This window comes from Mytilus californianus, unplaced genomic scaffold (genome assembly GCF_021869535.1).
Source record: "Mytilus californianus isolate M0D057914Y unplaced genomic scaffold, xbMytCali1.0.p SCAF_3, whole genome shotgun sequence".
Lineage (NCBI taxonomy): Eukaryota > Metazoa > Mollusca > Bivalvia > Mytilida > Mytilidae > Mytilus > Mytilus californianus.
In genome coordinates, this window is record NW_026262679.1 from 16,560,920 (window position 1) to 16,633,008 (window position 72,089).

The 72,089-nt window shown below is 31.8% G+C and overlaps 1 protein-coding gene across 1 annotated transcript; it reads left to right on the top strand.

The window, feature by feature from the left end:
• The first annotated feature begins 13,679 nt into the window (after nucleotides 1-13,679).
• LOC127734012 (P2Y purinoceptor 12-like) lies at nucleotides 13,680-50,998 on the top strand. Its single transcript, XM_052243552.1, has 2 exons — nucleotides 13,680-13,732; nucleotides 49,670-50,998. The coding sequence occupies exon 2, from the start codon at nucleotides 49,724-49,726 to the stop codon at nucleotides 50,888-50,890; it is 1,167 nt and encodes a 388-aa protein (XP_052099512.1). The 5' UTR covers nucleotides 13,680-13,732; nucleotides 49,670-49,723; the 3' UTR covers nucleotides 50,891-50,998.
• Nucleotides 50,999-72,089: the final 21,091 nt, after the last annotated feature.

Below are 72,089 nucleotides of genomic sequence, written 5' to 3' on the forward strand. Positions count from 1 at the left end.
AGAATATTCACCGACATATTTCTTTTGATTTTAAAGTTTGGTACGACATTTAATTATTGAACCATTAGTTTTCATTTCATTGAGTAACTGCAAGTATTTTTTGACTTATTTGACGCGGTAATATTCAAAATTGTTTTTACTTTTTCTTTTGGTATCCACAAATCCTGTTGTATAGAGCAAAGAGATTTTGTCGGAACTGATTTTATTGTATGTTCTGCTGCATACATTGTGTTTTTCCAATTATTGAAATTAAAAATAAAAATTTTGAGGGTTAATTGCTAAACAAAATGGTTTTATCTTTGCCACATGATCTTTGGCCTGTACAAAATAACGAACATTGTAATTATATCGTAACATATTCTATCTTTATGGAATCTTGAATTAAAGGCATATCATTGATTATCTTTGTTTAAATTATTCACTACTTGGCTAGACTGTGGCTGAATAAGAACTTGACATAGTGTTCTATTAAAGAAGACAATGTTGATCGGTAGATATCAAATCAAGGAATTAGTTTTGAAAATCCTTCTATAAAATCCCTTCGCAAACTTGAATAAGCCAAAAGCAAAGAAACATCGCTTTTATTGACGGTCGTCTTATCCAAGTCACATTTCGACCTTCACCATTGGACAAAATCTCACATTTCACAGAAAAGTTTACATGTAAGATAGTCCTACTTGTATTTATCTTCGGCGTCGTTATTTTTTTCATTTGACCTGAATTTAAATTGAAAGTTTCAGAAGGTTCTAGATAATGAAAAGTAAAACAACAAAAATACCGAACTCCAAGGAAAATTCAAAACGGAAAGGCCCTTAACAATTGGCAGAATGCATTTCAAAACATGCAAAGAAATTAAAGCATATAAGTATTTTGTTTTTCGACTGTTTTTATTATCTGACATTATAATATTATATACAAACGTATGCACAGAAGTTTGGTCTTTAATCTATTCAAATTCCTCCTTAAAATATTACTTAATCATTCCATTATATTCAAATGCACGATATATGTACAAATAAGGTGCCAATGTAACAACTATCAAGAAACAACCACTGGACAATAATGTAAACATCTATATGTCATGATACGCACTTCCAATTATGAGCAAACCCATTCCATATGATAAGCTATAAAGGATAGTCGGATAGAAAAGAACATTTGAAATAATTCAAAAGACAAAACCAACAACCTGATTACAGCTCACAACATTGAACAAAATTAGCAGACAGAAACCGGTAACAACAAATGGACTTCATGATCTTCGTATGGGACGGATAGATAAAGGATATATCTAGGTTGGCGATGTTCGTAAGCGCTGATTCCTGACAGTAATGTATAAGAATACATCATTTGAACTAAATATAAAACCTGTGAAAAAGTGTTTGACTCATACGATTGGTACGAAATGCAAAAAAAAAAAAAATAACGACATTATTCTCAAAGCACATAAAAGCTAGCTCAAAACAAAATTTCAACTAATTAGAAGCCATGTTTCCCTAGATTAAAATGTTAATTTGCTTGCTTAAATAGAATAATGTGTCATCGGGGATGTGATTAAAATATAAAACAAATTGAAAACAGTTATTAGTTGCATGAATGTCATACATATATATATAAACATCGTCCTTTTTAAGATCATTTATAATAAACTTTTCTCATGAGGATATTTTCGTAATCATTTCATATGTCAAGAGTTAAACAGGATAATTATATACTGGTTATTCTTTGATTGACTTATTTTTGTACAATTTTTTCAAAGAGAGGCGGAAGATACAAAAGAGATATTCAAACTCATAATTCGATGACTAACTGACAACGCCATGGCAAAACAAGACCAAAAGACAAATAACAGTATACAAAATATTACATAGAAAACTAAAGACTTGGCAACACGAACCCCACAACAAACCGGGGATGATATAGTGTGCTCTGGAAGTGTAAGCAGGCTCTGTATCACATAACTGTAACAATATTGGCATTTAAAAAGCATGAAAATCAGAATAGTTAAAAAACATTTTGTATTTGAAATAAGGGCGTATTCACAGGCATTTTTTGTTCCCATGAATTTCTTATGAATATCACGTGAAATACAAATAAAAAATTGGTATTTTTCATGATTTAATTAAATTTGAAAATTAAGATGTTATTTGAATAAATTCAAGTGAAAAAAAAATCATTTAAGTTTCATATGAGATTGACGTGAAATCAGTTCACGTGAGTTTCACGCTTAAACGCGTTTGAGGTGAAATTCACATGAATTTCACGTGAGATTTAAATTTCTCTGTGTATTCTAACTAGCGATTTAGCATATTTCCTTTAATCAACCTCAGGTACATGTACAATAAAGTGATCATATTAGTTTCGTCTTAAAAATTCAATGCTAATATAAACCGTGACCCTTTTCAGACCTTTATGTCATATATTTCAAGACAGTCATTTCATTACAATATTATGACGAGAGAACTATTTCCTTACCTTTTGGTAATTTCACTTAGTTTCCTTGTTATTGATGCTCTTATGCTTCTCATGATGGGCACATTTCTGAGTTGATTCAATTGACACATGCTTGTAATGACACCTCAAATAGCAATGAATGTGTCATTACTAAAACACATTAACAGCAGGTATAAATATATCACAAAATGTTTTGAAAAAAATATACAGAGTTTAATGACAAAATATGATTTTTATGCAAAAATTAATAAAACAATGACATTTTAAATCCAGCTTTTAATGTAATATAACACGATAAGGAAATGCCTTTTATGTTATATTATTTTCTAAAGCTACTGCATACTACTTGTAGTTCATAAATATCCATTTATGTCATCGTTAGCATATGGAATCGCTACAAATGGATTTTTAGTCAATGAGCGTAACATTTTTTAAGCGTATCTAGTCAGTGTTTAGGCATTGACAAAATTTGTTTTCTTAACGAAGAAATTGTTAGATTACATTACTCTCAGTCAAAGTTGACTATATACTGTTTTAGTTTATCTATTTAATTCCATTTTGCTTTAATGTACCACATGTATATTTTTTGGCAACCAAAACTTATTGTCTTGAACTTACGTGACTGCCACAGGTCATTAAAAACACACGCCATACGGACTGCATTAACTACACACGTTAATATTGAATTCCATTGTAAAAAAGGCACTCAATATATCATGAAAAAATGTCTATTTACCTTTTCAACAACCAAATAATGGATCATGAGAATCAAAATATGATTGACAATCATATCCTTCAAAAACAATAGAAGTGATTCGGAAATGCGTAAATTTTCCACTTAAAATTAAAAATGACATATAAGTCCAGTTCAAAGGTGACAGACGTAAATCATATATGAAAGGAGTTTCAAGACTTTTCGGAGAAGATTTTACTGAGAACGCTCAATTCAAAATATATATTCATTCCCAAACTTTAGAGAATTTTAGATTCCAAATACGCAATTAGGTATTTGAGATTCGCAATTCAATGTAAATAAAGACAATAAAAAAAACCCGAACCGAACAAGACAAATCAAATAACACATGTACTTTCCCCAAAACAACCCGAATATGAACGCACAAAAATAATTCGAAATTCAATATTTATAGTAGAACATTTTAGTTGCTATACTGAAGGGGCCAATGAAATATCTTTTAGCAAATACGTTCGTAATTGTGAAAATAATTTTAACTGATAACAAATGATATGCAATTTAACTCAATGAATCAATGTAATGAAATAAACTAAGTTACAATCTCTATTGTGCAGATATTTAAGCCGTATTTAATTAAAATGCAATATTTTAGAAAAGGGGTCTTAAATTACATGGTTCTTATACGGGGGAAAAGTTGCAGTCTTATTCCTTCTCATAGATGTTGTAGCAAGATGATTAACATATTCATAACGAAAAACGTCCTTTATTATATTAAGGCTTTATTCAAGTTGGTGTTTATACCATAATTCAAACAAGCATTTGCAAAGAAACAAAACAATGTCAGTAAAGGAAGAAATATAGATAAATAAGTTCATCAAGTTAACTGCTTTCATGTAGAATAGATATTGTAAGAATTCAGGCAAAAAGTTCATTTTAAAGAACTTTCGTTTTATATCATTGATCTAGAGAAGAAAGAAAATAATCTTTTAAACATGATATGTATGCAATGATATATGATTAAGTAGATGGAAGGTGTACGCCAATGGAACAGAAACCAAACACATATATAGAGAGATCAACATACAGTCTGGAACAATAGATGTAACTATCCCTGATTACCGAACATAATAATAAAAAATGAAAAAAACATTTGATTTAAATGAGAATTGAATAAGTTTTGCCTTTTAATAAAACAGTAGTGGTCAACAGACTAAAACAGTCAATTGAAACAGATTGTTGTTCATATTTCCATTGATTTTGGACATTCAAAAACTGTGGTAGAATTCATCTATACTCGAAATTGTTTGGATGCACTCTCCTAAATTATCTCTCAATTGTATATTTTACAACTCTGAAATTTGTTTTAAAGAAGAGTTTTAAACTGTATATACATTATTTTCAATTCACGTGCATTAAACATATATGGGAGTCACATATTATTAACAGATAAATTGTAGATCTATCTATCTTGTCTTAGGTACCTGAAGAAATTTAATATAGAGTATACTTGGCTGAATTGTTGATTAAAAAAATATAATGCATGTTTTGATACAATTAGTCAAAAAATAAACCTTTATATTTGAAAATAAAACAAAAAAAACAAGATGGGAGTATGAACACCAAAATGTTACTAAAGAGAACACCCATCAGTTCTTAGGTCAATTTTTTTCATGAGAAAAAAAAACTATAGCTTGGAATCAAATCAAAAACGAATATTCAACTTTTATTTATGATTTTACAAAATATCAACGCAAACACCGACTTTCAGTGTATACTCTGGAGGTGAAACAGTCAATTAGAACTTGCATGTATAAAAATAGGCGGAATACATCAAACAAAATCATGATGGTAGTTGTAAAACTTTTGAAGGGTTGCATTTACCCTAACTACCAGGAACCATTATTTTCATAGCTTTATATTCATCAGCAACCCTTTATGAAGGAAATTACAAGCCCTGGAAAATCGTATCAATTGTAAGATACATACTCTATATGCGAGCGCTGCAGGAATGTTTTATACTTAGAAATATAAAATTTCACTATAGAAAATCTGAAATATCTAATGTCGTAAAGTTTTAGTTCTCAACAGGCTCTCATTTTCAATTTCTAGAAGTATTTCAAGATTTGAGTTAAACTGAACTGTATCTGTGGTATCATTTATTTCAAATGTGATGGGATATATGCGTACAACGTAGTAACCACACCGAGGTCCCACTGAGGACATCATCTATATAGCGAAATTTGTAGTTTAAGGATAAAGCTAGCTTCTCTAAATTCTTCCAGAGAAGTCTGCCTCATATGCACAAAGGAATAACTCGATAAGAAGAGAACACAGTTTTTGCCAATAAATGTGTCGATTGTCTGTTGGAAAACACGTCCTCTAAATGTAACAAATTCTCTTTTTCGTTTCAATGTAGGGTTTCAGGGTTGTTGTTTATCTTTTCTTCTTATATAATTTGGTTATGATTTTGTCTTTCTACGTCCGTTGTTTTGAATTGCCTCCTGGTATTTCGTTACTTGTTTGTATTGAAATTAAGATATTGAGTTGTGAAACTTAATATCTTAATTTTTTCACTCCAGTCCAGTCTTATCTAATATTCCGTATTATATTGTATTGTTTCGTTATATTTTGTTTTTATCTTTGTATTACATGTATTACTATTGTTTTCGTCTCTATCAAATGTTTTTTTGTGTTTATATTTGTATTAGGAGATGACGTCATTAATGTAATGTAACTTCGGTCCAATCTCTTTTAATCTACGAAATGGTGCCACATTTAAATCATTAAATATATATTTTGTTAATCGAACAAAATATATACATGTATTCATGTTATTGTTATTTAATAGAAAATGTTTATTTTTCATATTTATCTTCCGGAATGCGGAAATTTTTTTTACAAAAGTATAACTTCTGAAAGTTTCTTTAAAACAAGTAACACTTGAAATAGCTAAAAGCCTTAGACAAGATGTGATAAAATTTTACAACATACGACTTTTGTACAATAATTCTCTAAATACAACCATATTGCAGACATGATTATTATTCCCAAAAGCAGGAAATGATAGATAAACATGTCAAACCAAGATGTTGACTTTCTCTGCCTGATCTATTGATGAGCATTGAATCCTTTGTAATCATACCATATCTTCATTTGAAAGGAGAATGGAAATCAAATTAAGCTTGATGACATATTCTGAAGTAAAAAAGTTAATAGAATCCTACAACATCTCATATTGTTTTTAAAAAATAAAGATAGATACATTGAAAGGAGGGTAATAAGCGAATTCACCTTCAGGACATTCCATCGTATTAACATTTCATTTCAAACATACAAAGGTAGAATACTGTGCTTTGGTAGTTGGTATATTCGTGTAGATATTTTCAATAAGTGTTTCTTTCATTTTATATCACATTTGCATTTGGTAATAACTGTGCAGTGTTGTACTACGTAAATTGGCGTCACCTGCATCAGAGGGCAATACAATTTAATCATAGTAAATTCCATTAGTCCTTTTCAAAAACGTTTCTCCATTTATAGGACGGAAAACCAGACTTCGCCACAGTCATTTCTATAGAAATTCAGTGTAAATAAAAAAAATATACTTGATGTTCCCGCAGACTATCCTACATGAATGGTGTCACTAGTAATAGAATATAGAAGGATAAAAACTCAAAACAGGATAAAATAGGAAAATAAATTACACATTGTCGTTTACTGTTTTTGTGGTGATTGAGAATATATATAATGCATGCATTTTAAAAATTTAGGCATTTTCCAAAAATGCCTGAAAACTGTAGGTATTTTCTTAAATGCCTGTAAGATTTTCAGGAATTTTATATATTGACTTTTTTTCATGCATTTCACAGAATGCCTGGAAAAACTGAAAGGCATTAATGAAAATTTTATAAAATGCCAGAAAATATTGTATAGAAAAAAATATTAAAAAACTGAGCAATTGAAAGTATCGAACAACAGAGTTTTCAAGCTGGCATATTAAGAGTATTTTTTAAATAATTGAAAATAACTTCTTCTGGATCATTTAAAATGTACACACGCACCAACTCGACAAATATTTTTTATTTCATATTATGGTCCTGATTTATTTGCAAATACATCGTAAGTCAGGAATCTGATGTTCAGTAGTTGTCGTTTGTTGATGTGGTTCATAGGTGTTTCTCGTTTATTATATAGATTAGACCGTTGGTTTTCCCGTTTGAATGATTTTACACTAGTAATTGTTGGGGCCCTTTATAGCTTGCTGCTCGGTGTGAGCCAAGGCTCCGTGTTGAAGACCGTACTTTGACCTATAATGGTTTACTTTTATAAATTTTGACTTGGATGGAGGGTTGTCTCATTGGCACTCATACCACATCTTCTAATATCTATTTAGCGTAAAATTTGGTCTGTGCACTACAACCAAACCAAATATGAAACCTGGACCATTACACATTCAACTGTGTCAATACTTTTTCTGATAAAACACTTAAAAAACTTGTTTGTCTTTTGGTCTTTTTCTTTTTTTGCCATGGGGTTGTCAGTTTGTTTTCGACTTATCAGTTTGAATGTTCCTTTGGTATCTTTCGCCTCTCTTTTAACGTTTAACCAACATTGGGTTTCGCAAAAAGCACATGCCTGAATTTTTTTTCGTGTGCTCCAAACAGATTCAAAGTCACATTAGCATGATTAGGTTTACTGATTTGCTTATCACAACATTAAACAGCCTGAAGCAGATATACGCATGCCGGGTGATGCATCCATAGCAGAGGACGCCTACCCTGTCGATGCATCCTTAATCGATTTTTCGAAATTTTACCAACGATTAACTACTGTCGCATAAATTCATCAGATTGTAAAAACCCAATTTATTTAATTAGACAGTGAAGATTAAGATACTCATTTTTTTTGCATCGCAACCAAACAAGGCCTTGTATGGCGAAACCAATGCTATATATGGAGGGGAATCCTTTTTGGTTTATTCATGGCTACATTCATGTTCTTTATCCAGGTCAATGCATTGCAGAATTCACCTCTTTGATTGATTATCAATTTTTTCTCGTCTTAAATATCAGTCCATTACAAAACATACTTCTTTTTCTCTACTTTATATTACACACTTTTATTTTGAATTTAGATTTTCTGAAAATTTGTTTGTAAAAATTCTTCTATTGTTATAATAATTTGTCCTTCTGCTATCATGACAAGAAGGTCATAAAGTTACTTTCTGAAATACAGAGTGAGTACATGCTTCACGTAGTTTCATTAAACATAATACAAACTTTACCAGCTGGTGTTTGAAGAATAAACTCAATTTTACCGAACCATTAGTTATTTTCCTTGCAACATATTGTGGTTTAGTTACATGCATCTCAATGATGATTATCATTTTTTTTTAACAAATAACCTGAAACTGAACAAGCAAATTTTTGAATTTTGTTTCAAAATTTCAGTCATTTTACAAATTATTAGTCATTTTATAAAATACCTGTCAAGGTTAGGCATTTTATAAATTGCCCAAAAAATCAGTCATTTTATAAAATGCTTAAATTTAGAAAATGCCTGTAACATATTTATATATTTATATATATATTATATGATTAAGAAAACCAACACACAAAAAAAAAAAAAAAAAAAAACAAATAAACCAATCTTTAGTTTAAGGATTTCTTTGTTCTGTACATCGTCCATTTCTGTAATTAGAATTGTATTACCTACAAGAAATTCCTTCCTTTATATTGCACAGTTATTCTTTATACTTTTTGATCCCATTTTTCTTTATTCTTTAATTTTTGACTCATTTTTATCAACTCATTATTTTTTGGACATTATTCTTTAGTCTATAAACCTAATATAGACCCGGTTATAAGTCGGGCTGTCAAGAAAATTATCCAAAATACCAAAACTTCTTTATAAATGGAACTCCTGTCCAGATCATGAAAAAGTTGTGTTTTTTATTGAGGCTAATCTTTTTGCAGATGAAATATACGTCGGATGTTTTCATCCTGAAAGTACATTTACGTTTCATTAATGTTTAATATATAATAAGGGATAATAAAAATCACCAAAAATACCGCACAGTACAACAGATCAAAGCAACCAACAACACCCGACTTAATAAAAAAAGAAAAACCCGCACACATAAACGCAAAGACAGATGACAAGAAAAGCACACAAAAGAAGCTTTACACAGTAAAGCTAAGAGGATGGCCACTAATTGAAACAATGAAATAAAAACGGCACATAGTTTGGAAAGCGGGATCAAAATATGCTCGCTACTATAAGGAGCTTACTACTACAGCTATTGGTCGGATACAGCCGCTCCAGAAAAAGAAATGAAATCAGAAACAAAACTCGTAACAGGTTTCATGAAGTCTAATCATAAATTGATTAAATTTAGATCAGCAGAACTTGTTAGAGGTCAGTAAATATTTAAATTGTCAGACCATCGAACGAAAGAAAGAACATTTCTACTGAATAAATGAACTTATTTCTTATGCAACAAAAATACTGCAAACTGATTGGTTAATTACCCCGGTGTAAATAACATCCCACCCTTGTTCACCCCGGGATAAATAAAATTATGCCAAAATATAAAAAAAAATAAAAAATTTGCCAAAATAAAGTAAAAAAAAAAAAAAATAAAATGTCAAAAAAAAAAAAAAATATATAAATAAATAAATAAATAAATAAATGGTCAAAATAAAAAAAAAAAAAAACATATAAAAAAAAATAAATTTGAGGACAAAAATTTGTAAAAAAATTAAAAAAAAAAAATGAAAAAATTTTGTTTTCCCGAAAATTCAAAAGGACAAAATGTTTTTTCTTAATTTCCCCAAAATAAAGAAAAAAAGTATTTGACAATACGCAGCAACATCAACGTTGAAAAAATGTAAACTGGAAATTTTTCATTAGCATTTTTCAATTTTACATCCCGGTTTTAAAATTAGTGAAGGAATTGTTCATAAGAAATAAATCCGTTATCTTGGTGTAATCAGGGGTGTACCGAATTTTACACCGTTGTTGAAAATTCATACACCCATTCGGCTGCGCCTCAGGGTGTATGAATTTTCAACAACGGTGTAAAATTCTGTACACCCCTGATTACACCAAGATAACTAATATTATTACGCGTTACAGCATATCCCTTGCTTTGCATAATTGCTGGAATAATTTGAGAAATTTACCGAGTTTAAATATATGATTTTAGTATTTAAGGTTAATTAACAATTTAAGGAAGGAGGAGAAATATCGTCTTATATTATACTTTTTATAAAAAAAAAATATTACAGGAAAGATACCGATATCAACTTTAAATTTATTTTAAAGTATTCAAAAGTCTGTGAAGGTAGCATTCAATAAAGTAAGCTTTATTTGAACATAATTACATGTAACAACCTGTACAAGTTGTTAAATGTATGCGCCATATGATGGGACAAGAGGAACAAAGCCGTAAAATGGAAAGTGTGATATCAAAGTTGAAATCGTCTCTTTTGTCGTATAGTTTAATTTATTTTTTTCTATTTTTTTCCTATATAGTAATGTTTCAAAACGAACAATATGATACAATTATAGTATTTTGATGAACTTCATCGACTAGGTTTACAGTTTTTCGATTGGTTGGTTGATTGATTGATTGGTTGTTGGTGTTTAACGCCACTTTCAGAACTTTTTGCTATATCGTGGCAGCCAGTTTTTATTGGTGGAGGAAGCCTGAGTGCCCGGCGAAGAAAAATTCGCAAATCTAGTCAATTAAGATCGGTGTCAAACACACCTGCCACGTGCGGGGCTCGAACTCACAACCTTGTTGTTAACAGGTGAGTGGAACTGTAGGGGACTACTAAGGCCATCTGCCTACAAAGCATTATGTAATGACCGATATGAAAAGTCTACACCTGTTTTATTAAAACATGATATAATTCAAAACCTGTTATGAACATTTCATTTAACCACTGCTGTGACAACAGCCTATTCATGTACCGTGGTTTCTTTTTCTAGGGGTAACGCTTCTTTATTCCGTCAATGAAATGAAGTCATCGAATCGTTTTCAATTGTTCCTTCGTAATGTTTATTTCATTAATTTTGAATTGGCTTAATCTATTGATTTTTTGTTCTCAACTGGAATAAGTTAAAAAAAAATTTCCTTCGACTTTTGCATATGTTTATGGTTTTTTTCTGGGGTTCGAATTTCCTCCTTGAAGGTTTTCTCCCAGAGGGTATCACCAGCTCAGTAGTCAGCACTTCTGTTTTGACATGAATTATCATTGATATTATCATAGTTATCAAATAACTGTAAATTGTTTGAAATACAATTATAAATAAAGGCAACAGTAGTTTACCGCTGTTCAATAGTCATAAATCGATTAAGCGAAAAAAAATCCGAGTCACAAACCAAAACCGAGGGAAACATATCAAATATAAGCTAGGAGCCATGTCAATGAAAGTATCCTAGGATTTGTCTTACGATATGTATTAGGACATTATATAGGATGGTCTTAGGACGTGTCTGAGACATATCTTAGGATGTAAAACAAAGCTATCTTAGGACAGTCCTAACTACGATTGTCCTAGGACAATCCTAACCCATTTATTTAATCAATTAATATATGGAGAGAATTAAATGAAACATATCTTAATGTATTTAAGTATATATGTAGAGGGCGGGAGGTTGCATCTTTTATGAGAAAAAAAACCAATCAATGCATTGTAAAGTTTTAACGAAATACTAATACTAATAGATACATTATTATTTACTATTGTAAATGGTGAATCATACAACTAAATTAAATTGTCATAAAACTTTGTTAGAGGCTATTATTACGTTTCAATTTAAGCTATATAACTAGTTTTGTCTTTATATCCACTCGATTTCATTACATGTAAATATTATCATTAAATTCTGTTTGCCGATGTAAATAAGCAGAAGGAAATTTTTCAACAAGCTATCAAATGTGGCGACGAATAATATCAAGGAAAAGACATGGGATAGTATCTACACAAAGATAAATTCTTCAAATACTGACTGAAGGCCATATTTGTTGTTTTTATTTCGACTTAGGACGTCGTAACGTTTAGGACTATCCGAAGACACTTATGTATATATTCTAACTTTAGGACCAAATTTAGGACATATCTTATCTTAGGAGACTTTCGTTAACCTGAATTAGGACTGAGACGTGTCCTAAGACCATCCCAAGACACGTCCTAGTCCTAAGACATCTTCGTTGACACGGCCCTATGTATCTTTGGGAATTTGACGGGTCGATGTCACTGAAGGTGGAGGTTTTCACCCCGAGGCTATCACTAGTCTAGTAGTCAGCAGTTATACTCTGTTGACATGAATTATCTTTGATATTGTCATATTTATAAATTGATTGTTTATCGTGGTCTCTTTGATGCGTTTTTGTAGCCACAAGGTTAGAATGAAGAGTTAACGTTGAGAGTAGCACTTGAAGACATAGTTCAAATCTATGTTAACGAACTATGATCGCTTGTCTATTGTATCTCAAACACATAATGACCATTCAACATACTGTTTGTTTCAGTCCATTTCGAGAACGATATGAATGTTTTTCGTTCGTTTTTTGAAAGAAGCGCTCATTTCCCACTACATACTGAAAACTACAGCTGCGATTTGTTAAAGGATTGGATAAGTAACAATAGAATTTGTTCATGAAACATCTACAGCAAATTATACATAAAAGTATCTGCTATTGATAGTTGGTTTGAAAAAGAAAATTATCCCGGATCAAGCGATGGCATGTAATGCGTTTTTCTCGCGTTTTACCTGCAAATATTTAAGTATTATACTTTTATAAATTGTAACTTGGATGGAGAGTTGTCTCATTGGCACTCATACCACATCTTCCTATATCTATGTATATCTTTATTGAAGGTGTATTAGGCTGACATTATAATTTGTTATCAGCTTCAAACGTTACATCTTTAAGGGGATAGTGTAATATGTTTAGCATATTCAGATATGTAGGTGATCGATTTCCTTAAGCGGATCCGACCACGAGTATTAACTTGCGTGCATTCTTTAAAATAATAGTTAGGTTTTAAGTTTCAGTTGTTGCCATATGATTTAGTTAAAACAATTTCAAGCAAAACCCTCAAACTAGAATTTATATTTCTAATAAAGTTATATCTTGACGATGATAAAACATTCAAATACATTATTACTTCTAAAATTGCAGGTCATATTAAGGCAAAATGTTTGCTATGATTTTGATAAAGCAAATACTTCGGTAGGGTTCCATGTTTTTGTTCAATCAGTGTTACGTAAATATTGAATTCATTTCAGTTTGAAATGATTTGTTGAATACAAATAACACCCTCATCAAATGTTACATCTTGTTCTAGAAAATTGAATTTTGTAATATATATTCTGACAGAACTTGAAACCTTTGAATGATTTTATAATGACAAGCGATTGTCCGAAGTCGTGGGTAACGGATATTGGTCTATAAATACATCGTAGTACTGATTGCTATTGGGTTAGGCAGTATAGTAAATCAAATGCTATAGGATCGTTACACCGCATCAGATCGTACAATCCTACAGAACGAATAACAATTTTCTCAGGTAAGAAATCATTGCTTACATGATAAATATGAATAAATATGTTTTAAAAAATTATTGATTGACAAAATGGTTTTGATATTAAGAAATTATTTCGACCATAAAAATAATATTTACATAAGATCAAAGACACTTCATGATTTAATCTAATATATGAATAGATTTTATTGTAACAGCAGATGCGAAAAACAACAAGTTTAATATTTTAAATTCATGTTGTTGTATCTTTCGTTTTGTAATAACTACTTGTAATTTATTAGTATGTACCTTTTGGCTCTGAATGGTCTTGATGAGGGTTAATTGAAGAATAATATATTTGATTCTGACTTGATATGAATATGACATGTAGCACTTACAAATGACTATAAAATGAATTCAGAAACATTTAAAACATTTATGATGAATTAGGAAGCTGTTACATTTATCACAAAAAAAAAGAAAAAAAAAGAAATATATGTGCTGAATAATATAACAGATAATATAATTTTAAATTAATTAGCAAACCAATTCATGTTACGTTTTCCAACCAAAATGCATTCAATCGTACCGTGAGTAACTTAAATGTACATATGCATATAAAAAAGGATATGAGAGCAAACTTCAACGATTTATTGAAAACTACTGTAGTCGGACCACAATTCATCAATTGTTTTGCGTAATAAGTGTTAATAAAACGACCAACACGTGTATGTTCTGCATTGTGTTGCTGAAACGTAAATAGCGTAAACTGTAAACAGTACTGGAAAACATTAAACACATGTAAGTGTCAGTTGTAATTTATTAAGTAGTATATGAAGGGACTAAGATATTGAAATGGACAAAACAAACCTTAAGGTAAAGTAAACATAGTCTAAATTCGATCGCAAACTATAGAATGGGGTGCACTTTTTCTATAGTGCAGATTTTTTTTTCAAATACACATAAAACATATATGCATACATATGTACATTAATATAAACAAAGTTTGTGAATTCGTTTCTAGCTTTATTACATATCTTATCAAAAACTTGAATTGACAATACCTTTTTTGTTCTTTTTATAATCGTTGTGAAAGTACATGTGTACTTGCAAAATAATTATTTCCCTGGCTTTTTTTAGAGATTGATTCATATATGTTGCGATGCCTTCATTTGCAAAATGAAGTGAAAAGAATTTTCTTTTTAAGTATTTTTTTCAGTAAAAGATTTTCTTCTTTTGTATTGAACTTTTTGATAGATAGTAACATTTGCTTTACTACATTTAATGTGCCGTAATCAGGTAATGAACGTTATATATGTATCATATATAAAAGGTGCAGAAAAATTGGTACCGTTAGTTTTATTGCATAGGTGTATTGCAAAAAAAGAAGCCATAAACCAATAACGAATTTTCATTGAAACCGAAAATATATCTGGTGAAACGGAAAGAAAGACTATCTTGCTTCGCATGCGACAACTATCGTAGTATCCATTGGTCAAATTCGGTAATGAAGAATATTCGACAGAAGACAAAATGGTTTCAAAAATGTAAAAATCACCCTGTGAACGATGTCAACACAGTCACGTGATAACGGAAAAACCAACTAGGGATGGAGAACGTGAATGATATAAGTTTATTACCCTGACTAGTATTTCATATTATCGTGCCTTCTATGGAAGCCTTTTTAGGTCACACAAGCTTTTAAGAACAAAACTAACTCTGCAAACACTGTACATAGATGATGCAGTGTTCTTAATTATTTGGGGTATTTTAAAAACAAGATATAGATTTTTTGAATTTTCAAAGAAAGCGCAACGGCGATATAGCAAAAGTTACACGTAAAGGGTACATAAGAGAAACAGTAGTAAAATTGAAAATGGAAATGGGGAATATTTCAAAGAGACAACAACCCGACCAAAGAGCAGACAACAGCCGAAGGCCAACAATGGGTCTTCAATGCAGCGAGAAAATCCCGCTTATCTGACTTATTTTTTTTAATATGTAGCAAATGTTCAGTATGCACACATTGGGATTACAATAGTCTGCTTTTATCAACTGAACTTATCTTCAGTATTTTAAACTATATCTTCTTCATCTTAGCCATATTTGTTTTATTTAGTGTGGTATTGCATGAATACAGCATTTTTTTAATATAGATATTTTTTTGATTTTAAGTATTGGAATGCAACTCGTTTAATTCTATGTTATATTTATGAACCTGTTGCTAACGTTTTGCTTCTTTATTAGCTTTACTAAAGGAATGTTATGTTTAATTTTTATATCTTCGATTGTCTCGTCGGACACACAGACTTGTACAATAAGGATTATGGAACAGATATTATCCATGCATTGCAGATTGCGATGACAATGTCAAATCAAAAATTTCCTACGTACGTTGTCGGTGGTTTCCTATTATTTATCTGTATTTGTTTTGACATTTCACAATGCAAAATACATTAACATAGGAAACAGCATGACTGATGTTCAAAAAGAGTTTTTAAAAAAAATGTCAAATTTGTTACCTCAAAGTGAAAATGGTAAAAAGCTTAAGTGTAAAACGTTAATTTTTATACACGCAAATGATTTTCGTTATAAAATGTTGATATAATTTGAAAAATATTCGCGGTCTTTCAGTAAAAGAGAGGCGAAAGATACTAAAGGGATATTCAAACTCATAATTTGAAAATAAACTGACAACGCCATGGCAAGAAAAGAAAAAAAAAACAACAGACAAACAGACAAGAAACATTACACATTACACAAAACACAAATTTAGACATATATCATAACTAGATATCCCACATCTCATCACTTGGCGTCCGTTGTAATCCGTTAACTTTTACATAAAATCTTCTCCTCTGAAACTACTTAGCCAAATTTAACAAAACTATCCCACAATCATTATTAGGATATCTAGTTTAAAAATGTGATCCATGACCTCGGCTGTCAACCAAGATAGCCGCCATGGCTAAAATAGAACACAGGAGTAAAATGCAAGGTTTGCTTATAATTTCGAAAAAAATACACCGAGAAAAACTGGCGGAAGGAAAATATTGAAAATGTTGAGCTCTACCTATTGTGTATTTACATCAAAACTGTCAAACGACTTCTTATAGGGGTTATTGCCATTAAATGACGAATCGTACGTTTTAAAACTTGTTGCCTTTTATCCTGAAAATAATAATAAATAAGACAGACACTTTAAAAAGCAAAAATGATCAGCAAGACAAAATCCACAGAAAGTCAACATGACCAAAATCGTCTGTCATGCCAAGGCTCCGTGTTGAGTGTCAATGAGACAACTCTCCATCCAAGTCAAAATTTATAAAAGTAAACCGTTATAGGTCAAAGTACGGTCTTCAACACGGAGCCTTGGCTCACACCGAACAGCTAACTATAAAGGGCCTAAAAAAATACTAGTGTAAAACCATTCAAACCGGAAAACCAACGGTCTAATCTATATAAAAAACGAGAAACGAGAAACACTTATGAACCACATCAACAAACGACAACTACTGAACATCAGATTCCTGACTCAGGACAGGTGCAATCAATTGCAGCGGGTTTAAACGTTTTAATGGTACCAAACCTTCAACCCTATCTGAAACAATAGTGTAACATCACAACATAGAAAGACACACTATAAAATATCAATTAAAATGGCTTAACTCAATCAAAAGACATATTAACACCAGTGAACATACACTGAACAAATAAATTTGATCTATGATACAATGTTAAAACAAAATAAATAAACTAAGGGAGGATAATTAAAGTAACATGTTATACCGCTGTGAAATGTTAAACAATTTAAGAAAAACAATATGCTTGAACAAAAATATCAGCCATTTGCAATTACTTAAAACACAGGTAAATGAAAATAATTTTGTTGTTAGGTATACGTGTACAGTTCAAATGGAGAAAGGAAATAATTTACAAAATAAATAATTTTGATGTTCATAGTACGAAGAAGTGAAAATTTATAGTAATACTACACACTTATCAAAGCTGGTATATAGACCAGATATAACACTGAATAAGTAAACATAAAATAACAAAAAAGCATTACAATTAGTATCAACAGGTCAAATAAACAAGAAAGTACGATTTGAGAGTACTCGCAGTTACTGACAGCTGGTTAAAAGCCAAAACCAATTAGTAATAAAAAATTATGCATTTTTTGTCTATTATCTTGAAAACTATAATAGATGAATATAAACTTTAAAAAGAAAAAATTAGCAGCAGGATAAGATCTACAAATATGTCAACATGACTGAAATTGGCAGTTAACTCTTAATAGAGTTATTCTCCTTAAATGAAATATACCGACCGTCCAAGACCCTCATGTGTAGTCAAGGTCGTTAAACCCCCCTCGGCGTCGTCTTTAATGATAATTGTTACTAAAAAATGGCCATTGTTGAAGATGCAGTTGAGCGACACATGCTCTTTAGAGCATCTAGTTAAACTGTTACAGTAGTTTTTGTTATGGTTTTCCCTGGTTCAATTTTGCTCTCAAAAAATTTTATCAGAGAGATTGGCTTTATTTTGCTTTTGGTTACTTTTGTTGTATCAAATATTGTTCTTAAATATGGACTTTGAGTTAATGCTTGTTTTATTTTTTATTGTTAATGAGAAGGAATGCTTCACAGTTTCTCAAATATAGACGTTAACAAAATGTAACTGTGAAATATAAAGTCTAAAACGCTACTTATACATGAACATACATTAGTGGAAATAAATCCAGAAAGAATATAATATGTATGAAAATGATAAATATATCATTGTTCTTCTAAATAAAGGGTATCAAGTTCTGGAATGAACATATTATGTAGACTAGAATAATATCAATTTTACAAGGATTTCAAAGGTTTTTTTTCTACTTTCATATAACGCAAATATTCTACAATGATATTAAATTATTTGTGGATGTATGAATTGGGTGGCGAATCAGAGGTAACAGTAGTTAATCGATAATCGATGTTTAAACTGCACTAATCTCTTTAAGAAGAGATAAAAAAAGGTTAAAAACAAACACTGATGGGAACGTAGGGACGTAGGGACCTCCAAAAAGATGCGATACAAAACTTTAAACTTGATGCTTACCTGCGTAGCCAACATTATTTCTAGTTAACTATCAGTTTCTATATATAAAGATATTTACTCGATTGCAACAAAATAAACAGATAAATAAACCCTATCCCCTGCATCCTCGACCTGTGATCAATCATATTTGTAAACACTTGACTAAGCAACCAAATTACAAGGGAGAGTTGGCGATGACCATAAAAAAAAATATGCGAAATCGTTTAGAAGGTAATGCTTTTCTCAGACTTTTTATGAAGTGTTTACACTAAATCCGTTGGATATGTACTAATTGATACTTTAGTCTGGGATAACATGATTAATTCATCAGTTGTATTTGACTTTCACCAAACTTTCAATGTGACTTCTAAGATCGGTACTTTGTGTTGATACGTCAATGTCCCAGGTTATGGGTAGAGTTGAGCGCTCACAGAAATGTTTAAACCTGCAACATTCTGTTTGCGCCTGTCCGAAGTCACCAGCCTGTAATCCAGTGGTTATCGTAAGTTGGTTTCTGTCATATTAATTAGGTCTTTCCACTTTTCTGTGGAAAGACCTATTGGTGTTCTTCTGATTATTATTATTATTATTTTCTTCTTCCGCCACTTTTTTCTGACGGTGCTTTTTTGTTTTTTGCGTAGGATATCGAACAGTTATTACGATGTTGAAACTGACCCTGTTAAGCCGAACACTTTTTATTGTAAGAGTTTTCTCCCCAAACACGGTTTTTCTTGTGTACAAATCTCCTTCGCAACTGTTAAAGATTACGACAAAATTAGTTCACCAATTTGCTCGTTATATCTTCAGGATCTTAAGAATAATTTTGACCGAAGTGGTCCGGAGACTACATATGGGAGTTATTTCCCCTTTTGTATTTTTAATAAGAAAAATGTAGTTGTAGCTTGTAAACCATAAGTGTTAAAGACCTAGGGTCTTTTGATTTGAGATCCTTGGTCCAAACAAAAAAAAGAAAATAGGGTCAAGGTCAAAGGTCAAGGTCATTTCTAAATTTGGGTGTGGGCTTATTTTCACCACTTTTCAAACACGATATAAGATATCGACAACATATTCTTACTTAATTGTTAGTTTCGACATGTCGTAACACATACATATTGGTTTGAAGGGTGCGCTTACATCAAATTAGAGTTTTCTCCCCTCTTTATTTTAAAAATATGCATATGGTGATATAACTCATGAACCAAATTAAAATTAAGAACTAGGCTCTTTTGATTTGAGGTCCTTGGTTGATGACCTTGAAATTGAGCCCAAGTTCATAGGTTAAATTGACGTTCTAGATTTTGACCTTTGCTTTTACCTCATATGTATACATGATAAACCATGGGATTTTTTGCATTTATTTGCAAGCCATATGACCTTGAAAAAGGAACCGGAAGTTACTCTGTGTAAACCGGAAGCAGCTTTTTTTTTGTATTTTTTTAATGTAAAAGTATATAGAACCATATATTTTTGGAATCAGTGTCAATTAAACAGTTAAATAATACCGGAGTAACCTTTTTCAAACCGGAAGTAACAAATTATCTCCCTTATTTAAAACATATTGTATAGAAACCATATATTTTTGGAATCAGCGTACTATAAGCTATCATTTGACGCTGTTAATGACATTTTAAACCGAAGTTTTACTATTTTCATATGAAAATACTTGTTTTTTTGTGAAAAGACCTTCAATTGTTTTCTGAACAATTCGTTTTTAATTTTGTTTTTCGTTTATTATTTTGTCATAAAGTGGGCCGTTGATGTTCTAATTTCAATTGTTTCTAATGTATTCATTTTTAAGACTTTTATAGCTGACTTTACGCTTAGGGTCTTGATCAATTTTGACCTGTTCTTATTTATATCTACTTATTTTTACTGGTAGATTTTTGTCTCATTATCTATCATACAACATCTACTTATTTTTATGCATACAAGACCGTATTTTGACCTCTATATATCTTTTGACTTTTCCAGCGGACGGTCGCTGTCTCATTCCAACATATCTTTTTGAATCAGTAAAAGATATTAATTATGGATTCAAATATCTTGATTGTAGCTTGCATTGTTAACATTTCCATGCTACTTTCTAAGCAATGGTCTATGTTGTTGCAGATATGTGATTTCTTAATCAATATCGTATAAATTTACCAGTTGAAAGCATATTTTCATACCGATTTAATCGATTTCAATTTATTTACAATCTTTCCAACAGAACTGCACTGTAATTAATGCGTTTAAGTGATTAAACATCCGGGGATAAGTATTTTTCATTTCCTAGATTTAAAAGAAGTATAACACATAAATTCTAAAAAGCTCTCATACAATAGTAGTATATATATTGATAATGGAAATGATCCAGTGTCCGGGGGATTAGCATATTTCCCTTTGTAGATGACGAAAGAACGACATGAGTTACATTCTAGAAGGCTCTTATACAAAAGTGTATATTTTGATAATTAAAACGATATATAGCTATTTCACTTGCTTGAATCCCTAAATAAACGTATTTGTACAACAAATTACGGATGTGTTATTATTAACCAAAAAACTATCGCAAAATCACTTTTTGACATAACAAATTAAAAGTAATATGGATAAAGCACAAAATAATTTTCGTTAAAACATGAGTGTTGTTGTATTCTCTTTTTCATTAAGCTAATGTTTCATCCTGTAAGTTTATTTTGAAACTTTCAAATACTTTTTTTTCATTTTTAAGTGTTCTGTGTTGTTATAAGTCCTTTGTTTTTATAAGTATGTTCATGTTTATTCGAGCATCTACGTGTACTTCAAATCCTGATTAGATAATAATTGCTATCTTGATTTAAAATATAATCATATCGTAGTAACAGCTGGCGTTTAACAATCGAGTTTGAACGGTTTTTAAACTATGTATTTCATTAATAAGGAGATGTGGTATGTGGTATGATTGCCAATAAGACAACTATATATTCACCAGAGACCAAATGAAGTGTACCACATTTCACGAATGAAATAGTAGATTGTTTCTAATTAAGTTTTTCCACATAACAAAAAAAAAATAAAAAAATAAAAAGAAACCATCCCGTCCCCTTTAAAAAAACTAGATTGACAGTTTTGTTTGACTGTTGTGAGAGTAGCAGTTCCAACATTTATTGCCGTTTGCATGTTATTTTCATAAATTTATTGCCGTTTGCATGTTATTTACATAAATTTATTGCCGTTTGCATGTTATTAACATAAAGCTATGTAACCTATTTTTGAAATGTTGGCTGGTTTTTTTAAAGCTATCGCCAGTGTTCACAGAATTTAGTTTTTTATTAATTGTAAGTAACAAGCATCTACATAACACATAGCCCGTTGTTTCGTAAAAAGATTAATTACTTTGAACGTAATCTCGCCTATACGCCTACATATTGTACTTACCATTCGGACTAACATATAAACGATGTAGAGATTGCTATGGGTGAATATTTGAAAATAATGAACTTTTAAAAAGAAATTAAAGGATTCATTACATTTCTAACATAGTGCTACTCATTGAGGAACTCACTCAATCATAGTTTCACAGTTTGACCAACGCAGTAATCATGACGGCCTTGATTTTTTTCCAGAAAATATACCATCTAAAAGTCTGCAGGTACTTTTAACATATATATAATGTAGTACTTCCTGGGTTTTAACGTTTGCAATACATTTTGATTAATAGTAGTAGAAGAATAAATCTTCAAAAAGGGTTCATTAAAGTTCCATCAATACTAATGAATTGGCGATATACTGTATTACCAAAATCAACATCAGGAGCCTGTAATTACAGTCAGGAGACGGTAATTCAGTGGTTGTCGTTGTTTGCTGTATATCATATTTGGTAATTGTTTTGAACATTCATTGGTTTTCTTGCTTGATTTGTTTAATTTGTTTGTATTTTTGAGGCCTTTTAGGCTAACTAGAAGGACAAAGTAAAATAACAAAAATACCGAACTCCAAGGAAAATTCAAAACGGAAATTCCCTTATCAAATGGCAAAATCTAAATCTCAAACACATCAAACGAATGGGAAACAACTGTCATATTCCTGACTTGGTACAGGCATTTCTTTATGTAGAAAATGGTGGATTAAACATTGTTTTATAGCTAGCTTTACCTCTCACCTGTATGATAAACATAAACAATTCCATTATATTGATAAGGAGTTGGTCATTGTTGGACGTCGTATAGTGACCTGTAGTTGCTGACATCTACGTCATTTATTAACTCGTGGGTCGTTATCTGGTTGGAAATCATATCACATTTTCTTAAGTGTATATTAACTCATATGATTGGTACAGAAAAATCATATTACATAATACACAAAGTACCTGAAAGCTAGTTCAAAGCCAAACAATTATTATTACAGCCAAATTTATCGAAATGCCATTTCCAAAATAGTTGAATTTCTCGTTAATAAGATAGTGGGTCAGTGTAGTATACAGAGTAGAAAAGTATTACTGTCAACTGTGACCCTCAAAGGATTGTAGCTGATCTAAAACTTCAAAAAGGTGTTTTTTGTCGATCAAAAATAGTTTATATCACTATAAACTTTGTCACAATATTTCACCACCAGTTCCAAAATCGTTTTAAGGTTTTGAGATCATAAATCATACGCAACCAAATAAAATCAATAAATAGGTGTAGGTTTTGGAATGAATAGATAATGTAAGTTGATAAAATACAAGTGAAAGAGTTAAAAGTCTATGTCAATAAAAGATAAGTAGATTTAGAAAATGTTCGTGTTGTGAAATGGAGCTGAAACTTACATTCATTTGACTTTTGAATAAGATTTTTAATTGTGTGATTATTATTCCATTATTTTTGTATTCCTACATCTATTATATATTCTTGCAAGAGAAAACGTACGTTAAGGTATACCTGGTCTTCTTCTTTCTAGAGGTAATAAAATATCCTGACTGACGGGAACGTTTAAATAAGTGTGCTAGATTATTAATTTTTGTATATGATGTTAAGCATGAGTGATTCACATGACATAATTTTAGATATCATTACAAATTCAGACATACATGTACCAGCTCTTCTTATGGGTCTTAATTCTACCTGTTTTGTATTATACTTTAGTTAGTTGTTAACTAAATACGCTACTTTTTCAGTCCATATTGCAGCCTCTGCTACCGTTACAACTATATTTTAGATCCAACGAATTGTTACTCTTTCCTTGTCTTGGATGTGCATGAAATACTTGCCTCTGAACGGTAAGAACTGCATAAACAGATGTTAAAAATACATCTCGTTTGTAATGCCCCGGACTATATTTGGACCTTAAGATAAAATGAAAGTGACAGAAACTCATTCTCTTTCATTCACGTAATAATTAACATAAATTTAATCCATTTTCTCCTTATGTTTCTCCTTTGCTAAGCCTCGATCTGGCGAGTTTATCAGTGTTTTTTTCAACACTATCAAGAAAATTCGTCTTAAAGCATTGATTTTAAAGGATAATTACAAATGCAAATGATTTGAAATGTATTTGAAAACACAAGGGAATCGAGAGATAACATATTTGTTGATTTTTTCCGTCAGAGAAGCGAAGCGTGACATCCGCAAGGAATTACTGAAAGATGTAGCCGAATTTGTTTCATCAAAGCTGGGCTATATTTACAAAACAATTATCACATGGAATCTTTTAAATGCATGAAAATCAGCATTACTACGAACGTTAATTTTGCATAATATTTTTAGTTTTTCATACATGAAATGTTTCAACCACTGTTACTTTCATCACCGTTTGTCAAAAGAGGGTTTCATGTTTGTTTCGTAATGACTTTATGATTATACCTAATTTGTAAGACGCATTAACCATCTGTTATGAAAACACGTCTAATCATCGATATCAAAATAAAAACTACTACACGAATTACCTAACCCGTTCTGTTGATATAAGATTGCGTTTAATTGTTCACGTCACAAAATGAATAATGTGCCATTTTCAACATTCAACATTCGATTTCAACATTCAACATTCAAAATTTTTTTTTTGTTAAACTTTTTTTTTCAATTTTTTTTCATTTTTTTTTTTTTCAACTTTCGTTTTTCAACATTCAACATTCGTTTTCAACATTCAACATTCGTTTTCAACATTCAACATTCGTTTTCAACATTCGATTTTCAACTTTCAACATTCGTTTTCAACATTCACATTCGTTTTCAACATTCAACATTCGTTTTGAACATTCGATTTTCAAAATTCAACATTCGTTTTCAACATTCAACATTCGTTTTCAACATTCAACATTCGTTTTAAACATTCGATTTTCAACTTTCAACATTCGTTTTCAACATTCAACATTCTTTTTCAACATTCGATTTTCAACATTCAACATCCGTTTTCAACATTCAACATTCGTTTTCAACATTCGATTTTCAACTTTCAACATTCGTTTTCATCATTCAACATTCGTTTTCAATATTCAACATTCGTTTTCAACATTCAACATTCGTTTTTAACATTCAACATTCGTTTTCAACATTCAACATTCATTTTCAACATTCGATTTTCAACTTTCAACATTCGTTTTCAACATTCAACATTCGTTTTCAATATTCAACATTCGTTTTCAACATTCGATTTTCAATATTTAACATTCGTTTTCAACATTCAACGTTCGTTTTCAACATTCAACATTCGTTTTCAAAATTCAACATTCGTTTTCAACATTCGATTTTCAACTTTCAACATTCGTTTTCAACATTCAACATTCGTTTTCAACATTCAACATTCGTTTTCAACATTCGATTTTGAATATTCAACATTCCCTTTCAACATTCAACATTCGTTTTTAACATTCAAAATTAGTTTTCAACATTCAACATTCGTTTTCAACATTCAACATTCGTTTTCAACATTCGATTTTCAATTTTCAACATTCGTTTTCAACATTCAACATTCGTTTTCAACATTCAACATTCGTTTTCAACATTCGATTTTCAATTTTTAACATTCGTTTTCAACATTCGATTTTCAATTTTCAGCATTCGTTTTCAACATTCAACATTCGTTTTCAACATTCATCTTTCGTTTTCAACATTCGTTTTCAACTTTCAACATTCGTTTTCAACATTCAACATTCGTTTTCAACATTCAACTTTCGTTTTCAACACATTCAACATTCGTTTTCAACATTCGATTTTCAACATTCAACATTCGTTTTTAACATTCAACATTCGTTTTCAACATTCAACATTCGTTTTCAACATTCGATTTTCAACATTCAACATTCGTTTTCAACATTCGATTTTCAACATTCAACATCCGTTTCAACATTCAACATTCGTTTTCAACATTCGATTTTCAATTTTCAACATTCGTTTTCAACATTCAACATTCGTTTTCAACATTCAACATTCGTTTTCAACATTCGATTTTCAATTTTCAACATTCGTTTTCAACATTCGATTTTCAATTTTCAGCATTCGTTTTCAACATTCAACATTCGTTTTCAACATTCGATTTTCAACATTCAAAATTCCTTTTCAACATTCGTTTTCAACTTTCAACATTCGTTTTCAACATTCAACATTCGTTTTCAACATTCGATTTTCAACATTCAAAATTCCTTTTCAACATTCGTTTTCAACATTCAACATTTGTTTTGAACATTCGATTTTCAACTTTCATCATTCGTTTTCAACATTCAACATTCGTTTTCAACATTCGATTTTCAACTTTCAACATTCGTTTTAAAACCATCATGTCATGTTGAACATGTGTATTAAGTTTCAAATTGATTGGACATTAACTTCATCAAAAACTTTAACCGGAAGCGGGAACTATCATTTTCTATGTTCCGTGGACCGTGAAATTGGTTCAAAACTCTAATTTGGCATTAAAATAAGAAAGATCATATATTTTTTTTTTTTTTTTTTTATTTTTGGTGTTTTAACGCCACTTTTAAGCACCGCTTTTGGGCTATTTCGTGGCGGCCAGTTTTTATTGGTGGAGGAAGCCGGAGTGCCCGGAGAAAACCACCGACCTTCGATAGGAAAACTGACAATCCTAGTCAAATAAGATTGGAGTCGAGTGCACCCGCACGAGCGGGGTTCGAACTCACAACCTCAGTGTTGACTGGCTAGTGATTACAGTAGTAACTACTTAGACCACTCGGCCACCGAGGCCCCTTGAGAGAGAACATGTGTAATATGTTTTAATTTGATTGGACTTCATCAAAAACTACCATGACCAAAAACTTAAACATGAAGCGGGACAGATGAACGAACGAACGAATGGACGGAAGGACCGTAAACATAATGCCCCGAGGTGGTTCTATTCAGTGATTGTTGCTCGCAAGCTTATTACCTTTCAAGTTTATTGCAGAGGTTAACCGGATCGTGACATTGATAAGAAATAAACAAAGAAACCCGTGAAAAACGTGACATAGGTCATGACATTTTAGTAAAACTTAGTAATACAAGTATATAAAACATATCAAACTTTCTTCTTCAAATTGGAAGTTTCATATAACGTTTTAAAGAAAGTATAGCAAAAATTACCGAGTCAGAAAAGGGAAAGTCCTCAAAACTAAAAAAAAAAAACGCTACATATATCAATCACGGAACAATTGTAAAACAACTGCCAAGTTTGCTCGCTAAAGCAAAATAAAAGAAAATACAAAAACTAGAGTGAAAAACAAAATAGAAACAATACTGAACCCTTTGTGTCCGAATAGCATATCATAACCAATCTGCACTAGGAATGTCCAAAGTTCAATAGTAAAACACATGATAACGGGATGCAATAAAGCCGAGTCACCTGAAAAGGTATATGATCAATAGATACATAATAACACGATGACAAATAACGAGGAACTAAAGTAAAATAAAACAAAGCACAACTTCAGCACAGAGAATCTATAACTCAAGACCATCTTGTAGTTTTTGTGAAGTAGACACGTACTATTTATCTAATAGGTCGTGGTATTATCAAATGAAATTTTTGAGAAAAAGGACAATACGTTCTTTGACAAAGCTTGGCTCATTAATTTCTTCAAAAGACTCTGATGACGTTTTACAAAGTCTAAGTAGCAGCTGCAAGCCAGTGAACATCGTATTAGTTGAAAAATGTATACTCCACAATTGGGCGTGTTCTGGATATTGCTGATAAAGTTAGGGAAAAAATAACAACAATAAAACGACATTTATTTGTTCTTGGATGAAAATCAATAATGAAACGAATGATACATAATTGTCTAACTGACAAGAACACAATTACGATTTGGAGACCAAACCTTGCCACCATAGGTCATTGTCAATGCTTTCGATGTGCTCTTTTTGTACTGCCTTCTGACGTTCAACCGTTCAACCAGGTCCCAAAAAACATCATACAACGTCTTAGCACCGTTAGTACTTATGTGATGCAGGATTTCATTTTATTTGAAGGAATAAGTTGTATAATTAATAATATTGGCGTGTCACTATTTGCTTGTCATTCTTTCTGATTTTATTCCGCCTTTAGTAGGACAACTCTATGCATTCTATAATAAATTATGATTGTTCACAGCAGTTTCGCACCTAACTACACCGTACTAGATCTAATCGAATTTTAGCTTTGACGAATATTGTGTTCGAGTTCGAGAGTAAACTTCATTATTGAGCGCAACACTTGGCAATACCTGATAAGGTCCAGTATAAACAATCTTGTAGCGCAACACTTGGCAATACTTGATAAGATCCAGTATAAACAATAATTAATATAGAAAACATTAAGAAATAACAGGACATATACAATATGAACATTTCGTGGCTTTTTTTCTCTTAAGTCCTGCAATATTCATGTAAAAATTATAGCCCCTCCAGCAATATCTTTCTGGATATTGGTCTGAAATCTCTTAATGTCAGTCTGAAATACAAAATAAATTGTTTGAAAGTCAAACATACATATTGGTTTCAGTTGTATTCATTGGAACTAAACATCAGTTGTACATAGTTTAAACAAAGAAAAATCGCAATTATATCCGATTCTTATGTTAAAGATTGTTAATCCCTTCTGGTATCACCAGCGATGTTACCAGTTCTTCTTTTCTGGGTTAAAAATGTGAATATGATTTCATTAAAATTTACTCTTATTAAAATAATGAAAAGGTGTCTCCCATATTTAGCTCTGTACTTGTCCGGAGTTGTCTGAACATTTTTAAAGTTTAATCTTTACCATCTCTTCTTTATTTGATGAAAGCTTTTCACTATCAATAAGTTTTTACTCGACCATCAACGGTAAGACCAGTTGTCAACAAAAGCATTAACATTGATACTGTTAATGTTTTTAAGCTATTGTGTTCGCATTTTTTAAAGTGCGTAACACAACTTATCTAAGATATATTTCATTTCGTTCCATTGGTTTTTTAATATTTCTGCTTTAGAAACAAAAATATGCCGAAATTCAAAATTAACAAGTTAGTATTGCCATATTGTTATTTTACCCAAGGAATATTGAAAATTAAAGTTTCTTATTGTCCCGGTTGATGGAAAGTTCCCGAAAAGACTCGCATTCAGACTTTCTCAGTTTGTTCGTCAGACAAATAATTGTTTACTTCCGAACTGTTCAAATACCGCTATATCATATCCCTTAGGTGAGAAAGGATGAGTAATTCGGCACTGGTAGGTGAACATAATGTCACCACATCCGATTTTGTTACAAAACAGGATAATTCATTGACGCTTTCTATTTTTGAATACGAATTTTCAGGTTTTTAAAAATTATTTCCAACACGTTTGTATGCTTAATTAATAATTGTTTATTATTACCTGAGTAAACTGTAGATTTCCTCCACAAGTCATTTGTCTTGCGTATTTACAAATATAGGCACCACAATCGTACGAATTTCTTTGTTTTGGAAGCCTCTGAAACGAAATGTGTGACCTGCTTAACATGGTGAAGTATTATAATGATTTCTAAATTAAAGGTTATGATAAGAGCAGCAATCTAAAGATGAAAATTGTCTTAAACATTTTCCAAGTGAATATCCATAGGAAATATGCATTTATATATAAAATTGCCCTCGAATATTTATTTGTTCTATGACCGACCAATAAAATAAAAGAGTTCAACAATATAAAGAGAAAAAATAAGATATGGTTTTATTGTTAATGAGACAATTATTAACACGCTACCAGTGACACGGATGTTAGCAAGTATTTGTTTTTAAACTGTGTTGGGCCTTAAACTGTAGTATATTTTTCAGAAAACTAAATAGAATAGGGTACGTTTCATGGGTATTTAATTTCTTTTATTGACTTACTCGTCATTTCTATATTAAAGAATAATTCAAAATAACATTATTGTTGTGTGTCCTTCTTAGCGAGGCCGTAACTCACCCTTTACATGGGATACTGACAACATCTGAAATCGATTAAGTATAATGATCTTGTATGGATTCATTTGATTTGTATAAGGCACAAAACAACTATCTAATGAAAGTAGACACACTAACATATGTTTTTAAGTTTACAATCAATCGTTTTAACGACAACAATGAATTTAGCAAAAAATGGCATTCATACATTCAATATAATATCATACCACTTATCATAACTTAATATGTTAAAGTTGGAAATGTATGAACTTTATATAATGAAGATCAAAGGACATCGTTAAGGATATTGAAAACATCAAAAGATAGTAAATGTGAAAAATTGAAAAGCTAGGCGACGAAGATGATTACTCACATACATATTAAGTGTAAACTTATTACGACTTATAACATAGATAGATACATATTTCAGAGTTAAACAAACCAAGACCGTGATATGTAAGTAGCACAGTTCCAAAGCAATAAAGATCACATGGTTCGCAGAATCTTATATACATTGCTAAATTCATTTCTAAATTATTCTAACAGCTAGTATTCTTGAAATACAGGACTGGATACTTTTTCCACAACACCGACTTGGTTAACTTCAAGACGCAAAAAAAGTTGTTATCACACTAGTTGTGAAAAACGCACATGGTAAGAAAAGGGACATGGAACATTATTGCCTAACAGAAAAAAATAACACAGAAAGAAAGTTTAATCTGTTTTTCCATACTTTCTTTTTATTAAGTTTAATTGAAATAGAAATGTAGTTTTATAACTACATTTAATTTTTTTTTTCATATTTTTCTTAAGTACGTTCCCTTGTCAGAACATCTATGGCGTAACTCGGAATTTTATAGAAGTGAAATCTAAATGATCAAAATACTATATTGTCATATACTGTGGATTAATTATTTTCGTGTGTACCACTTTTTGTGGTTAAAGGAAATATTGCTTTTTTGTGTATAAATAAAAATTAACATAACAAAAATACCAAAATCCAAAACGAAAAGTCCCTAAGCAAATGGCAAATTGAAAATCAAAATCTCAAACACATCAAACGAATGGATAACAACTGTCATATTCCTGACTTGGTAAGACTTTTTCTTATGTAGAAAATAGTGGTTTAAACCTGGTTTTATAGAAAATTTCGTTGTTTTTTTAAAGGTCTATATACAAACTCATTGAAAATTTTCACTTCGTTTAAATTTAAAATCGTGGTTAATCTGAATACACAGAATTCACGGACATTGGTTTGAAGTGACGAACTATGTATTCATAGTATAATGAATGGCATAAGTTGCCAGAAGCTAACAAATTGTCATCAGGTATTTACTTGTTTCTTCTGTATAGACATCAATGACATTTTGACATTTCATATATATCATGTATATTAGAAACGTATGACAATACACTGCCAACATCACAGAAACACTGATTATAGACAGATATATGTTGGTAAACATTTAGATGTTTATGCTGCGAATCATAATCCACTATTCAAAAGTATCCCAGTTTACCAATATGCTGATGATCCAACAGAACAAGACAGAATAAAAAAACAAACTATTTCTATTCTATTAATATTATAGACACTATTGTGTTTATCATAACGTTAACTCCCCTGCTACTACGCACTGCATTGCATTATATTTGAACACGGTATACTACTATTGCCTTTATATGTTGCATCTATATTGATGTACATTTCCTACTTTATCGTTCTATATATTTTTATTCCAAAATGTTATAGTAAACGCAAAATAATGGCTTATTTTGCATTCATATACATAGTACGACGGCTTCATGAAAAATTGTGCACATCCTGCTACAAGCATGAAACTTGGCACAAAGCTTCCTCTAATATAACTCTTTGATTTGAGATAGGGAGGCATTTGAAAAAAATGAAAAAAATTGAAAAAAAAGTTTAACAAAAAAAAAAATTTTGAATGTTGAATGTTGAAATCGAATGTTGAATGTTGAAAATAAATGTTGAAAACGAATGTTGAATATTGAAAATCGAATGTTGAATGTTGAAAACGAATGTTGAATATTGAAAATCGAATGTTGAAAACGAATGTTGAATGTTGAAAACGAATGTTGAATGTTGAAAACGAATGTTGAAAGTTGAAAATCGAAAGTTGAAAACGAATGTTGAATGTTGAAATAGAATGTTTAATGTTGAAAACGAAGTGAAAGTTGAAAATCGAATGTTGAATGTTGAAAACGAATGTTGAATGTTGAAAACGAATGTTGAATATTGAAAACAAATGTTGAATATTGAAAACGAATGTTGAATGTTGAAAACGAATGTTGAATGTTGAAAACGAATGTTGAAAGTCGAAAATCGAATGTTGAAAAAGAATGTTGAAAGTTGAAAACGAATGTTGAATATTGAAAATCGAATGTTGAATGTTGAAAACGAATGTTGAATGTTGAAAACGAATTTTGAATGTTGAAAACGAATTTTGAATGTTGAAAACGAATGTTGAATGTTGAAAATCGAATGTTGAAAACGAATGTTGAATGTTGAAAACGAATGTTGAATGTTGAAAACGAACGTTGAATGTTGAAAACGAATGTTGAATATTGAAAATCGAATGTTGAAAACGAATGTTGAATGTTGAAAACGAATGTTGAAAGTTAAAAATCGAATGTTGAAAACGAAGGTTGAATGTTGAAAACGAATGTTGAATATTGAAAATAGAATGTTGAAAACGAATGTTGAATGTTGAAAACGAATGTTGAATGTCGAAAACAAATGTTGAAAGTTGAACATCGAAAGTTGAAAACGAATGTTGAATGTTGAAAACGAATTTTGAATGTTGAAAACGAATGTTGAATGTTGAAAACGAATGTTGAATATTGAAAATCTAATGTAGAAAACGAATGTTGAATGTTGAAAATGAATGTTGAATATTGAAAATCGAATGTTAAAAACGAATGTTGAATGTTGAAAACGAATGTTGAATGTTGAAAACGAATTTTGAAAGTTGAAAATCGAATGTTGAAAATGAATGTTGAATGTTGAAAACGAATGTTGAATGTTGAAAACGAAAGTTGAATATTGAAAATCGAATGTTGAAAACGAATGTTGAATGTTGAAAACGAATGTTGAATGTTGAAAACGAATGCTGAATATTGAAAATCGAATGGTGAAAACGAATGTTGAATGTTGAAAACGAATGTTGAAAGTTGAAAATCGAATGTTGAAAACGAATATTGAATGTTGAAAACGAATATTGAATGTTGAAAACGAATGTTGAAAGTTGAAAATCGAATGTTGAAAACGAATGTTGAATGTTGAAAACGAATGTTGAATGTTGAAAACGAATGTTGAATATTGAAAATCGAATGTCGAAATCGAATGTTGAATGTTGAAAACGAATGTTAAATGTTGAAAACGAATGTTGAAAGTTGAAAATCGAATGTTGAAAACTAATTTTGAATGTTAAAAACGAATGTTGAATGTTGAAAACGAATGTTGAATATTGAAAATCGAATGTTGAAAACGAATGTTGACTGTTGAAAATCGAATGTTGAAAATGAATGTTGAATGTTGAAAACGAATGTTGAATGTTGAAAACGAATGTTGAATGTTGAAAATCGAATGTTGAATATTGAAAATCGAATGTTGAAAACGAATGTTGAATAATGAAAACGATTGCTGAATATTGAAAATCGAATGTTGAAAACGAATGTTGAATGTTGAAAACGAATTTTGAATCTTGAAAACGAATGTTGAAAGTTGAAAATCGAATGTTGAAAACGAATGTTGAATGTTGAAAACGAATGTTGAATGTTGAAAACGAATGTTGAATATTGAAAATCGAATGTTGAAAACGAATGTTGAATAATGAAAACGATTGCTGAATATTGAAAATCGAATGTTGAAAACGAATGTTGAATGTTGAAAACGAATTTTGAATTTTGAAAACGAATGTTGAAAGTTGAAAATCGAATGTTGAAAACGAATGTTGAATGTTGAAAACGAATGTTGAATGTTGAAAACGAATGTTGAATGTTGAATAACGAAAGTTGAAAAAAAAAAAAATGATAAAAAATTGAAAAAAAAAGTTTAACAAAAAAAAAAAAATTTTGAATGTTGAATGTTGAAATCGAATGTTGAATGTTGAAAACGAATGAAACACCCCCCCCCCGCCTTTCCCCCCCCCCCCCCCCCCCCAAAAAAAAAAAAAAAAATTTGAATGTTGAATGTTGAATGTTGAATATTGAACCAACTTGACATCCGTGTTTTAGTCTTAGATGCATGATTTTTTTTATTAGTTGTTATTGGATTTGAACTAGCTGTCAGTAACTGCAAGTACTATTAGATCTGTACTTAGTGACTTTTTGTTGTGGGGATGTATAAGTACCCTGCCACATCCACTCTTTGCTAGATGTATTTTTATTTGTATCCAACTGATGAGTTAAGCCTTTTTTCAACTGATTTTTATAGTTTGTTCTTATGTTGTACTGTAACACCACTGTCCCAGGTTAGGGGAGGGTTGGCGCCTTCAAACTAGTTTAACCCCGCCACATTCTGTATGTGCCTGTCCCAAGTCAGGAGCTTGTAATTCAGTGGTTGTCGTTTGTTGCTGTGTAACATTTTTGTTTTTCGTTCATTATTTTGAACATAAATTAGGTCGTTAGTTTTCTCGATTGAATTTTTAAATTGTTTTACATTTGTCATTTCGGGGTCTTTTATAGCTGACTATGTAGTATGGGCTTTGCTCATTGTTGAAGGCCGTACGGTGACCTATAGTTGTTAATTTCTGTGTCATTTGGTCTCTTGTGGAGAGTTGTATTATTGGCAATCATACGACATCTTCTTATTTTTATATAAACAGTTATAGAATCTCACTACCTAATGTGTGAGTGGATAACGATTAATCCCCCTTCAGATAGTTAACCATCTATAGCGAGGAACACATTGTAAATGATCACAAACAACCAGAACAAGTATAGTGTTGTCCAATGCATTATATTTCAGTCTTTTCTAGTGTAAAAATCGGTAATCTGACAGGGCTTTTTCTTTCAAATAGTCCATACGAAACATGGATGCGTTATAATGTTTCAACATTCTGTACATATTTTAAACTAGACGCCATCTGATTAACCATCGAGATGACCTCAGTAGAATGGCAATAATCATCCGATCCAATATTAAACATAGTAGTACTACATATAAACATTCATAGAACAGACAATCACATGCAATCATTCATGACGATTTTTATTGGACTGGTTCTTACACGAAAATATGGAGATGCAGCTGTGAATTGTAGTAAAGATAACTAGATATTTGAAATGTGGCCCTGTTGTTAATTAAATTCACAGGAATATGGATCTACCTCAATCGTGTCGATGGCAACCTTTGAAAGTCTGTAAAATTTTAATTAACAAATACAAATTTCTAACAATTGAGCTATTTCGAGCTTGATATTTGTGTAGACAAACACTATTTTTGCTGAAGACCAAGTATTTTAATTGTCTTCCTCTGTTTAGTTCTCATTGCTTTTTTTCTCATTAACGTATAACTGATGTCAATCGACATCAATCAGATGTATGTCAGAATTTTTGGTTGTTTAACGTCCAGTGGCAAATATTTCATATGTCTTCAGAACGAGAACAAATTAAGAATACATAAAAAGGTAGGTCCTGTAATATGGGTCGACCGGATTGAAAGATGGAAAACTTGGACTTTCACTAGAAAGTTAGGGTAAATTGGATATGGACAGTAACGTAGCCTTACAACAGGCCACATACAGACCCCTAAAAGAGTTGTTGCAAGGGTTCTTAATGTACAGAGAGCGTGTGACCCTTTCTGACTGGACATTGATGCGAATTTAAACATCCCACACAACCAAACGGTCGCCCCTTTTTGGCAAGGGTGTTACTACTGGATGGGAAGGACTTAAAGTAACCATATTTCTATTTCCCAACCACCCTTGTTGTGATTTATATAAGAACAGTTTTAGTAAAGGCAATTAAATACAATACTAGCTTCGTTTTCCTTAATTGTCTTGTTTTAGTTCTTAATATCTTCCATTATTCTTTGACTATAATGAAAACCAATTTTGCTTCAATGAATACTAATTCCTTTAGCAACAACATTTCAGAAGCCTTGCATATGGTAGTTTAATACATCAGTATGCAAATCGATGCAGCCAATTCTTGCAATATTACAAGAAATGGGTCGTTACTTCGAGTCAAATTATTTTAGAGGTTATAGGGACGATCGCATAAAATCAAGCTTGTATCGTTCTTCTGCAGATTTTTATAAATAACCATTCATCCAAACAACAAAGTAGTACACAACTGAATAAACTCGCAGTTAAAAAACCAAATGCGTAGCGTTTTTGTCTAAAGCAACCTAATGAATGCTATCGCTGAAACGCGTACATGTCATGCGTATGATACCTGTTCCATGCGTCTAAAATAAGTATATATGCCAGAAACAAAGATTCAAGTCAAAGTAATACTAACAATAAACCATGTTATCATTTAATCATTACAACGTCAATTCAACGGTGTTCAAATACGGATACCGATACCGGCTGTTTAGTCAATGCCGTTTTTGAGTCGTTAATTGTATCTGTGCATCATGCTTTAATATATCACATGTGAAATTTAAAAATTAAAATGTTTTGCCACTGTAGCTTGGGCTTTAGACTCTTTCCTACTGAATACAGATAAAACAAAGACAGCTAAAGTTTTCTTTCATCTGCCAAACTATAATAAAAGATTGGAACAAACTACCTGAATACAACAGCATTACAACTACTGGCATTATAACCTTAATTCAAACAAGAAATAATCTGTGCAACATTTGTTCATTAGTGTGATTTTTACTGTGTGAACTTTTCATGTATCCTTACAACTTATAAAATGCTCCTCAAGTATCTATATATCATTGATTTTTTTTTTTATTTGAATGTTCCCGGGGAAGGTAAATCAAGACTAACGCATCGAATGTACATAATTTATAAAAGTGTTGTTTTCATTTTACATAACAACACTACGTGTCACCCCTACTGTAAATTGCCAAGTGTAACATTCACCAAGTAACCAGAACTAACATAATTCAAATGATACAGTTTATGATTTTAATCCTTGAATTATATAACTGAACTGAAAATAAAGTTTTTTCAATTTTAACTCTCATGTCAAACTTACCACGGTCTCTATTCAAAAGTCATTCTTTGTTAAGATAGGTTTTTTTCTACATTTCATTTTTAAATGGATTCACTTTTTCAGATATTCAAAGCGCTTTTCAAAAGAGACTGTATATATTAAAAACACCTACGTAATAGATAAATATGTTAGTTTGAAGGAAATATAATCCTTTGGCATGCGGTTTACATAACGAATTTGAAAAACTGTTTTGTCCTAATTTTTCCACACTTGAGAATTCCACGTCGACACAAACGTTGCAATGTGATTCGAAATTTGGATTAAGATCAGCTAATAATTCCGTGCGGTTATCAGGAATATATATCACAGGTAAAGGTACTGCTTTTGTCTGTTTAATAGAAATTCAGTTGTGGTTAAGAATTAAATCTTTACGACGTTATCGAAACTGTAACGATTTTAATGAGATTAAATACTCGAATAAGAATAAATTAACACTGCAATATTTTATTTCCCAGTCAACAGATCTAGAGTTAATGTCACTTTTCAATTATTTTCAAATAATGATACCCGTTGTGTTACTCCTAACAGCTTTAAAGAACATACTTTTCCAACTGTTCTACTTATATTACATTTACAGCGACATGAATGGTTGTTTAATTGTCTCTAAACACTTTAAAAGGCAATATGCTTTTATTAATTTCTGAATAGTACGTTGCATTTACTATAATTTATCATTTTCAGCTACGCTAACTTTTGTGCAGTCATACTCTTTGTTTAAACAGCTATACATGAGCTATTTTGTTTAAACAATATTTACATTACCCAGGTGAGTTTCATTAAATGTGTGATATTTTTGACAGCATACAAGAAACAATGACGTATCTATATTGCACCTAATTTCCCCTCAAATCGAGAACACCAAGGATCATTTATGTAGAATAAAGTTGTTGACCATTATATATGCAAAAGTAAATTAAAGGAGAAATACACAATGATAGTAAAACTTAAATTGAATTTTATACCCACTGTTCGGGTATGTCACAAGATCACGGCTGTCATTCGGTGTATCGAGAAACATGATCGTGAAAGAAGAAGTAACGATGGTCAAGTAATGCGATTGGATAGTGAAAGATCTTGTATAGGATCGTGAAGGAAATCTTATCGAAAAAACTAATGCAACTTCAGTAAATAATCAAATGTAATGACAAATATTGGAAAAATAAAACTGTCTGTCAAAATGGTTCAACATTATGATCAGTTTCCGAGAAAAATCAAAGCTTAAAAGTACTAGTACACCGTGTTTACGAAACTACAAGAGGCAGATTGCTCTTCGAAATTTCTTCTTAAAAATATCGTTCAATATTACTGTTTTAAATAGTTCTTACAACTATTTTGATTTAGTTTAATTAGAAACTTTGCAAAAATGGTAATATTTGTAATAATTTGATATTTCGGATCGTGAAAGATCGGGTACCGCATTTTGATGATCATGAAAAGGATCGTGAAAGATCTGTTACCACTTATTGGTTATTGCAAATTGGGTAAGCAACCCAAACACAACTAATTGGTTAACGTGGCCATATCTGGGATCCAGCAGTCCAAACTGTGTAAACATACATCACAGACATAAAACACAACTGAATTTAACGTTCAAACACACTTACAATTAAACCAAACAAAGACGCCAACAAATATAATATAATCAGTAGAGTAAAGCATAATTACGGAGCCCCTTAAGTGTATGTATATATATAAAATTTTTGTGTGCCGGAGATTTAATCTGGTGCGCTTTGAAAAATCGTGCGCACGACTGAATACTCGTTCGCACGACTTTCAAACTTGTGGGCTTGACTTTCACACTCGTGCTCAAAACTTTCAAAAATAGTGCGCATGACTTCCAAGAACTGGTGCACATGACTTTCAAACTCGTGCGCACCAGTTTGAAAGTCGTGCACACAAGTTTGAAAGTCGTGCGCACCAGTTTTTGAAAGTTGTGCGCACCAGTTTTTAAATGTCGTGCGTATGATATTGAAAGTCTTGCGCACGATTTTTCAAACTAGTGCGCACCAGATTAAATGTCCGGCAAACGAAAATATTTATATTTTCACGGCACTTAAGTGGCTCCATAAGGGGCTCCTGATAGCTTTCCCGATAAATACAAAATAAGTAAAATATAAATACAAGGGTACAAATGTATACAAAATGAAAACAACACTATAAAAACCTCATGTGTCCGAATCGCATCTCTGAACTCACCTGGATAAGGAACACAGAAAGCCAAAAACCTGAAAGCTGGATGCACATATACCGAACCACGTCAAGAGGCATACGATCAAATGGAACATAATAGTACAAACGCAAATAAAGGTAAAACTGTAAAGAAGATAAAATGCTACACAGAGTCAACTCCTAGAATCTGTAACTCAATATGGCATGGTATTGGTTGCAAAAATTTGATATTTTTCATTTAAATGCAAAATTTCTTATTTAATGGGTATATTTCTTCATTTAAATGCAATATTTTTTTATTTGAATGGTATATTTTTTCATTTAAATGCAATATTTTTTATTCAAATGGTATAATTTTTCATTCAAATGGTATAATTTTTCATTCAAATGGTTTAATTGTCATTCAAATGCAATAGTTTTTATTCAATTGGTATAAAATATCATTTGAATGCAATATTTTTTATTCAATTGGTATAGTAGTTTTTTTTTATTTATATGCAATAATTGCATTATGGGATATTATTGGACGTCATAAGGTCAAATTTGCAACAACGTTTGTGATTGGTCGGAAATTGTTTGGATTTCTCCCCTTTCTTTCTAAACATGGGTGACTAAGAATTAAAAAACGCGTCAGAATATCGCCCCTCTAACTTAATCTAACGTTCGTGCGAGTCCTGCACTGGCTGTTAAAATCTTGTGGTCATAACTAGTATTTCTATTGCAAAATTTCGATGGTCAAAACGTTCGGTCCACTTTTCAAAAACCGTTTCATTGTATATAGATTTATATGCAAGTATATCGGTTTTTTTAATAGATTAGACACCGTTGGTTTTCCCGTTTGAATGGTTTTACACTACTACTTTTTGGGGGCCCTTTATAGCTTGCTGTTCGGTTTGAGCCAAGGCTCCGTGTTGAATACCGGACGTTGACCTTTAATGGTTTACATTTACAAATTATGACTTGGATGGAGAGTTGTCTCATCGGCACTCATACCACATCTTCTTATATCTATATACAACGTAAACGAGACGTTTCTCAAACTGTTTTCTTTTTTTAATAAATCCTTTGCCGCTCGTTGTGTACTGATTGATAACTCAGTCTGGGAGAACAAGATTTATTTCAGTACCAGTTGTAATTAGGTTTGAGCAAACTTGCAGTAATTGCAAATACTCTTATGTCGGTGCTTTGTGTCTATTGTCTTAATCTTAGTTTTTTGTGTGTCTCGTACCGATATTTTGAGTTAATTAGCTGATTTATGCAGGTTGTTATTTTATTGTACTGTTACACCACTGTCCCAGCTTCGGGATGGGTTGCTCACAAACATGTTGTTGTACTGTTACACCGCTGTCCCAGATAAGGGGGAGGATTGGGATCCCGCTAACATGTTTAACCCCGCCACATTCTGTATGTATGTGCTTGTCCCAAGTCAGGAGCCTGTAATTCAGTGGTTGCCGTTTGTTGTTTTGTTATACATATTTGTGTTTCGTTCATTTTTTGTACATTAATTCGGCCGTTAGTTTTCTCGATTGAATTGTTTTACATTTTTGATTTCGGGGCCTTTTATAGCTGACTATGCGGTGTAGGCTTTGTTTATTGTCGAAGGCCGTACGGTGACTTTTAGCTGTTGATTTCTGTGTCATTTGATCTCTTGTGGAGAGTTGTCTCATTTGCAATCATACCACATCTTCGTTTTTATTTCCACCCTGCCATATTCTTTATTTGCCTGTCCCAGGGATGGAGCCTGTAGTTTAGTGGTTGTCGTTGGTTCCTGTCTAGACTCATATTTGATATTTGTAAATTGTTTTGTTATGTATAATTAGGCTGTTAATTTTTCGTTTGATTTGTTCACACTTTTCATGTCGGGCCTTTTATAGACGACTTTACAGTATCAGATTTTTTGTTATTGTTGAAGGCCTTACGATTGTCTACAAAAAGAATTTGTCTACATGACGGCAAAAAGCTCTACAGAGCTTATGTTTGTAGTATTTCATGTAACCCGACTTAAAATAAATTTTTCTTATCTTATCTGATCTTATCTGTAATTGCTTACATCCACTTCATATTTGAACTCCGGTGGATAGTTGCCTTATTAGCAATCATATTCCATCTCTTCATTTTTATATTATATACGTGACTTCTAAACTCGTGTTTTCCTGAACAAGCATGAAATAATTTTCACTGGGCGTTAAAATTAGCAACAAACAATCAATCAATTTAAACTTGTGTTAAATAAGAGGAAAACCATTTGATATTTATTTATTTGTTGGGGTGGTGGACAGAAGGATTTCATATATGAATATGGTTGCCTGGTAAGAGCTGAAAAATAGGCATGATTAGCGACAGATTGAAATGAATAATAATGCCCTCTCTTCCCTTCCCCATCCTTCATCTATAAATTTAAACTGACCACCACGGAATAACCCAATAGTGTTGAAAGTAGCGTTAAACACCAATCAATCAAAATCCCTTCCCTAGAATATCAAATCATCGTCCCTTAACTGTTGTTGTCCGTGTAGTTCTTATATTTATCCAGCTTATCGTCCTACAGGGATGTCCTACAAAGGCTGTCATACCATAAAAACGTTTATAAAACAGCTCACATTCTAATATATCTGCATTCATAAATTCATTAATTTCATTTAGACTAAACGACGCCATGTTTGTTATGTGCCTCTGCCGTCAACCTATCAAAAAAGAAGAGGTGGAAGAGAGCCAGAAGATCTCCCCAATGCAAAAAAAAAAAAACAGAAATGGACTTCTTCTGGCTCACTTCCGAAGAACAAAAAAAAAAAAACGCGCCCCATTGATATATTTTAAAAACGCCTTGCCCCTACCCTTTTTTCCAAAAAAAAAAATGGCATTATTAAATATTCTTTTCTGATTTGTTCCACCTATTGTAAATACAGCAGATTTTGAAGTAGAATTACACCTAATTGCATTCACGATCCGATCGCAATACTTGACCACCGTTAGGTATTCTTTTACGATCATTTTTTTCCGATATACCGAATGACACCGGTGAAAATTGACTGTATGTTAATTATTAACATAATTGATTACTGAGCTTCAGTTTAAAAAGCCTAAGGCCGTAAACTAAATGGATATTCAATCTGTAGTAATCTTTAAATTAGCAACTAAATTACAATGACATTTTCAATAAGTACAAATTAACTCATAATCAAATTTGACAGCAGAAATAACGAACATAAGAATTGACTAATTAAATCAATATTGTCTCTTACAAATGCCTCTGGTGAAATTCTAAGTAAGTCACCAAACAAGTAATGCATCAAGGACATATTCCCTCATTATAACATTTACAATTAATAATTAACGAAGTGAACAATGTTATGACCGACTGCATTTACAATGCATTTTTAGCTGTTGATGAAAATCTTTTATAACGATTCTAAAAATGTTTAACTGTTAGTGTTACAAATATTAGACAAACAAATTCAATAATCACTTCCATTTAATATTATGTTTATACGGCTAAAAGAAATCTATTTGGCCCATAAATATGACAACTGACCGGAGTCTTTTCCAAGTACCATGCCAACAATTTCCCTCCTGTATCAGGTTAATTTAAGTTTTCAAAAAATCCCATTTCACCCGTGTAAAACCCATTCTGTCAGTATCAATGAGTTTTACCACCAATTGAAAACAACTACATAAAGATTAAGCAAATTCTTTCGAAAAATGACAGAAATAAAGAACATTTTTGTAAAGTAACCATTGTCACAAGTGGAACATAAGCATTTTTTCAGAGTAACAAACAGTTTTAAAGAATCAGTTTCACTAAGCACAACTTTATGCAAGGTATATATTTCAGAAACATGTATTTTTCAAGAAAATATTACAACTTAGAGCATTGACTTCATGGACTGATTATAAGAATTGAGATCATAAGACATAACACATGTCTAAGTGCTATTGTTACGTCAATTGCTGCTACAAAAGATTTTCATACGGGAAATTTAATACTATTGTAATGGAAAATATTTATTGGTGGTCCTTAACTTTTGTATTGAGTGTATTTCAGTGCTGAGCATCTGTTGTGTGCAATGATGTACAATACAATGAGTATTAAACATGTAATTTTGATGAAAATGTTCTGTCTGGTGTTACATATGTGTCTCTACTTGACGCATACAACAGCAAAATTAATTTGACTTGCAATATTAACAAAAACTTTATGATGAATGAAAAGAGAAAAACTAATAGGTGTTACAACTAATTGCACACCAATAAGCGCGAATCCTACGATGTACTGCCAGCGTGTTGAAAAAAAAACACGTACAAAAAAGAGTAAAGAACATAAATTCATTATGATTTTTTAATGATAATGATGAATGTTTTTGTCATTGATATTCTTTAACCTTTTTAACATCGGTAAACTACCGTCTCCTTAAACGTAACTATTCATATATACATTGTCGGAAAATATAAAATGTATTTTACGTGCTTTGAAACAGGACGAAAAGTGAGGCTCGTCGACATTTTTTTTTCAAGATTCGTAGCGAGTACAAATACATTTATTGTTTTCCACCAATGTACATTTTTCATATCATACAGTTAAACTTTTCATTTAATTGTTTAATTCTAAATTGTTATCATTTTATTACATAGAAACCAATATGGTTAAACGCAAACCGTGGAGAGGACCTCAAAATGAACTGTTACGAAAACTGTAATTTGCATTACCGTCGCTCAAGTTGTAAGCAGGATAATAGAAGACTCTATTTGTACCAGTAACATACCCTAGTAAATGAACGTTAGTCTTAAACGTTTTTTTTATCATAACATCATCAAAGTTTGAAAAATAAATTATAAGGTCCTGTTCATTAATTTAGTTCACTGCGCTAAATTCAGTATTGTTAAGACAATTATGATATTGCTTCATTCTGTTCTACCATTCAACTCAACACTTTCCTTTGCAAAGTGTCAGCGACAAAAACAATTCCAAGGAGTACTACAAATCCATACGTCATAGAAAGACAGAATACAACGACAAAAACAATTACAAGGAATACTACAAATCCAGACATACAACACCGACAAAAGAATTCAAAGGAGTACTACAAATCTAAACGTTATGGAAAGACAGACAACACCGACAAAAACAATTCGAAGGAGTACTACAAATCCATACGTCATGGAAAGACAGACAACACCGACAAAACAATTCCAAGGAATACTACAAATCCATACGTTATGGAAAGACAGACAACACCGACAAAACAATTCCATGGAATACTACAAATTCATACGTTATGGAAAGACAGACAACACCGACAAAACAATTCCAAGGAATACTACAAATCCATACGTTATGGAAAGACAGACAACACCGACAAAACAATTACAAGGAATACTGCAAATCCATACGTTATGGAAAGACAGACAACACCGACAAAACAATTCCAAGGAATACTACAAATTCATACGTTATGGAAAGACAGACAACACCGACAAAACAATTCCAAGGAATACTACAAATCCATACGTTATGGAAAGACAGACAACACCGACAAAACAATTCCAAGGAATACTACAAATCCTTACGTTATGGAAAGACAGACAACACCGACAAAACAATTCCAAGAAATACTACAAATCCAGACATACAACACCGAAAAAACAATTCCAAGGAAGACTACAAATCCATACGTCATAGAAAGACAGACAACATCGCCAAAACAATTCCAAGGAGTACTACAAATCCACACGTCATAGAAAGACAGACAATACCAAAGACAAACGAAACAGAGGAACCAGCAGTAATCATAACTCTACAGAGAAAAGCACGAACCACGTGAAAATCTTGCTGATAACAGAAACCAAGTCTTTGATAATTACCATCAATGTCGCATATTCATTTAATTGTAATGTTTAAAAACATTTATCTAAAAAAAAGGGTATAAATAAACAACGTTTTTTTGGCAAAAGAGTTTCCAACTTTCTTTTGAAGAATGAACTGCATGGAGCATTCGGGAGAAAAAGTGTGACGTGACGATCGACAACTTTTTTCGAAAGAATGCACTAATTAGAAGATCATGTATAAGCATCGGAGGTTAAAATTAGATGATTCTCTGATCTATTTCCAATTATTTTCATTCCGTTGAAAACTAAATATTCTGTTAAAATCAATCTACAGTAAATTTATAGATTAGTTTAAACAGATTCTGGGCTATGCACAAAACGCCCATGAATTGATCGTGGGGTTTGGCAACATTATATCATATTTTAAACTTATTAAAACATTTGAAACAAATACATATGGCAAGTTTAATAAATTATACATATAGATTAAGGTGAGCAGGGATCTAATTTTGAATAAAATAAAAATATGGAATTGTGGTAAAATTCCCACGGATACAACTATCTCGTAAAGAACTAAATGACATGTACAGTAATGTTCAAAACTATACAAGTTAACATATGGCCTTTACAAAAAAGTTGTCTTCGTGAAAATTTTACAATGAAAGCATTGTGTTTTGTTCTTCATTTTTGTTTCAGATGCAACATCAAGCAAAATTTTACAAAAACCTCTAAAAATTTGTTATGTTCAGCAGCAAAATGTACAGATTAGAAGAATGATATTTTGATTTGGTGCATACAATAGTATTTTTAAAAACTTTGTCAAAATATATTACTCTATCGATATTTATACCATCAGGTTCTACCAATTTTTGACATTGATTCTGTGAGAGAAAACAATGCAAAATACAGTTTTCATTCAATAACTACATGCATTTATATAACTGTATTGCGTCGATTAAATATGAATAAAATAATAATGTATCAAGTGTCCTGAACCTCAAATAAAAAATTATTAGAATACCTTTGTCGGTTAAATTAATATATTTGATGGCTGAATATTTGCTTTAAACAAAAAGCTCTTAGGTACTTTTGCCCGCTAAAAAGAATTTCATACTGTTATAATCCTTACTGACATTTTTCAATTTGCAAGAAAATAACTATGTAATTGACAATACATTCATACGAACTCATGATTTAAATTCACAGCAAAAATAACGAACACTTTGATTGATTTATGAAATTACTCTTTCGTCGATACCCTTAAATTTACACTAAGTGCCTAACCCGGCAAAAGTCTAATGCACTACGGAAATTTTCATTAAATATGTAACCGTACATATTGCTTAAAGAAGTGCAAATTGTCATAATCAAACGCATTTAATTTGGAATACTGCAATTTGAGAAAATCAGACGAAATAAATTATCATATTTTCATCTAAATATATTATTGAAATTTAAAGATAAAGCCTATTCAATTTGATATAGCATACCTTTTCATATTGTGACTCTCTCCATGTTTGATCTTGTGTTTCTCTACAAACACGTATGGTGCGTATGAAAATCGTAATTATAGGTTTCGACATCGAGGAATTGTGGACAACTTTTAATTTTGAAACTTTTTGACCAATCTCATACAAAATCATATTAAAAAGCCTCATTATAAATAAAAGTGGAAGTTTAAATACTCTTCATGATAAATTGAACATCGAACATCAACGATTTTTGTAACTGCAGTAGGTTCTTTTACTTAATGAAAATTTGGGGATTTGAGACGAAGGAACTACCGCAGTAACATTTTAAGGTGCAAGTGAAGAATATCAATTTGATTCATATTCAAACCGTCGGTACCATATCACAGTACTACGACACGCAGTCAATTGTTAGATTGTGTAATACAATTGGTTCCGTTAATGTTTTGTTCATACAATGATAGTTAAAAGACATTATTCCCAGAAGTAAGTGTATGAGTAGACAGACAATTTTTGTGATATATCTCAGACTTTAGTGTTTGTTTCATTACAATTTTCCCAAATGTTATCGTTACAATATGAAAAACTGAAACATTAAATTAATGCATACAGTGCCTAAATTCCTTCCCAAGTAATGAATATATATAAGTCTTAATTGAAAACAACGTTCAAACCTATGATTGCGTTGGATAAAAACCGCAATTTTTATACGTGTGCATGCAAAACAAATTTCTTGGTAGAGGGTCTAAATACAGCACAAACAACATTTTCCAAAAGACCAACAAAAGTGAAAAAGTATATTTTTTACAAAACACATTTGACTAGCAGGTCGAACAACGAAAAACCCTGCTGACTGCCATTGGCGATTGCCAAATAAACGGATCACCAGATGTAACAAAATGGATCTTAACTATTAATTTAATACCAAACAGAAAACAATTAACTAGCGGAAAAGATAGTATACCGCAAACAAAAGGTGCAAAAATTAGTACACCATATCCGGATTTCGACAACTAATGTCTCTTCAGTGATGTTAGGAATCGAAACGGTATTTGGAAGGCCATATAATTTACCTCAATTTACGATAGACTCTTGAATAATGAAAGAGTCGAAATAGGATAAACGGATCATATAAACCCGAAGGCAAGTATAATACAAGCCCAAACGAAAATATATATATATATATATATGCTCTGTAAAACAAAAAAAGATAATGCATTTTCAAATTAAGTTTCAATGTCCATCTTTATGCATTTTTTCAAACCATGTCATGTTGTCTGCACTAATGATTTATGAGATCAGTATATGTTGAAGGTTTATTCTGACGTCACACTTAATAAAGTGTAAAACTCTCATGATATGTGTCACCAATTCTAGCTGAGCAACAAAGTAATTTATTTTATGTAAAACCAAGAATATACGAATTTAAAGAGTTATATGATCAATTGAAAGTATGCCTAGGGATTTTTTCCATATAAATAACCCAATTATTTACTGAGTGGTACCAGTCTGATTATGATTGATTTGCATAATAACATTATTGTTAAAGAAAACTGGTATAACAAATATTCATTTATATATTGTAATATACTAACATATCTTAATATTTAATTTTGTGAGACAAAGGGGAAATGTTTGTAATTTGACATCTTTACATCTTGAGTTAGGCCATGACATCTTCGAGATTACTTTTCGAGGATAAGGATGTTTTGCAATTATTCATTTTGCAAAAAGCTGTGGTATTAATTAATATCCATCACTTGTCATGCAGTAAAAAGTTGCTCCTTTGATGTATTGCGATCTCGAGTGCATCCAATAAGCATTTCTTCTTTCCATTTGACTACTTTTTCAGAGGCAGTAAATGTATCATGTACTAATAATTCATCTCGGTCGACCCACTTCGCAGAAGCTACCTTTTGTATTAATTAATAATTTGGTTTCGTCCTGAAAATGTTTGAAACACTGCACGGGACTATTTCCTATTAATAAACAATCAATCTATCAAATTGATAATATTTCATCTTGTTTCTTAGTGTAAAGATTTTCAGCAATATTTTGTTGACAAGGTTTTACAAGACAGTATACTTTACACTCTACAGATCTGACGTGAAATACAGTAAAAAGTCTTCATCACAGAGTGTCATGAATATGTTCAATTTGTTAAGATTGACTTGGGTATGCACTACTTATCTAGATCTGTTCTATTCGTCGTACAATTTAGCTACAAGTCTCTTAATTTCTCGTTTATGATTTGTCACTAAATACAAATTATTGATGGATTTGTATTTGTCATGCACAACACGAGACGATTACCTCGACAATATGGTTTATAATTTATTCCCTCATTGCCATGGTAATTTATTGTTTTACTGCAAATGCTGGAAATTAGATGAACTAGAAACTACATGTTCAAATATGATTTGCCTGTAGATATCATAAATGTCGCTGATTTATTGGCTACTGTGAATTTTCGATGTTTGATTGCTGAAAAGTAAATTGCCATTGATGCACATGTATGTTTATTTCTTGATTACATTTTAAATTTGTATGCAATTCGTGTATTACTCAATGCGCTAAGTGTATACTTTTAACCCAAGTGCTTACAGCGTTTTAAAAGATTGATCGTTGAAAGGTATGAGAAGTGCAGCCATTTGGTTGTCAGGAATTATTTATGTCAATAACACTATTCTTTTGCATGTCTGCTTATATACAAAGAATTCGTGGTAAAATATATACATCAGCTCTCACTACATCATTCAACCGAATTCTAAATGTCCCGTAAGACTTGAACTTTAATTCATAAAATTATCTAACAAATACGGTACATTGTAATCATTTGATAATTGCGTTCAAATGTATATTTCTAGCACGGTTGTACGACTCAATTTCTAAAATAGTTTTGAATCCAAATTTTAAATAGTGTTATTGTTGCAGGTTACATGAAACATAGAAGTATCTGAAGATATCCCAGTTCCCATCAGAGAAACAATGGATTGCAACGGAACTTCATATATTAGCAACTTTACTAACAATACTGACTTCTGTCCAGATAACAAAGGTACAACCGAATGGGAATTATGTGTTTACACTTTATTCGCTCCACGAGCAATACTGATAGATAGAGTTGTTTCTCCTTTTTGGTATTGCATTGGTTTTCTCGGAAATATCTTAACAATCCATATTTGGTCAAACAGAAGGCTTAAAAGACTAAATACATCTTCGCTGTATTTATCTGTTCTTGCTATAACTGACACTATGATGTTGACATTGCATATGTTAATGGAGCTGGAATATGCCTGGGGAAAACCAACATTAAGATATCCTGTGTGGTGTACAATTTTCTTTGTGTTGTTTTATTTTTCTCAGTATATGAGTCCTCTGTTAGTGTTTGGATTTACCTGTGAGAGATTGGTATCAATAATTAGACCTTTTAAAAGTGAGAGGTTTTCAAGACATTCCAGAGCACCGAAAGAGGTAGCTTGTTTAACAGCATTTGCTCTGATCATATCACTCGGACAAATAACAGGATGGACTGTAGAAAATGGTGAAATAAAACCAATGTATATAACATTTTATGAAACCTGGTCTTATATTACGGAAATTGTAATTTTCATTGTTATACCAGTGGTCACTTTGGTCTTCAACATACTGGTAATGAAAACCGCAAGGGAAGCCACAAAATTCAGACGGGAATCAGCGCCAATATCCAAACGCTCTATTTCAAACGATGGACAAATGTTACATCGAAAAACTGCTTCTAAGATACTACCGACCACCCTGACACTCATGGCTGTGTCTTTTTACAGAATATTTACAACAGCACCAATCACTATAATATATTTATTTCAATATCAAGTGTTTCCATATGGTGATCCCTGTTTAACAACGAGTGGAATAGCTGTAGATCCAGTTTGGCAGAAATATCTACACTGGCTTGTTTTTAAGAAAATTCTAGATGAGGTTGGAATTTCCCAGTACTCTTGTAATATCTTCATATATATTGTTACTGCTCGGCATTTTCGATCAGAATTGTTGAGATTACTGTGTTCTAGACTACCATGTGCTGACAATGAGTCTATGAGAAAAGAATTTATGATGCTCAACCAGAGTAATGGAGTCTCAATGACACGACCTACAGATGGTTCACTTGTATAATCTTAAATGTGCTCATTATCTACGGGTTTAACTGTTTATCGCTTCGAAAAAAACGTTTCAATTAAATTTCTTGTAAAAGTGAATGAAGATATCAATTACTTGACTATTAAGCCGCATGTATCTCATATAATATATTGAAGTTATGTCAAAGGTAGACGCCTTTTTTTCTTGATTTTACTCTGGACCTGGATCCATTTCTTTTTATTTGCCCCTTTGATCCTTTGACATTTCTCAACTAATAAAACCGACCTTTTGTTTTCCGTTTATTCTCCCCTTAACTAAAATGTTATTGTTAAAGATTTTGGTTTTTCGTTTAATATTACTATTTCTCCTTGTCAGATCGTCATTTGAGTTCTAAACACATGTAGTATTAATAATAGAAGATGTGGGATATGCTTCAACGAGAACGCAACCGAAAAAAAATGGTTATATAATGTCATTTAACAAAAAGCAGGTGTCTTTATATTTTATCAAGCTCCAAATCGTATCGAGTCTAAAGACAAGTTGCATATGTTAAGCACAGTATATGTTTTTTTTGTGATCACTCAGTTTTTAAAGCAATATAAAAAAAGGAGATGTGGATGATTGCAAATTTGACATCTGTCATCAAAATTCAAATGAAGTAGATGTAAACAATTAGAGGCACCCATGAGCAAAACCCATACCGTAATAGTCGGCTATAAAATGGCCCCGACATGAAAAATGTGAAACCAGTTAATTGAGGAAACTAACAGCATCATTTAAAACAAACTAATTTACGAAAAACAAATAGGACAGAAATGAACAAATGACAACAACTGAAGTACAGGCTCCTGACTTTGGACAGGCAAATACAGAATGTGGCGGGGTTAAACATGTTTTTGAGCACTCAACACTCACCTAACCTGGGACAGTTGTGTTACAACATAACTTAAAAACAAACTTTAAAATCAGTTGCAATTTGCTTAACTCAAAAGATCGGTACATGTGTACGAGGCACAAATACAACTAACATAAAATGATAAAAACAAATAGACACAAAGAACCGAAATAAGAATACTCGCAGTTTCTGAAAGCTAATTGAAAGCCAATTACAACTAAAAAATAAATCATGTTCTCCTAGACTAAAGTATCGATCATGACAATATTAACTTGCTTCTATAACACACATTTTTCCATCTTACACCTTTGTTCCCCCCACAGCTGAGTTCAGTTTACATGCAGTTGTTCCGAGATGTTACTACCACATGGGTTTAGTACTCAGAAGGAGGCACATGTGTTATACATCACAGAACGGGAAAAACATATGTATGTATTGATAATATCATTTCACTTAATAATCTTCTAATTGTTTAGCGAGTGTTTAGACCTCATTTGTCCTGCATCAGTGTTCCGATTTAAAACCCCTCTTTCGTCATCAGTAACTTAAAATCTGGCCCAGCATTTTGCAATAACTTATCCCATCGAACTAGAGATAAAGGATACTACAGATACAGTTAAGTCTGCCTCATATCTTGACTTACATCTAGAAATTGACAATGAGGGTCGGTTGAAAACAAAACTTTACGACAAAAGAGATGATTTCAGCTTCCCAATTGTGAACTTTCCATTTCTATGTAGCAACATTCCAGCAGCGCCTGCATACGGAGTATATATCTCCCAATTGATACGATATTCCCGGGCTTGTGTTTCCTATCATGATTTCCTTGATAGAGGATTGCTGCTCACAAGGAAGCTATTAAACCAAGAGTTCCAAATGGTGAAGTTGAAGTCATCCCTTCGTAAATTTTACGGACGCCATCACGAGTTGGTTGACCGTTATGGAATAACCGTTTCACAGATGATATCGGATATGTTCCTTGTGTCGTAACTACAATACCCTTCCCTTTTCACGAATGTGACTTACCGGATTTGTAATAACATAAGCAACTCGACGGGTGCCACATGTGGAGCAGGATCTGCTTACCCTTCCGGAGCACCTGAGATCACCCCCAGTTTTTGGTGGGGTTCGTGTTGCTTAGTCTTTAGTTTTCTATGTTGTGTCATCTGTTCTATTATTTGTCTGTTTGTCTTTTTTATTTTTGGCCATGACGTTGTCAGTTTGTTTTCGATCTATGAGTTTGACTGTCCCTCTGGTATCATTCGTCCCTCTTTTATCGCCAATGATAACAGAAGTTTTTATCTCTTAAATTCAATTTTACAATAAAATGTTTACTGAAACAGGAGCCAATGAGATAATCATCAAGTTGTACACAATCATAATTGTAAGCAAAATTAACTGATGGATTAGGCAAAGAAGAATTGACAACCGAAGTGTGCAAACTCCTTTTTCAACTTGTTAAAGAGTATAGGAAAACCAGAAATACCACTCGAAAAATCGCACTTCACAAGTGAAAGTTTGAAATTGAAATTTCGAAATTCTAATCGCAATATCAGAATATAGAATTCGAGATTTGAAATATATATAGCTCTTTTAACCTTATGCATAGTTTGCACGTTTAAATATTGGCATTTAATCTCAACATTTGCATTTAACTTATCGAAATTTAATACTGGCTATGTATATCTAGGATTAACAACTTATTATTCCTTTTATTTATTTATTTTTTTTTTGTTTCTGTTTTCATGTTTTTTTGCGACGCATCCGTTTTCTCACCGTTGGAGTTCATGCGATTCCCAGTTTTTTAAATATTATATCTACTTTTATATTACAAACCCCATAATGTGTTTATATGAACACAATGGCTGTCTATGGGGTGTCTTATAGGCTTCTATGAATAAAGGTCCGTATTTTCATATTCAGACCTGACAAAGGTCCAGAAATTTAAAAATATGTTTACATCTTTTCTATCTGTATACAATTCAGAACATTGAAAGGAAATTAACGGAAGTCATCATGATTTAGTTGACTAATATTTTATCTGTCACAGATAATAACGGATATTGTCTATTTATTGCAGACGCAATCCTTCATGTAACCTCATTTTGTCGTGAAGTTACAAACTGTGACTTATCACCGGATTTGAACTTGCATTTGGAAACATGAATCATGCAACTAGTGGTGCAGAAACAAATTCAGCCCTAGTTTTATAGGATTTGTGTTTGTCGCTTCAATTTTTAGTATTGTATTTTGCGCTATTCGATGTTTGTGTTGGTTCTGCCTGTAACATGTAACAGACTTGTCTAGTCTCTGTTTTTGAAAATTATTTCACCTTTTAAAATTTGGCCAAATGCTTAGGCTAAAGAACTTACATGCTCAATGTACAGATTTTTTGTCCAGGGCACCACAAAAAAAAAAAACAAACAGGAAAGGCAAAAACATTTTATCTGACACTAAGATTAAGATGGCATGGGAGTGATAGACAAATTGAGGCAGCAATCTTGGAAAGCAAATAATTAATACACATTTTTACAGATAATAGCAAAGAGTGTTCATTCGAATAGAATATATGTATTCCGCCTAAAACCAAAAACAAATCTGAAGGGAATTATCATACTGATGTCGGAAATCCGAGAGACGCTCAATTGCTTTATATTCTATTGAGCAATGCATCAATGAAAAAGAGAAACGAGAAAGTAATTTGCTATTGTTCAATTGAAAGTTCGAATGCATCGTCTGGTAAAACAGATATTTCTACAAAAAACTTTATGTTTGACCTACAACTTACTTGATGAGTTTGGTGGACTGATATTGCAACAGACAGCCAGTATTCCAACGGATACTAACTTGCTTTTGTACTCCTATGAAGCAGAATTCATACAAAACCTTCTAAAAGACAAACATAAAAATAAAAATCTTGTAACGTTCTTTAATTTCACGTTCAGATATATTGGTGATGACCAGTCACTCAATAACTAACATGTCAATAACTGCTTGCATCTCACATAGCATATATCTTGATCTTTCACCAGATATTGACGACTTCTACTAGAATCTTTGACAAGCGTGATGATCTAAACTTTTCAATTGTTAACTTCCAATTTATCAGCAGTAACATACCCTGTGATCCATCCTATGGCATTCGCATATCTAAATATCTGGTGCATGTTCATACTATACAGACTTTATTAGTAAGAGTATGTTTCTGCTCCAAAGGAAAGAACTACTGAAATCAAAGCTACATAAGTTTTTACAGTCAACATCGATATTATATATCTGTGTCACAACTCACCATCGACTTGTTTTTGCAATCTTCGGTCTTTCCATACCATTCGTCTAATCTGTAATTTTAACGATTGTGTCATTATGTTTGAGGAAGGATTTGCATAACAGGATCCGTTTATCCTGTTGGCGGATCCGGCCTCGCTCCTTTCAGTTCCTGCGATTCCCTCAGTTTTTGTTCGTTATCTTGATGTGTTTTCTTAATCGATTTATGAAATTTGAATATCTGTAAACAACAAACAATTGCCATAACTACTCATTAAAATACAATACAACAAGGTTATGAAGTATGAAAAAATATAAAAAACGATAAAAGAATATTGTATAATACAACACCTTGGCATAGGAAGGAGTCATCTAAGCAACACGCAAATATTTTACCCCACAAAAGTTGCAATTTTGATAGAGATGCAATCTATTTTCATGAATGTTCATCAAATAAAAGCATATATAGCACAGAAGAATACACTGTCAGAGAAAACATGACCTTGTGCAATACTTAATCCGCTCCTATTAATCCCAACCAGTGATGAAATGCTGCTACGTACAGTATAATATCGTCATATTGTTTCTTGCCACCTTATAGCACTCATCATACATTCCATACCAGTATCTTAAATTGAAAATCAGCTTTATAGAACAGTTCTCTTGTTGTTTTTTTTTTTTTAACTCTGTAGAATATCTTAAAATATCTGTAGTTGCAAAAAAGTAATATATATTGTAAGTTTTGTGAAATGAAACACACTCAGTATACAGTAATGAAAATGTACTTGTATTTAATAAAATCGCGGCAGAAGCTTTGACGAATGTCAAAGTTTTAATTAAATCCTTTAATATGAATATTAAGACTTGGAAAAGCTACGTATATAACATGTTGTGTTATAAATTGAAAATTGAGTATAGCAAAACAAACTTTTTGCTGGATATGTTCTGCTTGTCAGAAGTCAGTGGTGGTAGCTCCTTCTTCAAAATCAGAAAATGTGGTGTTGATGTAAAATATGTGGTCGTCTCTTAAGAAAATATTTATCAGTTTTAAGAGTATTTTAGTACATGCAGATCAAAGGCATAAGAAATGTCCATTGCCCGTATGGTGTCGCATATATATTCATTTGTGTTTACTTATGTTTGTTGTTGTTGTTCAAGGAACCATTATATCATACTGATTATTGCATTACATATAATGTATCAATGAAATTAAGTTAATTAATACATTGATCGCAGTTCATGTGTTGTTCTTTCACTCATCCTTCTACACTTATTTTGAGGATTAAATTCACATTACTGTGAGGCCTTATCATTGGATATGACTCTCCCGCGTGTTTGAGAATTAAATTCACATTACTGTGAGGACTTACCATCGGATATCACTCTCCAGCGTATTTAATAAACAAAAGTAACACGGAGAATGGTATAAGTGAAGGTGACACTGCTGGTCATTTTAGAGCACCCGAGTTCATCACCGTTTTTCAAGGGAATCATGTGTCTCAAGCTTGGGTTTGTTTGCTATACGTCCAGTAGAAAGTATCTAACAAAGATTGAGGACGAGAACAATTAACAAAATAATGAAAATTATAGGACTCTCCCTACACGAATCATCGAAATTAACGTCCAAATTCTGACCGGACATGGCTTCGTATTTATACACTCCGCACAACTAAAACGAACGTCCTTCTTAAGCATGGTTATAACTGTAGTATGGTGACCATATTCCTATATACAATTCGATTTTTTTCTGTAAAGTTTTTTGTTGTTGTTGTGTTTGTCACTGTTGGTTGTCTGCTCGTCGTTTTTCTTTTGTACCATAATGTTATCTGTTTGTCGTCGACCTAAAGTCTATGATTGACCCCTTGGTATATAAATCCGTATTAGTGTTTTTATTTTCCTTTGTAATCCTTTAATATCTGTTTGATGTCAACTAATTTAATGACATACATAGTTTATTTGTTTCGTGGCTATTGGAAATAATTGATATTATTCTATAGATAGCGATTCGTTCTAAAGATTTACCCAAATAGTAGTCATGTTGACATTTTTTAAATTAATTTTACCTTAAGATGAAGGTTAAAAAATTTGCAGTTAAATTGTGTAAAATGCTTGTTATCGTACAAAATCTGATATGACAAAAGCCCTTAGAGGACGCGTGTTAAGATTTAAAGCATGAGAAGAGATATGGTTTCCCAGGGAAAACCATCAAAATGTAATCAAAATAACGGGATCATTTATAAAGTTAACGACATGACCTAATATCATAAAAATAAATCATTTTTATTTAAAGAGTTAGGAAAATTTTGCCTGAATTTCTATCCCTCTTATAGTCGGAATTCGAAAATGGTTCAAACCTACCGGAATTTAAAAAACTAAATCAAAGACATTAAATATTTTACAATTAATTTAGACATACTCATAAAATCAAAATTTTACTGAGCGCTAAACATTGCATTTAAGACAGATTTGACAAAAGATTGCAAGCTTTACATGTTTAAAAAAAACTTGAAAGATATACTTAAATAAATTGAGAGACAAAACAGATTTATTTCTAATATAATTTAGCTTTTGGTTAATAATGTCCTGCGATAATTACTCAAAATTTGCAAAATTCTACCAAGATTGCAGTTTTGATCCATCTTTAGGCATTTGAAAATACTTTACTCAAGACACGAGTACAAGCACATTAATTCTTAAACAAACAGCATCAATAAATTGCTCGCTGTGACACGCACAAAAGACAAACTCTCCTTAATCTTCTGATATGAAATCGTAATTTTCTTCACGCTTGGAAATCTAATTTTCGTTAACTTTTCCTGTGCTTGCATGTATTCAGCTAATAATCAAAAGAATTATTCGATGCAGAGAAAAAAACTTCCTATTCTTTTTCTATGAGTTAGCAGTGGAACAGCAGAATTTTTGTTTGTCAATTTTCTGTTCGTATAAAGTTGCTTAGACGATTATGGATTTTCTGTTAAGATAAAAAAAAAAAGAAAGAAAATAAAAACATGTGGTATGATTGCCAATGAAACAACTTCCCACCACCAGATACTCAACGATGTTAGCAACTGGCCATTTTATGATCCTTGCTCATTGTTTTATCTGTATTTGTGTTTTTCCAAAATTTAAATCACGAACGAGACCAATGAATGTTATCCCAGAAACACATGTTGTGCACATGAAAATCATAGCATTTGTCTTTTCTTTTGTGGTTAAGAGGTTGTAGATATATATCCTTGGCTTTCAAATGTGTGGCTTTGAGAGCGTTTCTGGTATAGTTCAATCCATTAAAGCAGCTTCGTACGCAACTAATTTATCAAGTGTTATTTCATTTTTCGGTCTATCTTCGACTTATGTGTTTTAAATCTTTCTTAGGTATCTAGATCTTCCGCCGGCTTTTCACATATGCTTACTATACATTGTTTTACCAAAGCATTGAATTGTTTAACGAACGAACATTGGTAAAAGGCAGACTCTCAATTTTTTGTTAAAATAAATATTACATTTACAGCGTACTGTTACTTTATATTCTACTATTGTTTGCAATCTTATGACTCTGTGAATAACAAGTGTAGCCCCCTCCCCCAACATTCTTTATATGCCTGTCACAAGGAGCCTGTAGTTGGTTCATGTCTGTCATATTGTTTTCCGGAAATTGTTTTGTTACAAATAACACTAGATATAGGTACCCCGAAGCGGTAGAAAAAACAAATGTGCAGTCAAGTAAGGTCAATTCCTTCTTATTTTCATTAAATTCTACGTTTTGCTGGCAAGTAAAGTTTTGTAATACTGATTCCTATTATTGTAGCTACTATTTAGGGATGATACCTGTTGAAAGAGACATGTGACGAAATCAAACTTATTAAGAACAATTTATCCTTCACCTATTCATTTGACGTTTTTGTAGAGCAAATGTATATCATATTTAAGCTTGAACAACACAGTATTTCGAAATAAAGTATTGTTTACAGAATAAATAATGTAATTTGGGATTGACTGTTAGAGTCGTGACTTGTTATTACTATAGCAACATATTACTTAATGACATCTCCATAAATATTTTTAACAACGTTTCACTCTTATTACTTTCAATTACCATGCTAAAAGTCTAAGAAATTTCCGTTTTGCCTTTGAATCTTACTTTATTGAAAGCCATAATGGTATATTCGCACGCAATTTAACTACAGATTGGTATATTCGTATATATGAAATGGAAATAATGATGCTCGGCATTGTCTGTAAAATAATTCGTCTATCTATAAAGACTGCTCATCTTCGATGATTTATTGAGTATAAGCATCCTATTGGATGTGTACGGATTGATAATTTAGTCTTAGATGCATGATTTTTTTATTAGTTGTTAGTGGCTTTGAACTAGCTGTCAGTAACTTCGAGTACTCTCAGATCTGTACTTAGTGTTTTTTGTTGTTTGGATGTACAAGTACCCGGCCACGTCCACTTGTATTTGTAGTATTTGTATGTTTATCCATCTGATGAGTTAAGCCTCTTTCAACTGATTTTTATAGTTCGTTCTTATGTTGTACTGTTACACCACTGTCCCAGGTTAGGGGAGGGTTGGGATCCCGCTAACATGTTTAACCCCGCCACATTCTGTATGTATGTGCCTGTCCCAAGTCAGGAGCCTGTAATTCAGTGGTTGTCGTTTGTTTATGTGTTACATATTTGTTTTTCGTTCATTTTTTGTACATAAATTAGGCCGTTAGTTTTCTCGTTTGAATTGTTTTACATTGTCATTTCGGGGCCTTTTATAGCTGACTGTGCAGTATGGGCTTTGCTCATTTTTGAAGGCCGTACGGTGACCTATAGTTGTTGATTTCTGTGTCATTTGGTCTCTTGTGGAGAGTTGTCTCATTGGCAATCATACCACATCTTCTTTTTTATAAGTTAAAGTAACAGATTTTTTCTCTTTTTTAAGTTCATGTATCTTTTAAATTATATATAATGTAAATACGGACACTCCTGTTTCCTGATTTTTAGAATGATTCAAAAGTTCTCCTCTTTCCGAGCGTATTTGTTTTACTAATTAATTAATTCAGTCTTTACAGAAAAAAAATGAATAACTTTTCTTTCTTGAGTACATTTACATACTTTATAATCTGAAAATCAGCAGACAAAATGTATAATTTAAATCATGTCAGTACCGAAACTCTCGCAACAAGGCAGATGGTACTAGTAATTTAGTATTATTCTATGGGCGAAAAATTTATTTTGTTGTTTTGCTCGTTGTTTGTTTTCTATTCATTGTCTGCGCATAGGTTTTTGAACATTACGTCCATTTGATATACTCTGTAAAGTAATGAATTAACGTCCTAGATCAACAACATTTTGTGTTATATATAAACATGTTTTCAACCTCATACAAAGAAATAAATTAATATTTATATCAATCTGGTTTTCTCCCTAAATGCCCAACTGTTCATCAGCTATTAGAAATATATAATTGTATTTTGAACTCGCTTGATAAGAAAGTGATTAGTTGTTTTGTATTTTGCGATCTTTCAAAAGCCTTTGATAAAGTTTGGCATGATGGACTTATACATAAAATGAAGGCTTGGGGTATAAATGGTAATCTATTAAAATGGTTTAAAAGCTATCTGAATGATAGAAAACAAAAAGTGATTATTAAACAGTCTGCTTAAAAACTTTGCAATATCTCTGCTGGGGTCCCACAAGGGTCTGTCCTCTGACCATTGCTTTTTAACATAAATGTCATTGCGGAAACACTATATTCTCTTTGCTGATGACACGTCGTTCAGCTATGCAGATCACGATGCATTGCAGATAAAATCTGTTATAATCACGACATGGATGAACTGAACGAATGGTCTAAAAAGTGCTTAATGTCTTTTAATCCTGATAAAACAGAAATTATGTTATTTTCGAATGTTGACATCCCAGAAATGAATTTTTCATCTAATGAAAAAAAAGCATACCAGTAACTAATATTCATAAACACTATATAAGTTAAAATATCAAGTACTTTAAATGTCTTTCGAATGAATATTACTGAAAATTAAACAATTAATTGTCTATTAAAACAAATTCAAATAATTCACTTATTAACGACTTTGACTTTTAACGAAGTCTATTCAAATACACATATATTTGTCCTCTAGTAGTTCACTTTTAGTAGTCCATTTTTTAATGTTCTCTCGAGCTTGGCCTCGCACAAATGCATCTCGTTTTGGTCGAGTTCTTGTCGATGTCTCTGTTGATAAATCTTCGTAAATCTCTCCTCATAATCATGTTGTTGTAACGTATTCCTAGTAATTCTAGATTCCAGAACTTCTCGGTGTCGTTTTCTACAACATGGTGTGGTGAAATAACATTCAAAAGTACGGATGAAGTTAACGAGTTCATTCCATTTCTCATTGCAGGTCCAGATAGCAAGTATCCAATTTTTGATGCGACAGATGTAGGTTCGTTATCTTTGATTACGTGAGCTTGTACTATATCCCAATATCTCCAACCAAGAGTGATATTTCAAAGCTTTCATCACTGTTTACAGGATGTGCGAGTTTTTTAAATCTTGCAAATATGGTAGATTTCGTGTTACATATTTCATTTGGTTTTGAAGTGGGACTGCAATATCTGGAACAATCAATGCATTAATATTTAAAAGCTCACCTTTGTCAGTTTGTAGTTGAACGGTTGCTGTATCCAAATGTTGTATATTCTTTTACCTCAAAAAGCTGACAGTTTAATTGTGTTCCTTCCACTTGGTCGTAATGTATTAGCTATGCTCCGGGTAATGAATGAACGTTCCAGGGCGCATTCGTCGAATTAAATATGTTCTTGTGTGGTCTGTTTCTCGTATGATACTAGTGTTATAGCTGTTTTCAATAATACGCTTGTGTGTTGCTGTGGGGTATACATAACTGTGATTTCTGTGTTTTTACCAAGTTTACAACAGCCGGTTTCTCCTTGTTGTCCTGTCTTTTCTGGATTTCTCGACAAGGACCTGCATTTATCAGTTTACAGAGTATGTTAAATGAATGTAATGTTCAAAAAACCTGTACTCAAAAATAATAAGGTATATAGACTTATAACCCTGCCACATTCTATATGTGCATGTCCCAAGTCAGGAGCCTGTAATTAAGTGGTTGTCGTTTTTTGCTGTTTCTCATATTTGTTTTTCGTTTATTGTTTTGCATTTTTGTTCTTATGTTGTGCTGTTACATCACTGTCCCAGCTTAGGGGGAGGGTTTGGCGAGAACACTAATTCAACCTCGCCACATTCTGTATGTGCCTGTCCCAAGTCAGGAAACTGTAATTCAGTGGTTGTCGTTTGTTGCTGTGTAACATATTTGATTTTCGTTCATCATTTTGTACATGTTAATTTCTGTTTGATTTGGTCTCTTGTAGAGAGTTGTCTCATTTGCAATAATACCACATCTTCTTATTTTGATGTTATGAGTTTTAATGTCCGTTTGGTATTTTAAACCTCTCTTTTAATGTATTTCTTTTCTGTATATATTAAACACATTCTCCAGTGAAATATCACATCAGGTATCGTCTGTAGCACCAACTGTTTTTAAACATCTTCAAACTAAAAGGAAGAAAGGTTTGTCCATTCACAGAATATTTAAAAGTTGTTTTGTTAACGCAAAGATTTAAAACTTAATTTTTACGCTCTCTGTCATAGAATAAGGACTGTTTACAAACTACATCTTAGTTTAAAAGAATAAAAACTCCTTTTTTTATTCTGTAGATATTGATTTATAAGACTGGGTGTATAATGGTTATTTAAATTTCATTCGGGTTTATCTTTGGTTTCAGTTGATTTTCATTCACGTAATGTTCGTAAGCCTTTGGAATTACGAAACTTGTCCGAACGTTTACGTTATGCTTGTAGATAGATCTATTAAGTCACAGATCTAGTTCAGAATTTTATTCAGGATGACTCAAATGTTGTTGACTTGCATTGCATATGGTATTTTCGTCATTCCAGAAGAGCGACATATCGAAAGGTTTATAAACGACATGTTAAGCATGTTGGACATTTAACCTTGTATATGTTTGCTCTTCGTAACTCCGTTTCCTATTTTACCATACAAACTTCACATTTTTTTTTTATCTGGATTACGATTTTTATTCTCTATTTTAATACAGTTTCCCATGTATCTTCTGTCTGTCATTTTCAAAATTAACGTCATTGTAATTACACCAGCATCACTCAATCATTTCAAACTTAAATCTCGCATGCAGATGAATGATTGTTTTCAATTATCCAGAGACAAAAAAGTTGGTTATTCATTGTTTGCACATTATTTAATTTAATTGCGTCAATGTACTAAATATGCATCGCCTTTTCTGATATTGAACATTATTTTAGCCTGGAGTGTACCTTACATAAATATAATCCATTGAAACAATAACATTTCCGCCTGTCACCGAGATTTGCACTGACACTATGATTCCATGAAAATTAATTAAGCCATCAAAGTATTGAAAGAAACAGTTGCATATATCAATGTAAGAATTGCAAAATAAGTCAATCTCCACTTTTCTCAATTCATGCATGCACAATGCAATGTATAATGGTTGAATTTTAAAAGACAAGTTATGATAAGGACTGTTTTTGCACTAACCATAAAGTATTATATATTGTCAAATAACAATCCTGAGATTGTCTTTAAGATCTGTCAGATATTGGTAGTAAACCGTTGGATTTTGTCTAACATATTTACTTTAGACCTCCAAATATCTCGTATTTAATGAAAGACTATTTACAAAATATAAAATAATACTGCCAGAAAGTCTTATTCTAAACATCATCCCATTTATACTTAAAAATACCAACAACCTGAAAAGATCATATTAATACGTAATTAACAAATGTGTAACACAAAGTCGCTGTTTTGATTGAAATATCTTTTAGAACCAGAATGTTGGTTATATATGTTTTTAATTTTGCCAAAAGTTTTATATATTTAAAATTCCGATGTTTTTTTGTCAAATGAGTGGCTTTTTGACATTTGATAATGTCGCAAAAGAGCAGAAATAGCAGTGGTCAAATAAGGGCGGTTATCATGTCTTCTCCTTTGAATGTGTCTGCCAATTACTTTAGACAAAGTTAACATATTAATCTCGTCTAATATATTGATATATTGTATCCTTTGAAAAGAGAAAAAACGAGTGACATATTTCCTGCATTTTAGCGAATAAATATTTAAATGCATAGACATGCTAACAATCTATACGAACGCCAGTCTAACAATCTATAAGAACGCCAGTCTAACAATCTATACGAACGCCAGTCTAACAATCTATACGAACGCCAGTCCAAACTAAACATAAACAGATTCCACATGTGCATCGCTATGCTCTTGAGGAATACGTTTCAGAATGTAATGCATATTATTTTACTTATCTGTATACAAACTTTCTATTAATTCAAGTACAACATCTATATAACATAGAACAAATCTTTCCAAAAAAAAAAAAAAAAATAACAAAACAAAACAAAACAAAACATGAGTTAGCACATATATTTGTGTATACATATACATGTTTCCTTAGTTGTCCCATTCCGCAATCCTAACTAATGGATTGTTGAGTTTAACAGTAAGCAAAACGGGTTAATCATCAGAAATTTATCGACATATTGTTTCAAGTAAATAGCAGTTAACTTTATTATTTGGCTAACGGACGACTTTATTAATTAACTACTGCATTATTGAATTCGATATCTGAAAAAAAAACTCTATCCCTACCCTATTAAAGGAAATTGAATCAATATAGGCAAGCCGTCTACCTCCTCCCCATTAAACCTAATCAATCTAAAATGGCACAGTTGTTTTTTTTTCATTAGGTATGACTGCTTGCTAAAAATTACATACTTAATTGAATAAAATTACTCGTTTTTAAATATTATAGAAAAAATATAAAAAGGTGTTTGAAACACTTAATTTTTTTAATAAGAAAAAGTTTTCATTACGTGATGAATTGTGTATAATATGATATTGTAATTGGGAAAAATAGAGGTTTTTGTCCAGCTTTATGGGCTGTATGCCAATAGATATAGAGAGTCCAAAGGACTTTTATGTAAAGTTTATGATTCAGCGACATTGTTTACACATCAGACAGAAACCTCTAGAAAAATTCTTATAATTCTCAAATGTTTGTTGTTTTTTTTTTATTTATTTGCTTTTTTAGTATTTGAAATTTGAAAAAGTCTTGTGTATCGTAACGAAAATGAACCAAGGAAAGACATTCATTCGAACTAAGTACTTTCTAGTGTTTATAGATATGCAGATCATATACGAATTATCAGGTAATAGTACCACATAAGAAATTAGTATTAAACAAAAACCTAATAATATTTCACCATGAGGTATCAGCAGATTGACCTTTGTTGTCTGTGTAAATAATAACATCTTATTTGATGGAGTTTAAATGTCCAAATGGTTTATTAGCACAAGAGTGCAATATTAAAAGAGAAACATATGTTTTAAAATAACTTATTACTGTTCATTGTTACCGGATAACCAAACTTTCTTAACCGATCACATACGCATGTGGATGTCCCAAGTGAGGAATCTTGTCGGTGGTTTTCTTAATGTTATTAAAATTTGCTGTATGAAAATTTTTTTGGAAATTATTTTAAATTAAGGAATATATCTCCTTCATGCTAAGCTCTGCTTCCTTGCCCAGCTTTAGTTATACTTTTTGTCCTTTTTTGGTTTATAAGCTCTTCATAGTTTAATAAGGTTTGGATTTTCAAATATTTTGGCCTCGATAATCACTGAAGAGACATTTATTGTCGAAAAGCGCATCTGGTTCCGTAAAACCTGTACCGTTATGTTAATAAGTGTTTTGGTAATTACGAAATTTGGTGTTGATGGTAGAATGATAATATTTCCTGTTAATTTATTATATAATTTTAGACTTTGGGTTATTGGTTGACATCTACAGGCACTTGTCTATTGCTGATAACAGCATGTTAACCTGGACCTTTTGGCTTTTGTGTCGTTGGGTGGTTGTCTCCTTGACGTGTACCCCAATCTGCTATGTTTCATAAAAAAGAATGGCCAACGTAGAAACAAGTATCTTGTCTTAGGGAGGGATAAATCCTACTTTGTAAAAAATCATTGTGATTCAAACAAAAAATTCTCTGAAACTGACATTATCAAGATGCTTGATTTCTTGATTGACAAAATATTTGTTACGTTTTGAGGACGTGTTTTTCAACAAACAATCGGCATTCCCATGGGAACAAACTGTGCCCCTCTTCTTGCCGACTTGTTCCTTGATTATTATGAGGCTGACTTCATACAGGAACTTCTTAGAAAGAAAGAAAAGAAGTTAGTAGTATCCTTTAACGTTACTTTCCGCATTATAGATGATGTTCTCTCACTAAATAATTCAAAATTTGGTGACTCTATCCCATCGAACTTGAGATAAAGGATACAACAGATTTAGTTAAGTCTGCCTTATATCTTGACTTACATCTAGAAATTAACAATGAGGGTCGGTTGAAAACAAAACTTTACGACAAAAGAGATGATTTCAGCTTCCCAATTGTGAACTTTCCATTTGTATGTAGCAACATTCCAGCAGCGCCTGCATACGGAGTATATATCTCCCAGTTGATACGATATTCCAGGGCTTGTATTTCCTATCATGATTTCCTTGATAGAGGGTTGCTGCTCACAAGGAAGCTATTAAACCAAGAGTTCCAAGTGATGAAGTTGAAGTCATCCCTTTCGTAAATTTTACGGACGTCATCACGAGTTGGTTGACCATTATGGAATATCCGTTTCACAGATGATAGTGGATATGTTCCAAATGTCGTAACTACAATCCCGTCCCATTATTACCAGGTTGGTACTAACATCAGCTACACGGCGGGTGCCAAATGTGGAGCAGGATCTGCTTACCCTTCCGGAGCACCTGAGATCACCCAGTTTTTGGTAGGGTTCGTGTTGCTCAGTCTTTAGTTTTTCTATACTTGTGTTTTGTGTACTATTGTTTGTCTGTTTGTCTTTCTTTTTTAGCAATGGCGTTGTCAGTTTATTTTCAACTTATGGGTTTGAATGTCCCTTTGGTATCTTTCGCCTCTCTTTTATTCATATATAATACCTATTATTGATATAAGTGACTTATGTGTCTTTTTGAGAAAATAGATTTTCAAATTTTCCCTTGTTCTTATTCAAATTCCCAGTAGGGGAGAAATATAGAATGACACAAATCTCATTTCATTTTGTATATTCAATTTCAATTACGCTAACAGAATGTTATAATAAATTTCCTACACTAAGTATGAACTATTCAGATTTATGGTAATTACATTAGAGTGCGTAGAATTTGTGATTGTATTGATAGTACTAAAATAAAATATAACTTTCCGGCTTAAAACGCGTGACACTAAAGAAATAATATTCATGAATTGTATTAGCCCTTTCCCATATCATACAGATTTGGTCAAGTCATAAATTAAAACCTACCAATTTCCTTATCCGCACGGGAATCAGCCCATGCCCGCTATGCAAATATTACCATAGAGAGCAGAGTTTAATGTCATATATTATAGGATTAAGACTGATACGTGGGTACTACTGGCGATACAAAAAAAATATATATTATGTTTGAAAATATTTGTCATATATTTAACCGCGTTTGATAATAATGTTCCTCAACTAATAAAGACAATAATGGGAATTGAACACACGTTAAACTAGTTTCCCCGAATTCAGCCATATTCAATGTGTCCGTAAAAAAAATCTAACTTTAATGGTGTTTACCGATGCTATTTTATGATTTAGTAATTTCATTGATGTCAATTCAGCATTGTCTCTTTTGAATTCCGCAATACTTTGTCTTTAATTTGGGGCTATAAATAGTTTACCGTTACGATTGGTGGCTTTTCCACTTTGAATGTAACTTGTGGTCACCTGAAAATATTTGTTAAGGTATATTTCTATAATTATTCTATTGCTTTAGTTTTGGCGTTTACCCAACATTTCATTTTTATTCAAATATTTTAATTTACAATTGTTTACCGTTATAGGATATAAACAAACTAGTTATGTATGTATATTCTGAATTATCATGACATACCGTACACCCACGTCTTGATAAATAATCTGAGACAGAGCGGATTTGTCTGCAGTAATACTTAATTGGAAATATGAATTTTAAGTATAGAGAGAATATAAAAGTAGCCGTGGTATTAGTAAACCCGTCGTAGAGATAACTTGAATGGACATTTGACGCCATTAGTATTGTAGATAGTGAAAAGTAAGCTAATCTATATGGCATCTTAGTACCACAAACGGTTTAGGTACAATCTTCAGGAACGGTCTTTTAAAAACACAACCATACTGGATTATAGAAAATATCGAGGTAGGATTTGATACAGTGATTCCAGCTTACATAATAACGGTCATATTTATTTTACGAGGATTTTGGTTTAGTCACGTTTCTATTCAAAAATTGATTGCATATGACATTATTAGTGCATTCAGAAATTCACTTGACATTGCATCAAAGGAAATTATACTAATTACGGGTTACCCTTTTCGATAAGATAAGTTCATTTCTATTAAAAGCGGATTTTGTGTTGCCTTTTCTTTAATGTTTCATGATAAAACAAACCCTCTTTACTGTTAAATCGACATTTGTAGTACATGTACTGATGTTCTTATCCTTGCTAATATTAATATAGCTTTTCTCGGCCCACGGGGAAACACAGACAAAACGACATGAGCTACAGAGCTATTACAATAAACATGACTCCAGGTTGCGTCTAATTTAAGCCTCACAATACTTTTGACGTATTTTGAAGTGTGTGGAATGTTTTGTATCTTTATTTTTACTTTGAAAGACTTTTAAAAAATAAACTCTTTTTCCGTGTTATGTTACGATTCGAAATAGAAAAATTACTCATTCAGTGCGACATTTTTTTTTTATTAACAATAATGTTTCTTTTCCGTCCACTTCCAAAACTTCTAGTCTAAGAACCTCAGACGTAAAAAACCAAAATATAACTAAAATGGCTGGTTTATTTTTACATGGTTTCTTTTTAATGGCTAGACAGAATGGATTGCCGTTAAGTAGATTAAGTCTTTGGACAGAAAATCAGAATACTTATCAGCTTATAGAAATTGCATCACCAGAAACGATGAGTTCATATATGATCACGAATTCTAGTAAGCCTAATACTCATTACAGGGAAGCATAACCAATTGACTTGCAACAAACGTCTGATTGAAACTTAAAATATGCATAGCCAACCACTACAGCTTGTTAAATATAACCGTTAAAATATCATCTTTATGTCCCAGGTGCACATTTACTATGATAAAGTAAACATACATATAGATAAACTCGTCTAGACGTCGTAATTATAATAGTGAATAATTTTATATTATAGGATTAAACGCCTTTTTAAAGGAATTTATTGGTGTATAAACTCGACTTATTCACTCACAAACAAATAAAAAGTCCGAAGGACTTTTATGATATGTTTGTGAGTGACTTGGTCCAGTTTGTACACCAATAAATTCCTTTAAAAAGGCGTTTAATCCTTATAATTCTTTAAATTGGAGACAAGGAATTTATTTTTCCACACTCATAACCTCTTTCACACGTAAATTGTATAATAATGTCAATGAATTAGCCTGGCGCATGAGTATATTTATTTGTTAAAGCAAAAGTATGTACTCCATGAAATTTGCTATCTGATAAAAAATTAACTACAAAAAATCATAATATCATTCAAATGATTTTTTTGCGTTTATTATTTAATTTAACGATTAACGCGAAGTGAAAATAAATATTTTAAACGTCGAGCCGGATTGTGTTATTATCGTCGCCATCTTGTTTACATTGGTTACAAAAAGAAGTTCGGTCAACGTCGTCTATCGAAAAATAAACAACGTCAAGAACAACTACCGGAAGTCCTCTCGGCCAATCATATCAACGTATTTCCTAATATGCAAATCATATAAGAATTATATATATGTAACTCTTACTTAACTATATCTTTCTTAGATATTCTCACTGACTATCTTATGCATAATGAACAGGGATACTAATGTTGTTAGCTAAGTAAACTGTTATACAACATAGTTTGTTCTCATATTGGCCCAAGTCAGGATACTTTATGTCGTAGATTTTATTTTATTAAGTAGGCCGTTTTTTATTTCGTTTGAATTGTATTATATTTTTATGTGCGTGTCCCAAGCAAAGGAAAATGCAAAACAGGTCTACTTGGTATTATTTGAAAGGTCAAAAAGGGATAGCATAAGGGGGTAATTTTTGTTATCAGATAGCTCCATAATCTGGAAAAGGTAGAAAACCCATGTGTTTGTATAATACAAAGAACCATATCTTTTGTTAGTGCAACTATTAATTAAAAGTTATTTATACAAGATGCTAACTTGCACAGTTAGAGATGCCCAAAGGAGGACAATATAAACTGTTGGTTTGTATCGTTAAAACTGTTAGTTATATAAAAAAAAATGGCTTTTAGATTAGGACTTTATCATTTTTTTATTTTTTTTTTTTTAGCCAAGAATGCTACTTGGCAATGCACAGTTGAAGGACAGTTTGTTTTACATGTGTAGTTTAAAACTCCAAAAACCACAAGTCTTAGTGATTGATTGTTTTTATGAGGATCACCTGATTTATTTAAGATTTTATTTTGAGTGAGGCAATGTTCAGTGTTAGATGACTTTTATGTTAGCATCCTGACATATTATCCGTTTTACGAGTTTCGATATCCTTTGCATCGTAATAAAGTCATATTGCAACGAATAAATTTACCTGTTTATCTTTACTGGACTGCTCAGACTGGGCCAGCATTATCCACTAATGAGGGGGAAACATATTACACACATGGCTGTCTCTTGAACAATTTAGAACAGATAACGCTATAACTAGAAAGATTTCAAAGGAAATACTTATCAAACTAAAAATGCAATGTTACCAGATTTAACGATAATTAAGTTTTATTTTAGTATAAACTTGAATCAATTTCCGAATAAATTCACTCCAATAAAAACAATTCAATTAAATATATTAATCCGCAGCATCAACTTACATTATATATTGTCAATTTTTATATGCAGGTCTGTTTTCCGAAACCACATTAAATTCTCTGTTTGCTACGCAACATAGTATGTATGAGTAATCAGTGAATTTAGAATTCCAAATCTAATAAACGATTATGAACCAAAGTCAAGGTACAACGTTGGTTTATCCAATTGTGCACGGTTTATGAAGGAGCATTGAAAAAGAGTTTTGACGGGCAAATAAATTATGAATTAAGAAAGATTTATGGAATTTTGGCTGTATACGTTTTTAATCAAAATGTGTGTGGTTAAGGAGAATACACATCTAAAACCAAATGTATTGTTTATACTGTCACTGAATTGCAGTATCAAATGTTATATATAGGTGCCTGTCGCATTTAATGCAGATCTGGTTTAAGGTATATCTTTTCAATGGAGTATATAGTCATGTATGAAATGGCAGTAAATTGATGATTCACAGATGCTTCGAAATATTCTCTATTTTATGTCCCTCCAAAAATATTCTTCAAACTAGGTTATATTTGATTAAAATTCCCTAGTAGCGTGACTTTCATAACGTGACAGTCAAGTTGTGTCATCAAGGGTAAGTCAAAATTGAATATTCTGAAGTGAAAAAAAAGGGTATCAATTATTTTTTTATTTTCGGTAAATTAACAGGGTCAAATGTACCTTCTCCTTTGATGTTGAAAACAGTGTACATATGAGCATAACTGTACATCTGTGTTACTGTATCAATAGACAGATGTCGAATGGTATTGCTCCTAGTAATGTGCAGGTAAATTGCTTTGATTCTACGTATATATTAGTCTTGGTTTAGACCCGTAATAACGTACATGTAGATACCTATGATTTCTCAAACCAATTAGAAACCCAAATCGGATTCCAATTTGCGAACTCGAAACGAGTATCAATATAAATTTTAAAATAATAGTTTTATTTAGTATCTTCTGTTGTGTAACTGACATTTTTTCTCGACCACTAGCTTTCAAATGGATTTCTTTTATCTGACAAC

What these genes read in the sequence shown, in the direction of transcription:
- LOC127734012 (XM_052243552.1), top strand. Translation starts at nt 49,724, where the DNA reads ATGGATTGCAACGGAACTTCATATATTAGCAACTTTACTAACAATACT.